Source organism: Corvus hawaiiensis, chromosome Z, assembly GCF_020740725.1.
Source record: "Corvus hawaiiensis isolate bCorHaw1 chromosome Z, bCorHaw1.pri.cur, whole genome shotgun sequence".
Taxonomy (NCBI): Eukaryota; Metazoa; Chordata; class Aves; order Passeriformes; family Corvidae; genus Corvus; species Corvus hawaiiensis.
The window spans coordinates 38,271,418-38,343,506 of NC_063255.1; the positions used below are offsets into that span (position 1 = coordinate 38,271,418).

At 37.8% G+C, this 72,089-nt stretch overlaps 1 protein-coding gene and 1 pseudogene across 3 annotated transcripts; both read right to left on the minus strand.

Annotated features, from left to right (window-relative positions):
- Positions 1 to 2,312: 2,312 nt before the first annotated feature.
- Positions 2,313 to 8,660, minus strand: LOC125319677 (annotated as a pseudogene).
- ERCC6L2 (ERCC excision repair 6 like 2) lies at positions 8,572 to 59,397 on the minus strand. 3 transcript variants are annotated; one of them, XM_048291113.1, is made up of 18 exons: positions 59,114 to 59,397; positions 56,176 to 56,600; positions 51,832 to 51,951; positions 50,198 to 50,391; positions 47,405 to 47,566; positions 46,000 to 46,207; positions 44,461 to 44,601; positions 42,833 to 42,946; positions 41,285 to 41,404; positions 31,597 to 31,668; positions 30,278 to 30,423; positions 29,567 to 29,662; positions 28,117 to 28,216; positions 26,067 to 26,219; positions 25,109 to 25,189; positions 22,540 to 23,734; positions 21,674 to 21,828; positions 8,572 to 8,746 (listed from the first exon to the last, which is right to left on the minus strand). In XM_048291113.1, exons 1-18 carry the CDS (start codon positions 59,133 to 59,135, stop codon positions 8,657 to 8,659), a joined length of 3,594 nt encoding a protein of 1,197 aa, XP_048147070.1. In that variant the 5' UTR covers positions 59,136 to 59,397; the 3' UTR covers positions 8,572 to 8,656. The 3 variants fall into 3 exon arrangements, with proteins under 3 accessions (XP_048147070.1, XP_048147071.1, XP_048147072.1); XM_048291114.1 differs by lacking the exons at positions 8,572 to 8,746; positions 21,674 to 21,828; positions 22,540 to 23,734; positions 25,109 to 25,189 and having other exon boundaries at positions 26,061 to 26,219; XM_048291115.1 differs by lacking the exons at positions 8,572 to 8,746; positions 21,674 to 21,828; positions 22,540 to 23,734; positions 25,109 to 25,189 and having other exon boundaries at positions 26,127 to 26,981.
- Between the last annotated feature and the right edge of the window lie 12,692 nt (positions 59,398 to 72,089).

The following is a 72,089-nucleotide window of genomic DNA, read 5'->3' on the forward strand; positions in this document are numbered from 1 at the left end:
AGGGACCAAGCCAAGCTAATCTCTGAGCCTAGTGTGGAGGTGAAGAGACAAAAGCACAAAAGAGACATTTTAAGAAAGCACCTTTCTCAGAGGTACTTAAATTACATTTCCAATTAGACCACAGTATGAATGTTTTCCTTGCCATATAATTATAAACCAGAACAAGCAGAAACTGTGACAGAAGTTCCATCATAGTCTGAATCATGGAGTGGCAAGTGCTGCTGACAGTTTTGAGCACTTACCTCAAACAACATAAATAGACATCTGGTATTTGTTTTTAAAGTAACTAGCATGGAATGATTTTCAGGATGTTATGGGAGATCATGTTTACATGAGCATTCACTTGATGGAAACAACTCAGTATCAAACAAAAGAGGAATAAAATCCCTCTGGTATAAACAATTCTGTTGAAGAAAAAACCAGATTCATTCTGAGGTTAGCTGATACTTGTTTAGCATCCCAGATATCCCCACTGATTAGTCACTGTCTTTACTGGGTACACTTCTAGAGACTGAGAATGTTGCTATTAAATATATAAACAACATTCAGTCATTGTAACATGCTACAACAGACTGATGCAAATTGTAACATAATTCTGCTGCCTCTGTGCATTTTTGGAAAACAATGCTTTAGTGCAGTGGGCCTGTTTATGCTCCAGCTTGTGCAAGTTATATGTGCAATCTCAATTCAGTCGTACTGTGTGTTGACACAGACACTAGGTCAGGTTCTGAACACTCAATTCCATCCTCCCAGCTCAGGCAAACTCAGAGAACAACTGAGGCAATCTGTCCTCAAATATCATGCATATCCATCATGCTTGCATTCAATTATATCTTTTATTTTAGAGCACAGTCTTCACTTGGTCTTTGAAAAGGAAATTCAGCTTTCTGGATGCCAACTAAACAAAGGTTAGGATGCCAAGCAAACAACTCTGAAGCCCTCCAATCATCCGTTTAGATGTACTTTCTTCCTCTTTCAGGATCAGCTGTCAGAATCACACACAAGGTATAGACTCACAAGGACACTGCTACAATCTACACATCATCTACAGGACAAGAGGAATGCCTCTTAAATGCTCTGAATCACTGCCTACCTCTCTCATCTGCTATCTAGACATCCAGTTTCAACAGCAGAAATTGCATCTCCTTAGTCATCCCTAACCAATTACCTACTTTTCAGGTACCCTCATCAGGAAGGTAGATTCTAGCATGACATCTACTTAAGTGGTCATTACTCTTTTTCTATAGAATGGACCAAGTGCAAACACAAGGAGAGAGAGTATTTGTAACAGTATTACCTCATTTGTTGCATAAGCTGGAAGGTATGCAGTAAGATATGCAGCACACTGCAGGTTTGGGAAAATATGTAGCAGCAAAGGCAGTTAAATGCTTCCTTGGAAGAATAAAATCCTCTCCTCCTGCAGTTAAGATTTCTAAGGAAGTAACTTAAGTCATCTTTTTCTTATGTAGTAACTGTGTTACTACCTTTGAATATGCAATACTTTGAATATATGTGATACTTTGATTATCAATCACCCTCTCCTCTTAATGCTGGTTTTACTCAGTGTGCTGAAGCCATGGCACTGGCAACAGTCTGCCTTCTGGTGCTCGAAGTCATGACCTGCTAAAGCTAAGCAAATGCATCCTTTTGAACTGCCTTAATGTGTTGACAAATGTTTGCATCCACAGCCAGACTTTCTTAAACATATTCATTACCTGAAATTATCCAGTGTCCCTCCCCCAGATCAAATATGAAATCTCTGTACCACACACCTGCTGCCAAATGCAGTTCTAAGTATAGCCCCAGTGTGCAAAACAATTTACAATCCAAACTACACTGCAAATCAGACTCAGAACACAGTGTCTTTAACTAGGTCTTGTAAGGTGGTTGTTGGGATAGCTGTATTTGTTAGCATAGACAGAACCAGATTTCTTACTATTTCACCTAATTTTTTTCCAGTCAAAGAATTTCCATTGAGGGCAACAGGAAATACTGGTACCACCTGCAAGGTCAGGGACCCACAGCCAGACCCATAGGAACTCCACTGAGTAAAAGAACAAGGGAACTGCAGTAAAGAACAGTAAAACCTACCAAGCCATTTCCACATGAAAGCAATGACACTCCATTTCCTGGATGATTTACATTCAGATCAGGTGACAACTACCATGAAGCTATTTCCTTATGCCAGGAGGCTGTTAAGAGTTTTCCTGTAGTCCATGCCTCCCTGCAACTGTGCAGGAACCTGTACATGAAAGTATGAACTCCACACTACCATTCTTGTTTTTAAAGCCAAACAAAATGACAACCACAGATTTCTAAGAATTGATGTCTTCAGTTTTAATATTTGAACACTATGTCTTTGAATGTAGGTAAAATGCTTCTTTTTTAATTTGATCAGATTCCTTTTTTAAAATTATACAGACATCTTCTTCATGACAATATTTTACAGACAGATCCCTAGGGCTCTAAGTCACAGTATTTATGACTTAGGTGATATATCCTCGTAAAATACATTCTATTTGCAGGAAGCTACAGAGTGACATAAATCTTACTTCAAGACATCTTCCCATAGTTCAGTTCAATTGCATGTAACAAATAGATTTCCACAAATACACTGTCAGTATTTGGCATACATGTGAATAAAACATGCACATCTATGTAAGTTTTCATTTATGCATACCTTCACCTTATAAGAGAAACATAATTTTCGGATTACTTCAGGAAAATGATGACAGCTTCATACTTGGGAATCAATAGAAATCTTACATACCTCAATCAATTTTGCCCTCTCTAGTATCTACTGATTCACATCATGACTGACAAACATGGTGCTAAGGTGAAGCCTCCCTTCAGTACACCGGTATCAGCTGAAATCAACAAGGTTATCTAGTCCCTTCTGGCCCACAGATGAAGGTTATCAGTCCCTCCTTCTGGCCTAAAAAAAGGACAGTTTTATCTGTACAACTTTTAACAGGTATTTTTCTCTCCTATTCTTGATTATGCCTGATACTGGCACTACACAACCTCCTAACTCCCTACAGAGTTTCTTTCCCTATATCTAACTTCAATTATCTTTGGTGAAATTTAAGCCACTTAACTTCTTTTTTTTGCTGGAGACACAAAGGGGTTATTCCCTTCCTCTATACAGCAAAATTTTATGTATTTGATGACCATATGTTTTGTTCCACCAAATGTTCTCTTTCTTACCTAAGGAGCAATTTGCCTCTCTAAGCAGAAGAATGCTAACCTGTAAAGAAAATCAATACTGATGCCATGAACAGAAGGCCTTAATTATGTCATACTTATTAACATCAATAAGGGTGCAAGTATTCCCTGACTTAAGCTGACTTCCTTTAGCTGTACATAATTCAAATGTACCAATGACTAACAGTTTACAGCTTCTTTTTTTATTTTCTTAGTTCATACTTCTTCTTGAAAAGCTGTTCCAACTGACCATTATACCATTTGGTACAATAAAGTGGTAACAGCATAGATTCAAGGTCAGAAAAAGCTAGGGAACACATTAATCTTACGTATGTTAGCTACCTTTAAAGCCCAAGGCTTTTATTACTTAACATTTATATAAAATACTCAGCTCCTCGTTTCAGGTAGTTAAGTCAGATTTCACAATCAGGATTTTAGATGGTTTCCACTTATAATATGTGCACAATGGTTAACACAGAGACAGAGTGTAGTCTACAACAGCTTCCCATGACCTAAAGTAGAAGCTGCTCCAGATCAAATTTAAGCTTATTTTCCATTGGGCTGTCTTCCAGACCACAAAAACTACCACCATTCACAGACTGCTGCTGTGCAGGTTCAGTGTCCAAGGTTTTAAAATTTCATAACATTTACCCTTCACATAAAACAATTTATACAGTATACTCAATGTAAACCCCTATACTAACGTTTACAAAAATCAAAAATTAGGGTTAAGGTTTCCAGAGCAACATGAACCCCTGGCCTCTTCTGGTTATGCGTTACAAAGTACTCTTCACATGATCCCATAGCATTGAAAAATGTGACAGACTGCTTGTCAAATAAGATATGACACTGAATATCTTACAATCATCCTTCCAATCTGTGATGCATAGTTTTCATTTGGAAGTTTTATTACATCCAGCATTCCACAAGACAATAACCTGTCAACATGCTGAAATTCCTCACTACATATACGCTGTACTGCGTATTCCCAACATACATATTGTACTGCATATTCCCTCACAAAGACATGACAGAAGTCTATAAAAATAAAAAAAGGGAGATGAAAGTGTAATGAGATGAAATTTGACATCTAACATTATTTAATGAGAAAGACCAAATAAAAAAACCTGCTGGTTCTTCATGTCAACCAAGCTGAGAAACTCAACTGTTATAGGATACTATGAAGATTTAAAAGGTCCACAGCTTCAGAGACTGAGCAAAATCATGGAGGATGGGAATCCATCAAAAGCGATTAGACACAAAGACATCATCCCTATTTCAGAACGTACTCCAGTCTCTAGGACCTCAGAAAATACATGCAGTATCAGTCAAATCCTGTTATCTTTAAATTGCGTTGAGATGACTGACGATGTCCAAATTTAAGTAAAGGGAAAAGATTACTTAGTACTGCTATTGAGCCTAGCAATATAAACAGAATCATAGAAAGCAAAGTGCACTTAGAAAATTCTAAAAAACTTTAATATAAAATCATTATATATTATAGGTTACAATATATAATACATATGCACGACTATGCACATATGTACTATACACTGCATATGTAATTGCATACATATTCACACTTGTAAAATTCTGTATCACTATAAATACGAATCCATCATTTTACCTTTAATTTCATGGAATTACCATGTTTTGTGGCATAGTGCTGTCAAAGTTCAAATAAAATAGTTATAGTGCAACTTACATAGAAAACTTTCGTTTTAATACATTGTAAGATTTAGCAGTGGATGGTTCATCTCAATCATCTGCACTGTATTTTTTCCATAGAAAATTTTCATTTTTTTTCCAAAGAGAACTTTCACACACTTCTCTCTCTTCTGCCACTGTGGAATGAGGGGATCTTTCACAAAGTTTCTCTATGACTGCTATATCTGTGAGCTTTCTGAGGCTCTCCTCATTCTGTTCATTCAGCATATCCCAGAAATCTTTTGGTCTCCCCTTTGATTTTTCTGCTAGTCCTGAAGAGAATCTCCTTGGTGATCCTGTAGACCCATTTCCATAATTTCTGAAGATGTCATCAAGAATAGAGGTATCTCCAAGTAAGTCCACAAAAGAATTCTTCTTGCAAATCTGAGTTTTTCTCTCTCCATTTTCTGACTGAGACAGAGATCTTTTTTTTGGCAGCTGTGTTCCTTCTGAGTCTTGCTGTCCTTCACAACTTTTTATAGGCAGCACCTCAATTATTTCTGATTTACTGCTTAATGAGCCAGATGCCATAAAATCCTTGAATGCCTGACTGTTTCTCCTTTCAATATGTTGAGCAGCAACAGTGGGTGATTGTTTATATTTTGCATCAACAAACATATCTTTCAAGTAGGAGTCATTGTGAAGCTGTTCTGCTTCTCCTTTATGGCTCTCTTGGGTCTGTGTTTCTGTAGCTCCACTCAGAAGTAGTCCTTTAGCTGATGAAGGTCTAGATTTAGATCTTCCAAAATTAACAGTGGATTTTCTTTTTCTGGAGTGTGTTGTGCCCAGTTCTCGTTCCTCACAGGCACATGAAGCTTGTGCTGGTATTTCAACTGAGAAGAAAGGCTCCATCTCTGGATGCTTGGAAACATAGAATTCCTTCAACATCTTCTGCCTGGTTTCTGATGTAGCTTTTACAATATGTTCTGCAAGGTTTTTCACTGATCTCATATTAAAGTGGGATACCATTTCCTCAAATTGTCTCCTGTAATTATCAAGAAGGAAAAATGTGTTATGTCGACACCCTTAACTAGAAACAAAAGCAGCTTTCAAGAAATTAATACAATTCACCTCCTTCACATAACCCAGAAAGCAATCATCAAAACTAACTTCTCTATTAGGAGTACTGTTTCTTTTTATTAGCAAAGAGAAGAAAGAATAATGACTTCAGAAGAACTGAATCCCAAGCTACATTTTCATTTCCTTAGCTTACAATTCAAAGACTTACTGAATTTCAGTGTAGGTAAGATACCATAGCAAAGGACCAGGTTTCAGAACATATTTAGCTACCAAAAAGATGTAGATGGACAGATGGTAGAATGACTTGGTTTCTTTCTTTTTTGCTGGGGGGGGGGTGGGGGAACAGGGAAGAAATAGTTGTTCCAAGTCCTTTTAAAGAAAGTCCTCTTTTTGCTAAACAAAAATTGGATAAACGCATGCACAGGAGACAAACATTGTCCACATCATCCTACGCAGTGAGTTATGGAATATTTATTTCTGCTAAAAAGCCAAGTTCTCATTAAAAGACATCACTCTAGTTGAGTTAGCCCTAGTCTGGGGTCAGGGAACCTTACTGGAAGGCCGGAGAGGTAGGTTTTACACTCCAATGTCAGAGAAAGGATATGAAACATGTCACCTTTCCTGTATGAGGGCTCCAGAAGAGCCCTCAATCAGGCAAGACTTACCCCTGTTTGCCTCAAATACTATTTGACTGGCTAGCTCCAATTATTTGAATGTGGTGACTGCAGACAGCTTCCCACTCTGCCCTACAATTACCACAAACTGAGGCACGTAATCATCCTCATTCACTCCATGGCACATCCACATGTACAACAAAGTCTAGAGGCATGTCAGGTGCTAACAGACAACCTGCTTAATGCTCAAGAGTGAATTGTTTAAGCTTTTTGCTAGATATGGCTTTAGGATCTTGGAATAATAGCCTTAGTCACTTCACTGCCTTTGAAAGTTTTACCTCAGTGAATAATTGATAACTGATTATGATTCTGAATATTTTTAGAATGAAGGGTTCTCCTGCCTCATAAACATTTATAATTTTCAGTGTCTGTAACAGTAAACAAACCCAGCACTCCAACAATAACAGTTTGGGTAACTGAGGCCAGCTAGCTGATATGACAGCTTCTGAATGCTTACAGGCATTACCTAGATACCAACTTTCACATAGTAATTTACTTGTCTCAAGGCAAATTGAAAATATATTGAAAATACCTATTCTGTAGGTTTGCTTAGCTAGCTACAGCTTTCCACTTCCTATTTCCACAAACCACTGGGCTATTTTTATTGAACTTCTATCCACATAATAATGGAATTTAATATCCATATTAATCATAGCAATCATTTGTGAAAAAAGGAAAACAAGGAAACAGAAAAATTATTAACCCTCCAAAAATAAGGGGGGGAAAAAAGTCTTGAAAGAGATTATCAAAAAATACTGAGCCCCAAGCTAAAAAAGAAACATGAAGCCCAGTTTTTTTAACAGCCTTTCATGAAAGTGATGAGATCTGGGCAAAACTAGCAGGCAGTCAGAAGCTAACATGATAAGATGTCTCGTTTCTATACAGTTTACATACTGTTTTGTAGTAGCCCGTGATGCACATACCACAAACACTCATGGTGATGACATCTACACAGTTATGTAATATATGACCATTGAATCAACATGTTCAAGTAATTTGTGGGTTCAATTAATTTTATTAATCAACTACAGTACTCATAGAGTAAGTCGAAGTTTCCTACTAGTTCCACTCTTGCCATAGAAAATAACAGTATTCCCTGAGTAGAGTTGAAACAAAGACAAATGCAACTACTCAAAGGGAAGTTTGTTTTTCAACCTTTGAATTTTACTTCCAACAACTTTACTTCCAACTCACCAAAAGAGTCTCACCTGCGTATTCCTTTGGGTGTCTTTCCAATCAAGAAGGTGGTTGAACCTAGTCTGTGTACTTTTTTGTTTCTCTGGATCACAGGATGCGTAACATAGAGATGATGTTGCTTACTGTTCGTCAACATTTCTTGCCTTTCCTTAACAGTGTTCTTCTCAGAAGTATTGTCTTCTGGGATTTCATCATTTTTCTAGTAAAATGAGACATTGAAATGGTTAGAATAGCTGTGTCTCTGATACAACAACGCACCCAAGTGCACCCAATTCTGTCACTCATAGCTAGCATAACTGGATTGAATGCTAGGGTTGGGATTCAGAGCTGAAATGTCGTCTCCCTACTCAGTTGCAAATTTCCACAGACATTGAAGGGAAGTCTTGGTTCTTTGACATCTTGCACAAAAATATGATCCTATTTACACCTCAGTTATTTTTCTGAAATTCTCACAAATTCTCATCAAAATTTCCCCTTTGCCAAAAGGGCAGTCAAAGGAAATAAGAAAATTTAAAAATGTGCTTGAAAAGCATGGAAAAACAGAAGAAAAACCCACATTAAAAAAAGCTACAAAGTATTTTGTCGGGGGTTTTTTGTTGTTGGTTTGGTGATGCTTTTCCTTTTTTTTTTTTTTTTTGGTTGGGTTATTTTGTTCTGTTTGGTTGGTTTGTTTTTTCAAATGAGATCATGGAAAAGAATAGCTGCTTAGTGATGTCCTGTCTCCCTGCTAATACTACTTTAGAGATGAAATCACAAATTGTATTCACACCTTGCCATCTGCTGTTCAAAATTTGGTTTCAGATCTACACTGTTTCTTCCCAATGTTTTTCTATTTGATCCGTGGTCCATTTCCTTTATTTCCATGGGCTGTTCACAATGTTCTCAAGCTTTAGGATCTCACATGTGTTCTCACCCCCTTGGTAAGTAACCTCAAGCTCAGCAACCTCAAGCATACAGAGAGAGGTGTCAATATTACAGAACCTACAGGCATTAATTTGCACTTTAAGACAAATGTACAGCTCCAAAGATTAAAATTTTACTTCATCATTATAAGTTACTCTACACAAAACTGAAATCCCACCTCAATTAAGATAAAAATCCTATTCTCCCAATAACAGTATAATACTATTATTTTTTTTTTAATTAAATTAAGATTAAAATAGTAGGTATTACTTAAAGCATAAATATTCTACAATACTCTTGCTGGTTCTGTATACATTCGTTAACTTTTTTTTTTTTTTTTTAAAGTATGCATGGGTAATACAGTTCTCTACTTGGAAAATGTAGAAGAAAGCAGTCATAGTTTCAAAAAATATTTATTTTTATAGATTTTTTGCATGAAAAACATTCATAGTATTCCAATCTCACTATAGTAAGACTTAGTGTATTTGTCACTCTGTTAGGAAATCAGGGCTGTATAATGTAATTCAAGAAAGTATGACTTGAATAGAATACAAGACTAACCATGTCAATGCCTGTTTTAAAGTTATGTAAAACCCCCATAAACGTGCATCCATCTACCTCTTATTAAACAAGACCAAAGCATAAGAGGCAGTAATACTTTCGTTTACACATCTGTTCAAACACAGAAGATTTTTAATGTCTTTCGGAAAAAAGCCAAATGTTGTAAACACACTGAAAGTCATAAAATTGCTTGTCTTTGCAAAGAACCACATTTAATGATAGAAGTATTGCTAATTGCATATAAATGCACAAAAGGCGTATTTAGTTCTGGAAGCATAAAATTTTAGGTACAATGACCCACATTGCCCCACCCAAAAGAACAACTTCAAAATACCACTGTATACATACAAAGAGCATCTCTTCTACTTAAATAAGTTGCTCAAAGGTGGGGTTTTTTTAACTCAAGGTAGAAAAGGTTACTGTAAAAAATTACTGCAAGAACTGCAGGAGCTAATTCCAGTGAAAGTCTGCAGCCATTGTGAGTTACTCCTGAAAAACTTCCCAGCTCCCTGGAGCAAAGGCAATTGGTTAAATGATACCCAGTTAGGCTGAAACACAACTGACTCTGCTGAACTGGCAAACATTTTAGAAAGCCTAACACCCCCGCCCACAAATCCAGGCCCTTTTTTTTAGAAAAATAAAACATTTTTAAAGTAAACCTAAAACACTTAGTTTTTTAGATGTCTCCATGTTTTTTAAAGGTCAAATCTGATGTTTATTACTCTGAGTGATATAATGGATGAGAGGGTCTACGTAGAAGTAAGATTTGCAAAATGAGATGAAAATATTCTATCTTTCTATTAGCACTACCATCAAAAAAGTGAGAACTTCAGTCAATATTCCAGTACTGTCAACGTTTTACACTATTTTGCTTTCTTTTGAATTTGACTTCCTGTATTACCCTCCTTAATTCATTCCTCTCATGGCCACTACCTTTTCAATTATCTTTCAATATTTGCTCTCTAAAGTACTGGTCTCATAATGAAAATTTATTTTCAACAGCTTTCTGTATTTTTCTGTTCCTCAAGCACTTTCCCTAACAAACTGCTGCTTCCACACCTCTCACTTCTACATGAAATGCAATAGTATAGTATAGTGCTGGTCATGTTCGTACCAATTATCACACTTATGCATAAAATAATCTCACAAAACAAGTCTGAAATTAAGACAACTTGATTCAGCAAGGAGCTTCTTGACTCTTGCTCCTCTATGGACACTAGCACATTTAATCTGTTTGTATTACTGAACGTCACACTCTTTATGAATCAGTAAATCCTACGACCAAAACAATGGAATAATAAAGGAAAAAAAAATCCTTCACTGTATGCTGTAACATACAGTGTCTGCTGTATGTTAATATTGACAGAAAGAATGACAGCAAGCAGGAAAGGCTTTACTAAATATTTAAATACATTAAACACAGTATGCCTTTGCAGTGCATATTATAAAATTTCTGCTGATCAAAGTGGAAAAGTTTCACTTAAACTTGACCACATACTTATAGGTCATCTGATAAATGAAGTTTGTCTATATTGAAATATCTGTAACACCATTATACTTTCTGTTTTCACAAACTTTGGGGTGAGGGCTAGAAGGTGCAGCAAAATAATTACATTGACATCAAAGATAAAAATTTTCGATTTAATTACTAAATGAAATATTTTTACTACTTTATTAAACTTTGTGCACTTCTATTTTGTCACGAAAACCTTCACAGCAAGTTCAAAAGAAATGCACACTTTATTTACTTTCAAAGGCATACATACAAGACAAAGACCATGCAAGTGGTTTAGTAGAAGGCAGTGTTTTTTAATATAAAAAATTAAATGAGAAAAAGTTATACTCCAGAAATAACCCAGTAAATGCAAAGAAACAGTTAATGAAAGTACAATAAAATTAAATTATGAAGTGCTATTGTGAACTAGGGAAAAACCCACAAAACTGTAGCCAGTCCTTCCTGTCTTATCCTTGTTTTCTTCTGCTCCCCCTTGATCTGCTACACTTACTCTTAAAAAACTTTTTATATATTGCAATGGGAAAGAAGAGGGATAATTAAGTAGTTGTGCAGAAGATGGTTTCTAAAATGTTCAGAAAACCCAGGGATTCTTACTACAACTGAAAAATACTTCAAAGAAAGCATTTATTGACACCTTTCATGTTCCATTTAGTCTACAATAGTTTCAATCCCTTCTTGTTATGCACATCTCTTACCCTTGAATGTATATATCGAGTTTTGGATACCAAAAATGAGTTTTGATTTCTTTGATTTATGTATTATCTAAGAGGATGCAGCAATCAAGAGTCTAGAAAAATGGTAGTATCTGCACATTTAGTGTCACACAACCCATTTAAGGGTAACACTTCAAGAAGAATGAGGATAGGCATCAAGCAAAAATTAAAGTGTTACAATGCAGCAGTAACTTGTACTTCAAGATTCCACCTTGAATCTACAACTCTTGGATCTGTTAGCTCTCTATGACAATCTGCCTCCCGCTGCCTAGTTACAGCAGTTATTTAAAAACAGTATACATCTACCAAACCTCATTTTTGTCTCTCTTTGACAGTACAAAACTTCAGTATCTGTCGTTCCCGTAACAGGCATAAAAAGGCAGCTCTATACTCTGGAGCAATGAATGCTAGTCCATGTAAAAGCATCATCAGACATGACTGAGATGACTGGACACCTTAAGCCAGTAACTTCCTTTTCTTTAGTCCCTTCAAGCAAGGCAAAGGACGACCATGTTTCACCTTTTAAAATACAGCAAGATGAAAAGATATGGGAGAGTAAGTGGGCAGAAGCTGGGAGTAAGACACGTAGAGAAAAAAGAGAAATAGAGATTCAGGGATACTTGTTTTTCAAGCTGTCTTATGTCTGTGGCAATCTGTTAAGAAAGCAGACCTGGAGCATAACGAACATCCTTCAGACCTGGAGGATAATGAACATCCTTCAGAAGCCTGAAGCTGAAAATGTTTGTGTAATCTTCATCCATAGCTGCACGGCGTTCAAGCACCTTCCCCTCTTTTACTGCCTCATTACCCAAAGTATCCCTACAGTAACGATATATCATGCCAGATACTGACTTTCAGTCATCAATAATCCCTCTGACTAGCCTCCAGTGTCACAAGATTTTTCTCCTTAGGTGTGCACGAAACCACTGCTGTCAGATATCCAGGACACTTATCATTGCAGTTTCATTGTTTGTTTACATTCCTAAAATACACAAGAATAGCCTTCTAAAATGTCTAGTTGCCTTGCAGTCAGCCAAATAATACAAAAGCAACACAGTAAATTCAGTATGACTGACCTCTTAAAACACATCTTACAAGCAAATACCAAACCATTATGCCACATCCTAATTTATATTTTCCCACTTTCCTCAAAACCTGAGAAAACACATGACTTTCCCACTACATTGTGAGTTGGTTTTCGATGATTATTATTAATTCAATTATTTGATACTGCATTCCAGTGCCTTTATCTACACAAACTACAATTCTAAATTATTTCAGCTAATTTTTTCCCCTTTGCAGTTTTCCTTGTGTTTTGTTTGGTTTGGGTGTTTCTGTTGTTTTGGGATTTTTTTCCCCCCTGGCAGTTTTTTTGATTATATATATTAATTATTATGACCCTTCCATATGCTTTTCTTTAACATATGCTATTCCTGCACACTATTTTTATTTTACCTATGTTTCTCTGGTGTCAGGATATACACAAAGTACCAAGAAATGTTTGATACCTGACTGTTCATTCTTGGTCTTGTTTCCTTCTCTCTTCTACACAGAATCATAGAGTAGTCTGAGTTAGAAGGGATCTTTTAAAGGTAATCTCGGACATGTACATGTCATACAAGAATTTCTCCTTAAATTATTCTACATGTCAGGGAAGATAAATTGTAATAGTGTCCACATAAAATTTCATGTGATTTCTTTAAAAATGAGGTCCACATGGTGAAGACCATGAATACAGTTAGCAAAAAATGTCTCTACTTTCACAGGATTCTTAAATAAACCAGAATTACTTTTCTACTTACCAAGAACACGCTACTGAACAAACTGTGTACTTCAGAGCCTTATGGTGAACTACAAATTCCAGTTTGAAATGAGCCTGAATGTTACAATATCTCAGAACTATTTCTGATGTGGACATTTGTTTTCCCTTCAAATTTAGCTTTCTTAATGGAAAAGCAGTCTCTGAATTAATATGTCTGCTGTTGTAACAAAGTAAGGCTGTAGAATGAGAATTACAAGTAATGTGTAGCTAACAGTCAGTACCTTAATTGTCTTAGAAAATGAAGCTAACCTACCTTAAAATTTTAGAATACTTTAGTATAACTATATTTACATCAAGCTTTCTGAGTTAAACAAAGGATGCTGGCTACGACTACAAGTGTATCTAATATTTGAATGTATCCCAGTAGATTAACAGCAGAAAAATTTTTCAAGTTATAAAAACTGTTAAGATTTATTACGGATCCAAATTACTCCTCCAAAATATTTTGCCAACACCAAGAGACCAGTAAAAGCAAAGCTGATAAAATTAAATAAATTTTAGAGTAACATGTAATCATTTTCCCATTTGTTGCACGTAGCTTTACTGCATAAATAAACAGACCAAGAACATTCCATAAACTCTAATATTTTGCTTGGTAGTGGAGAATTGACTACTATATCAAGTGAGAACAGATTGCATCCTCTCTATTTCACATTTACTTCCGAGTCTGTTTCTTCTACAACCAGGTAACAGAGCAAGAATTTTTCATTGGGAGCAATCTTACTTAAATTTTGAACCTTTTGCTAAAATAATTCCTGTAGGAGATATCAATGTCTTTCACCAAAAAGCTGATCTTGAATCAATATGGTTATTACTACTGTTGAGAATGAGAGGAGATACTCAGCCTGTCTCTGAATTCAAAGCTTAAGGTAATTGCTTATTCCAGCAGAAGCTCGTGGACTTGTACCCATCTTCTTTCACCTTCTCATCCTTCCATCAAAGAGTAGCAAAACCAAAGGCCATGCACATGCATCATAATGAAAACTCCATTACAAGCTTCAAAGAATGTCCCATATTAACTCACTACATTGAAAAAACACAACCGAAAGCGGAATAGTGGAATGGTTAATTCCATTGCAAACTGAACCAGTAAACTCAATAAAACAGCATTACAGGCCAATCATTCAGGAACAATTACTTTAAAGCTGAATTTTTCCCCATCCTAGAAGAGCAAGGATAAAGGCATGCTGTCTCCGAAAAGCCTTCTCTTTGTAAACAACTATCTAAACTTGTTGAATCCGAAGGCTGTGCAAACACACTGCAATCAGAGTTCCTACAACTGATACAAGTCTTTGTTTAAATAATCTACAAAATGGCAATGTAATACAAAGAAGATAAAGCAGAGTTCTTAATGACACAACTTTTGTATTTACAGTATTCTCAACAGTACTTAAATCTGCATTGGAGATACAAAGGGCATGTTTTTTGCTAGGCTGACAGCATGCTTAGTTTTCTCATTTACACCACATTGCAATAACATAAAGAAGGGTTTACCATTAATCCAGGTTTTACTACAAAGCATCTCGTTATTTCTCTGTCAAACACTGGCAATAGTGCCAAAAGTCTGTCATCTAATTCAGAGGATTAAGTCTTCCTTTATAGTGCAATTCTTGTACGAATTTATAAAAATACAGATAAAGTTTCTTAGAGCTGGTCACAGTCTATATATTGGCCTGAATTCATGCCGCAGAGGTTGAATATGACAGCTGGCAGGAAGCTAAGGGGAGAATACATCCTCCCCCTTTTCAGTCACCACATTTCTGTTGCCATAGTGATTAATCCTCAATTGAATGGCTGTCTTTGTACATTTCTTTTCAGTAAAACTTTAAGTAAACTTAAGTTGAAAACATGCAGTTGACTGAAAAAAAGACTCCACATATTCAAGAGGTTATAGTACAAGTTCTTGTGACTAAAACTTTTCCACATATTAAAAAGTGCAAATTAGCTCTAATGTGGGACATCATCAGTTTTTCAAATTACTTAGTATGTCCTGTTCCCATCTTCCATCTCTTTTTTGTGAAACCTCCAAGCCTTCTCCAAAGACTTCCCCACGCTCACGCAGCTCCCCCCCGCCACCACCCTGGATTCCTATTGAAGAAATACTACACAAATTCAGTTGTATAAGAACTAGAGAAAGCCCATCCCAGACTTTCATACTGTGCAAAACATTTAACGTAAGCTGTTTTTACCAATTAACATGGAAATTAATTAGGAAATTCATTAAGGAGTGCAGTCATTTAATTCAGAATAGACTAGAAACATTAGAAGGAGATATTCAAGTCTTGCCTCTGGGAGGTTTCTCTTTCTTATGGTAGCTAAGAAAAGGTTTCACAAAAAACAGTGCAAATTATCAAAAAACCTAAGCCAGTAAAAAGCTTCTGCACTGAAAATCAGTCACGTTGCTTTGGAACCCAGAGCCCACCAGAAAAAAAAGACCATGAAAATCAAAACCACTAAAAATACTCAGTAGATGACTAAGGCCTTACAGAGTTTGTTAACACTTCCATTTTCCCCCCAAAACTAATGTCAGAATAATTTTGAGCAAAATATCACATGAATTACTCCAGACTTTCTTTTTTTTTTTTTTTTCTCTGAAAGGCTGAAGTAACTGTAGGTCTGCGCTGAAAATTAACAGTCTGGCTTTGCAAGTCCACCATGTACACTCTACAAGTTCATTTCACATATTTGCTTTAAAAAGCTTTTGTTTTCCGTATGTTTCTTTCTGTGGTTACACAAGATAGTTCTTTTTTGTTTTCATCTATGTTCTTAACATATAGTGATGTGATAATAGAGACAGAAATCTTCCATTTGTTTAATGAAAACAATGAATGTTTAGTAAGTCTATCTGCACAAGACTTGAATTTCAATTCAAGTGCAGAACACAGATTGCTCAATGTCATCAAATCAGGCTAAAACCCAATAAAATAATCTAGAAAAAAACAAGTTATTTATTCCAGTAGATCAACTTTCAATATAATCTTCTTCCTTCACACTTGTATGTAATAGACTGTAAAACCCTCCCTATGAATAATCTTCAGTGAAGCAGCATATCAAGTGTGTTTTGTTGTCATGTAGCAGCTCTCAGTAATTTTTACTGGAGTGGCTGTGTGCCACACTGAATGACATGCATTTTCTACCTCAAGGTGTTACAATACTATAGCCTGGTGTGATTCTCCCTGCATGCTTTAATACTCATGACTTCTTAGGAAAGATTATGAGTAGGATGAGATCTCAGACTGCACAGAGACACACCTGACTACCTTCTGTGACACTTAGGTTCTGGGACATGCAAGCAAAGCTTGTAACTATAACGGAAGATAAGATGTACTACTAACCTATTATACAGCGGAATCCATATCTCCAAAATTTCTTCAGAAACAGCTGTCTGCCATACTGCTGCATGGAAGAGAAATCTCCAGCTTTGTTTTGATTATCAAGACTCTAAACACCTCCAAGTATTGACACATCAATTCCTTCCACATAAGCAGTACTATCAGAAACATCAACTCTTTGAGGGAAGATTATCATAGTATTCTGTGTTGCATCGAAAGAAGTGTGGCCACAGGTCAAGGCAGGTGGTTCTGTCCCTCTGCTCTTAGTGCAGAGGAAGGCCACAAAAATGACTGGATGGATGGAACACCTCTCCTATCAGGAAAAGCTGAGAGACTTGGAGTTATTTAGCCTGGAGAAGAGAAGACTCTGGAGAGAACTTATCATGACTCTTCAATACTTAACAGGGGTTTGTAAGAAAGATGGAGAAATGCTTTTTAGCAGAGCCTGTTTTTCATCTAGATTAGACGTAAGGAAGAAGGCTTTTTTACAGCGAAGATTGTAAAACACTGCAGCTGGTTGTCCAGAGAGGTGGTGGATGCCCCATCCCTGGAAAAATTCAAGGTCAGGTTGGATATGGCTCCAAGCAACCTGATCTAGTTGAAGATGTCTCTGCCCATTGCAGGGAGTTTGAACTAGATGAACTTTAAGAGTCATATTCTATAGTTCTTAAGTATTTCTTCTCAAAATCTACAGCAATACAATATTGACAGTTGTGGGCAATGATCAGAATACAGATAATCTTCAGACAAAGGATAATTACATTCAATTCAGGAACTATTGGTATTACAATATTTTTATTATAATTATAAGCTTTCTGCATTCAAGACCATACCACCCATGCCATGTCTGTCAATAAACCCCAGTTAATCTTAGTCTTTTAAGTACTTCCCTCACCATATTTGCAAAATAAACTATAAATGAGTCTCCACTGCTGTAGATGACTACTTATGAAAGCCCATTCTATAACTTGACAACATCCTTCTGCACTGAGAATGCTGTTTCAACTCACCTAACAGCTAGACCATCTTCTTCTATTTTTATGCAATCCCATGCACTTTTGTGATAAAAGGAACATGTTCCACAATTTATTTTCCTTTCTTCAGAATCACGTGACAAAATACCTTTCCACATATGTTTGCTACTACTATTGTCATACACAAACTTTCTTTAATTCAGATGTTGGACAGGATTTATTTTGAATAATGATATCCAATCAAACTACAGTTTATTCTCTTACTTGTACAATTAATGCATCGTTTATACTGTTACATTTATTACTTCTGGATTTTATATCACCTTTCATAGCTGCTAAGTTGTGAGAGAGCTCTCATGATGTCCTTTTTTTGTTTCTTGATGGCATCCTTTATATTCTGATTGCTGTTACCAAACACTTTTCCAGAGTCATGCAGTACTTACAGAAATATAGACTAAACAAGCACTCAGTACTATAAATGTGAACATTCTAGCTAAACTACTCAGTTGGCAAAATTCCTTTAAAAACCATATATAGACAATACGACTGCATTCCCCATCACCTCTGGGGAAAGAAGTGTAAAGGGCTTTGCAGTCTTGAATCCAGGACTGTTATGGATCCTGCAGAACAAAGCAAGCAAGAAAAAAGAAATAGTAGCGAGATCTATTTCTCGTAAGAACAATCAAAATTCTGTTTCCTTAAGCCTTTTTAAAGGTACAGAGCAATAGCAGATTAAAATAATATGTTCTAATATGTTCAGAGAAAAGGCAGCTAGGATATATCAACACTAGGCACAGGCAAAATTAAGGATAGACTGAATACTTATTACTGGATAAAAAAATAAGCTTGATTGAAGCCTACAGTTTAAGAGGTTAAGAGAGACTTGACTGAGGATTACAGTAGTGCCAACTGGGCAGATCTAACACTGGCCTTCTAAACTCAAGGAAATAAAAGTATCACCAAGATGAAATCCACGGTAAGAAAAGGTGTTCAAGTCCTACACTATTTTTATAACCAATTCAAATGCAAGCTTGTTAGTTACTCACGTTCTTAAGATATTCTACATACCTTCAGTTATCTTTTGAGGAACAAGACTTGCTGTCTCACATCCCTTCTAACTTGGCTCTCAAAGATCTTCTTCCTATGGAACCTCCCTCACTTTCAAAGAAGAGACCTCACAGGTTTTGCAGTCTGCTCCAGCTTTCAGCAGTTACTACGACTTAAGCAACTACAGTAGTCTCCACGATTCAACAATAAATGAAGCACTAATAAAACCAATTTATACTTTTATCTACTACAGGTAGACAACCAGGAAGAAGACACTGTTTTATAGTGCTTTCCAGCAATTAATTTTTCTATTACTCATACTCACAGAATTTCCATAAATTGGCTACTGAAACTAAAGACCGTAACCCAGGTTCTAAAAGTTTAAGAGAAGTAGTGAACCCAAAACGTGATTAGATGGCTAGTCAATAGCAATAAATCAACATGTCAATGTTCTTACAAGGGGTTTTCTTTATTAATTACTTTAGCTTATTACAACATTGCTTTAATATCCCTGTCATTCCAAATTTCTATGTAAGCATGAAACAAAAATGCCAGTCTTCCACCAACACTTGTAGTTATTTGTATTTCCCAATTTACAACTCATCCAATTCAACAGAATACCTCAAGTTTTTCAAAATTCTTGACCTCCTTTCACAGATATAAGTCACTGCTTGAAAAATGTATTTAAAATTGATTACGTCAGAAATGTATTATTACAGACTGCTTACTAAATGAAACTGTAAAGCAAGAAGACAAGAGTTGGCATAGGTAAAATGAACAAGACAAAGGACATAATACTTTTTTTGTCCTTAGCAGACCTATCTATGAAATGAAAATAACCTTTCTTGATCTCTTCTACGTAGAAATAAAACAATTTGATTACGTGTGCTTAAGAAGGGACATAAATATTAATGAGAGCATAAATATTATTCAGGTGTCTTCATGATATTACTACATAAAACTTCAACCTAAATATACTGTAAAAAAAGCTTCTAATCAAGAGTCTAATATCACTGATATTCAGACCCAATAGAAAGAGCTACACAACAGTTTCTGAGAAACTGTTAGACCAATGACACTTGAAAACTACATCAACAAGAAATTTCAGCTGACAAAACTTTGTTTTTCTTTCAGTAACTATCAGATTCCAATTAACATTCCAACATTCAAAACTGTAATTTTATTTACTTAAAATAACAATGGAAATTTAAACCACTCAGTTGTATTTTTAATATTACACATGATGCTACTTTACTGAAAAAGGTTTTTATTAGGTAGCATTATCTTATGATAAAACAAGTAGATGCTCAGACAGTCAATGTCCTAACTTAAACTGATGGCAAATAAGTGAAAAATGACCAGCAAAGCCTGATGGCCAGAAGCACAACAATGACCATGTTTTTTCACAAAATGTCTTCTAAGGAAATACAAAGTAATGAAGAAAGAAAAACAGTAGCAGTAAATCCTAAGTAGAGAACCTTTCTTCTTTCAGCTTAGAAAGTTGTCTATGAAGCTCTCTTTTTAAGCAGAGCACAAAAAGTTCAAAATGCCACATTTAAGAATAGGCAGTCACCTAGATTTTATTTCTACATTAGTGCCTTTACGTAAATGAATAACAGGATGTGAAGAAAAGAGGCAACCTTCTCCATAATTTTTGGTGTTTTTCTTCCTACTTAGATCTCCAAGAGATGTTGCTTCTGAGTGAAAAATGCACACCTTAAAAAACCTGACTGACAAGTTAATCAAGAGAAGTTAATTTGCAATACTTGCAGTCACACAACTCTACACCATAAGCTCTAAGTTACATGAACACCACAAACTAGTTCTGAACAGAGGTGGATCAACAGATGTTTACTCAAAGTACTCTCTTCAAAGTTTTCTTCCATTTTTATTTGGTTTTAATAATGTTGTTCGCCATTGCCAATTAGTAAGTACCTTCCTACAGTACTCTTGAGTATTTTTGACCAACTTTTCTGCCAATGAGGGACATTCTAATGCAAATCTGTTAGAATTGAAAAGGCCTTACTTTTACTAGTTTGCCTGGTTTCATCTTCCCAGTATAAAAATTCTTGGCAACTCTGCTAATGGCTTAATTAAATGCAGTACAACAACAGCACTGGAAGAAACCCTTCTAGCCACTACGGATGTTCAACACCCCAGAACAACACAGTCGTATGTCTACAATTTCTGTAATGATTGCTAACATGTCTGTAAAGACTAAGCTGCACATTCACCAATCACTTATTCTGTGCTTGTGGTCTGTCTTAAAAAACAGCCCGGCAAACGTTTATTACAAGGCAAACAACAAAGTACCCAGATAATCAGAGCAGATTAAAAACACTGTGTAACAAGAACAAAAATCTGGAAGCTGTACCTGAATTTATTCCAGATTTTTGTGTATTCCAAATGCAATTAAACAAGATACAGGACCAACAAAAAGCATAAAACATATCTGTTGCTGCAAATAAGCACCCCCGGTAAACTCCAGTTCTATGTTTAAGATATTAAACATAGACAATTTGATTCAACTGTAGCAACTGTGTATGTTCACCTCCCCAAGAGAGCCTGCACACTGATTTATGTTGAAATTTCGATGCTACAGGGGTTCCAGAATGTACTGTGGCAACCGGATTTTTGTTAACCGGATCCAGGACAAGCTGAAGATTTTTCAAGGCACAAATCAGAAAAACAGCACAGAATTTGATTTCAAAAACCCAATCTTTAAACTTACCATTTCTGTCACAGAAAAAGCCCACAGAGGGATTCCACACAGAGCTATGCTGTTTAATTCCCAACTCTTTCAAAGCTGGCTAATGTAAAAGCCACCCCCAAAAAATAAAATAATTTATTAGACCTCCAACTGAGCATTCTCTTCCTCCCATCCTCAGTATCTTTGATCATTCATGGTGGCCATTAACAGAAAAACAAGTTTTTTATAGCTTTTTAAGATGAAAAATGAGGATAAAAAAACTTTAAATGACATTTCCAAAAATTTTTCTTTACCTTGGCACTACAGACAGCTACATTAGCAGGGAGCTGGGAAAACTGCTTCAACTCAAATACATCTCGCACTGCCCACCGGCTCAAGTGATTTTCAGCCTTGCTGGGTCCAACCACATTCTGATTTGAATGAATATATGCCACTTCTTGAACACCATCTGATACATTACGAAAAAAATGCAATCAAAGATGTTGGTTATTCCAAAACTCTGAAGGTACACATTTGCACTGAAGGATATTGTAATTAAAAACCCCAAAAATTTACAATAAAGTTATAAAATTTGTTATAATTTCACTCAGCACCAAGTTTCTATGAAATATACAACAATCATTAGACTTATTTGGATTTATTCAGACAGTTTAATACTACTTCAATTTCAGTGTAGTTATTTTCAGATGGACAAAGATGTTTCAAAGCATCTATGGCTTAATGGCAGCAACATCAATGGTTAAAATTAAGTCTTTAGGAATCAAGTCTTCTATATCATGTTTAAAACTCCCACACCACTTTCTTTTTCTGTACATTTTGTTTAACAGCTCTGTCAAGACTCTTAAGATTTTACAGTTCAAATACTTAGTTTGTGACTTCTTAATAAATATTCAATCTCAGCATATTTCTAGAGATGTTAAGAGTTTAACCAAAAATTACAAAGCAGACTGTCACCCCGGAAGACAGAAAAGTAAGACTAATATGTAAAGAGAGAGAGACAGAAAGATATTACTAAACAATAATTACTGAGCATTTATTACATCTTGTAACAAAAAAATATGTAGAGGAAGAAGAAATTAAAACATGCTGACAATGGTAAATTAAACATATGTTACTACTTTAGTTGAAATAAAACCAAACAAGTTCAGTTAATAGTTACCTAAATATTTGTCCATTGATTCCATTTTTTGCTCTTGATGCTCAAATACAGTTTTACTTGCACAAGTTCTATGCATAGCATAATTGCTAGGCTTCATTTGTGCAACGGAGGTATCTTGAATAGGACACAGCATTTTAGACCCAAACTGAACTCTGCCTCTCCGTTGTTTACACTTACAACTTTGCTTTCTGCCATAAATTTTCTCAACTGGAAAGTTATCTTCAGAGGATGAGAATTCATCTATATTCTGAGAACCACCTTCCTTTCCTTTTCTATTGGGCTTCTTTGCTTGTAGCAGAGACTTGGAGACATTATCTAGTTCATTGTTAAGGGCACATCCCTCCTTCCACTTTGGAAAGTTCAAAGTTCCTAGGTTCCTTGATTCAGAATTATGGGAAAGTTCAATATCATCAGACTCATCACTTATGTCGCTTGCTCCTTTCAACTCTGTGTCATTCTTGATGTCTTCAAAAGACATGGCATTGCTGAAATTTGACTCAGTACTGGGGAATCCAAATTGTCTACTGTTTCCCTTAAATACAAATCCAGCTTTTTCTTTTGCTAACTCTTCACAATTTTCAGATGTTGACCTGTGTATTTCAACTTCTTTAGTAAGCACTGGTTGCTGGCATACTTGAACTTGGGTCGGAAAGATGACATCATCATCCTCTTCAGAACTACTTTCAGTTTCCATGACTATATCACGTTGCTTTGAAATGCCTTGATCCTCATTTTTTCTGTCCCCTTCCTCCTCAGAGCCTGATAATCCAAGCCAGTCTGTACTATGCATATCTTGTTTATCAGTTCCATTTGATGACAGAACAGCTTTCCCATGCTCCAAAACAGGCACAATGGTTTGACATTTCTGAAAATCATCATGCTTGCTATTTACAATTTTTCTTACAGTGTGATCATCAGAACTTGAATTATGAGAATTATAATTATCATCCCCTTCTTTGGTAGTTTCAATTTCTCTCTGCAACAACTTAGAGAATCCGCACTGCATTAACGAAAGCTGTCCTTTTGTTACCATGAAATTATTTCCATTGCTTGGCTTCCTTCTGTCACATTTTTTTACAGAACTCTCCAGAATATCATCATCACTGAAGTCATCCCAAAAATCCGTCTCTTCTATTTTTAACTGTGCCTGAATGCTTTGGGGATCTCCATCTTCTTTACAGTCTGGTTGTTCATACTAAAAAAAAAAAAAAAAAATTTAAAGCAAAGTTATTTAACATTAATGGTATACACCACCCACCTAATCCCAAAGCAGTGTAAAAGAAGTGGATTTCCACTACGTTACTCAAGCAAAAAATACGTAAAATAGTACTACAAAATGCAAAATAATTCATAATGAGGAATTACCAAAGTCTCTGCCAGCAGAAAATTTTTAGCAGAACAACTAAGCAGAAAATAACCAATAGTATTATGTACTTGAGACGATACATGCTGCACACTGCTAAGACAACTTATGCCTTCCCAATCCACACCCATATTTTTCAAGCTTATACTAATCTCATTGCTACTTTTCATCTTTCAAGAGTAGTTTGGAAGGTGACTTCATGATTTAAACCTTAATATAATGTGTCATTACACAAAATAAATCTCAGTGCAGTGGTAAACTTCCTTGTATATGGGGGCTAACATTAAAGTCATGAGTACATAACATTCCACTCTGAAATTCATCTAGGCCTACTGTAATCAAACAAAATTATGCCCAGGCAATCTTAAAACATTTTTAAGATACTAAAGTCCAGAACAGAGCTCCAAGACTGCACACTGCTGAGATAAGAATTATGACAACATGTAAACGGAAAGTCAGAACAGTAAAGTTTTGTACTCAAAGAAACATTTTAAAATGAATATATTAATCCTGATACAATTCTGCTCATCAAAAAGCATTTAACATAAGCTTAAAAAGTTTGTCAGCAAGTCATATGTGAGATCATGACCATCTAGTGATGCATTATCAATATGAGATTAAGACCAATGTAAGGGCACACATTAAATATTGACATTTACTCACAAAAATCTCCAACAGGCATAAAAGATAGTGGCTAATTTGTAATGTCATTCAGTGTGATCTAATCTAATGACAACTTTACTCTTACAGCCCACTGTACAGACCTAACTGCTTACTTCCCAAAGTACCTGATCATGGTGCTCAGTCAAAAACATTCCTACAAATGAAATGCTCCCATTAAAACTGACCTTTGCACGAAAAAATAAAAAAAATAAGATCTTATTCCAGAAGGAAACCGTTCGATAACTACATACATTAAAAATAAAAAAGACAGTATTGAACAGACCACTGGTTTGGTGGGAATCACTGTCTGATTGGCTGACGACAACAGCTAAATAGGTCGTCTTCGAGAGTTCCACAAAACCAGAAACATTTAATCATCTAAACCAACTGTAGTCCTTTCCACAATTCCCTAAACAAAATCTTTAAAACAATAGGGTAAAAGTGTTATGAGCCTAATGACATATTTTCCCACATTTGCCACTGTAATATTGGGAGCCAGAGGCCTGTCATGCTCTGGTCTACAAGTCCACAAAGACTTCTCACCTTTTCTGAGCTGCATGAACGATTCTCTTCCTTCAGCCATGTAGTTGCTGTTATGACTCCTGCTTCTACCTGCCCTTCCCTCTAAAACAATCAAATATGTTAACATAAAGAGATACAGGTTTTATTACATACAAAGGCAAGCACAGGAAAGAAGTTTCCTTCTTTCTACACAAGTGTAAGCACCAGAAGTACTACCAGCAAGGTCCAGACTAAGTTCCTAGCAGAAGAAAAATAACAAAATAAAGGGAAGGATGGAAAGAAAAAGAAACAGGGAAAAAAGCTGCAGTAAATTTGAAGATGCAAGCTAGCTGCAGCAAACATGCTCCATACATAAAGGTATAATACTGAATATACTTAAAGTTAGTTTACACTATACACTATAGAATTAGGCCAACAGTCTTTTTAGAGTAATTAAGAAATTAATTTTTAAATACGCAATCTCAGTTATTTACTTGCACCCTGTAATACTTCAAAATACAGCATTATAAAATACATTTTTTAAAAACAGTTATTAACATCCCAAAAAGTACTCTAAAGAGGTTACTGTGACCATAAAAAATATTTTTATGATCAGAATTCTGATTTAAAAGGTCAGTCTGAGTTACTGATGAATAAAAGATATCTGTGCACAAAGCTGCGCGAAAGTACCAAAAAGTAAGTGATGTAGTTTTTATTAAAAAAATATATGTATTAGGAAATTTATGAAAATCATAATCCAAGCTTTTTCCATTCTTGGATTTAAAGAAATTTATCTTTCAGATAAATTCAGAATGAGAATGAGTACCAGAATGAGACATTAGCATGCCTATTTCATTCAAGTCATGGCACAGACAAGTATTGATTAAGTTTTACCATTCTGTTTTATAGTGTTTCCATTCAAAACAATGACCAAAAAGTCTCATGAGGAAAGGAAAAATGTAAAACTAATATCCAAAAGTTATAGGGTAGTACTTCACACCTCCAAGATGTCTTTGGTAAGACAGGACCCATGAGTCCTAAGTTTGAAAAGGTTATGAATCCCAAAAAGCTCTCCTTGATGTTCCTTTGATCCTTGCACTGCCTCAAAATATCGCCTGGCATTTTCAGTTCCAATCACTGCACAGTGAAGTTGCTAAAACAGAACAACACAAGAGGTTTCAGAAGTGTTTGCTACAACAACACGTCAGAATTTCCTGGCACCCACATTATATACACAGCTTTAGCTGGAACAAGCAGAAATTCCTTAGAGAGGATATTTTGTTTTAATTTCCCTGGCAGATGTTGGTATAACAGATTGTGGTATAATATGAACCTGCTTGGCTTTACTGAATTAAAAAAAATAGAATATTCGAAGACTTTTACTGCATTGTTGCCTATTATCAGACACCTACCATACATATTGCTGGCACTCCTTTATATCTTGACAGCTCAGCTTCCACTATACTAAATTATTAGCATTTTTTTCACCTTCCTTTGCACTGTATGCTAACTTGTTAAGGGAAAGCAATTCAAGTATAGCCAAAAAAACCCCAGCCCTCAGACTTATAATTACTCTGTTTATTGCGGCTTATTCAACTTGAAAAATACAAGTCAATTAAAAAAAAAAAAAGAAAAAAAAGAAAAAAATTGATACATCCTTTCAAGACTTATACATGCTTTTTGGAATCCAAAGAGACAATATCCAGGTCTTCTTTTTCTACAAGATCACCAACTCCAAAGATCTCTGCGAAGCAGGCTCCCCTCCATTAAGGTTTTAGTGAATATAGCTGGTTGTAATCAGCTATTGCTCATTTTGTTAGCCTTTCTGAGGCTTCTCCTATTGATATTTGCTTTTGAAAGGAGTTCTCAAAAGTACTTTGCACAAGAGAAACTTTGGAACAGGGTCCTCTCCAAGCTTTTCCATGAATGTGCATGTAAAGAATAAATAAAGTTTAGGGAGTTTTTTTGTAATCAGCACTCTTTTAAACCTTACTAATGTCCATACAGCAGTACAATTTGTGCTCGTGATGTGTTAAAAAACCAAACTATTAGCTTTTATGTTTTTAGACCACTGTCCCTCAAATACTGTTTTAGGACTTACCATGCGTTGTATTTAACTTGTCATTCTAGTATATTATTTCAACTACTACAACATCTTAATTCTGAGTGTCTCATACAGAATCTCTGCAAATTTCCCAGTTACCTGTTCCGCCTATCTCCCATATTCCTTTTAATTTTTCCTTACGTTTCCTCTTCTTTATTTAGATAATTTTGTCAAAATTAAACAGAACTCTAATGGCTTTTTGGCTTCTACAAAACACTGACCTTAAGTGAGCTAAAAGTCATTGTTACACTTCCGAAAGTAGCATTTTAAAGCAAACCACACACATTACTTAACAGAGCTCAAGATTTCATCTTCCTGAGGATAAATTCATTTTATGACTATCTGCTCTGTGCAATCAGATGATCTTAGAACCTTATTTTTATTTGTCACTTATTCAGATCTTAGCCTATCAACGCAAGTCGAAAAATTGAGAGTGCAAGTGGTCCAGGCTAGAGTGGTCCAGCGAGCAGCATCATTTCTCATCTTCGTAAAAGAACCAACGACACTTCCCTCTCCTTTTAAAAGCAAGTTTCCAGAATTAGGAAAGTTGCAATGCCTCTTGCTTTTCTGCTATAGCACCAGCAAGAGTTCTGCTTTACTTTTTCCAGACTTTCATGAGAAAAAGCTGCCTGAATCAGACTGCTGCAGATACTAACTACAACTATCACAGTTGTACTTTACAAGTCTTCAAATAAAAAAATTCTCTGTATAACCCGAATAAGGTACATTGCATAACTAAACTGTCAATAGTTACAGAAAAACTTGAATACAAATATAATTCTGTTCCATTCTTTGAGAATCGCTAAATGATGCACCTTTGCTTAGTAAGTTAACATCATATACCATAAACTCAAGGTAAACTACAATTTTACTACAGACTAGATTAGCTTTCTGTCCCTGAAACTACTAGGAAGAGCTCCCCATTTAAACAGTTTGTGAACTTTACCTGTTTATAAACTTGTCGCAAGTACATCATCTCTTCCACAGTTCCCAAGGATATCAATCTAAACACTTTAACAGCTCTGTATTGGCCAATTCTATAAGCTCTGCAAGGACATGGTACATGAAAAACATTTTAAGAAATGAGAGCTCTTAGGGGTAGTAATAAATAACAAACGAACTAAATCTATAAAAGCATTCTCATAAAACAGGACTATTCTAAATCATGCACATGTCGATTGGGTTGTTTTCCTTACTTTTCCAAATTTTCCTCAGTAATAATTTCCTATTCCTTTACCTTCAGTATTTCATATTTCTCCTCAGGCCTATCCAGTTTAAAAAGCTCTCTCCTCATTTTATATCACAAGAACTGTCTCCCATCTCTCCAGAAAACACATCTTCCACTCTGTTTATCTCAAGTTTGTTTGGTTTTTTTTTTTCCCTCTCTGTCTCCACCTACTTTTTCTTAAAGTATTCTCCTATTTGCATTATACAGGAATTATCTCATAGATTACTTGGAGCAGCCTGTTCTTTCTTAACTTTATAAATCACTTTACAAGACACAACACCATAAAAACAGCTAATGAACTGGCAAGTGTTCTGTTCAAACAGTAAATTCTGAGTCTTCTAATAGACTTTATTCCACAAAATTCACAGGAGGCTAAAATTCATAGTAATGTGATCTTACAAAGATTCTTTAAAGATAGTCCCCAATACATGTTTCTGATGCTAATGTTTCTCTAGAACAGGTGCACATAAAGACATCCTAGAAATCAGAAAGACTCTTAAAACAGAATTACGTAACTCCATGAGATAACAGAAACAAGTTTATTTCTGCTCATGAAAATACGTAAATCCACTGAATTTTGAAGATTTTCAATATTCTTTACTTCAGTTACTCAAAGGTCTTCCTTGGATTCCTAGGGAAATATCCTACAGTTGAAAAGCCTTGAAAGAAAAATCTATATTACTGGAAATACTCCAACACCATAATATCAGAGATAGATGTGAATGCTTTTAAAAGCACCGCAATGGTGAAGCAGAAGAGAAAATAAAGAGCCCTCGTCTTTTAGGGTTTTGGAATTCAAAACATCATCTGAACTAGGGTCAACCACAATGTACTCTGTCATGAAAAACACAAGAAAAATGTCATCTACATACACATATTCCAGACATCAAAAAAAGTTACAGTGACCATGGGGAGTTTCTAGTTGAGGGGTTTTTTTGGCTCTCTGCCACAAAAAAGAAATACAGGAAAATAAACTGTAAAATTTAGGGTTATAAATAATCACATCAAAGCTAAAAACTAATTTAGCTGGACCTTTCCTATTGCTTTGTGGATGAATCAGACTATGTAAAAAATTTCTTTCTTCAGGAAAAGTTTCAGCTGAACAATCAGATTACAGAATGAAAGGAAGAGCACAACATGGATCAAATTCTGTATTTTGAGAGTGTACCTATCAATCGCTTGAAGATCATTTGCTGGATTCCATGTAGGATCAAACAGTATAACAACATTGGCACCAACAAAATTAAGACCCAATCCACCAGCCCTAGAAGCATAAAAATGAAAAAACATAACTATATGATAGTCAGAAAAACACTGAAACTAGATCGTTCTGTATTAGGTCCCTATTGGCATACTCTTCCCCAACATAAAAAAAGGAACACTATTAAATATACTGAAAACAGTGCAGTACAGCTTTGCATTACTGTTGTTCTAATAACCACCAAGTACTCAAATAACCACTGCTACAAAATGCAGTTTTCTCATGTAAATATCACATTTTATAGACTGTATGAATAGTTGAGTCCTAACCAACTATTATCAACTTACTCAGTAAAAATCCCTGTTGCTACTTCATTCCCATTAAGTCCTACACAGGCCAACTCCTCTAAATACTATAATTAAACTCATAACCAGTTTTTATGCCAGTTACATTCTGGAAGCAGGAAAATTACAGGTGAAATTTTACTTCCTCTAATCACAGTACATAGTTTTTGACAATAATGCTGTGCAGCTTCCACTAAAATGGTCACAACCTCAGCTAAGTCATACCTGTAAGCATTAACAACTGACACAAGTGTATTTGTATAGTTACAGCGTAACTGATTTACTGAACACTAGACAGACATATTGAAACAAACCACAAGCTAAATTTTCTTACATTGTAGATACAAGACATATGTTAATTTCCTGAATGCTGTTGAACTCTCTTACAATTCTGATTCTATCTTCTGATTTTGTATTTCCATCAAGTCTTCGGTAATCTAGCCCAGATGCCATGCAGTACTGTTCCAGCACATCCAGCAACTGAGTGGAAAAACGAAGAAAAAAAGGAAAGAAAAAGTTAAGTACTTAATACTACCTTTTTAATTAAACATGATTAACAGGGGCCATGTTTATCAAATATATTTTCATTATATCACCCACTGCAAATGAGACTACATCTTTGCCATTTTCTTATCAACATTCATGATTCTCTTTAGCCATGATTCTACAGCACTCAAGGTGATTAATGTTGGTCTGCTGTGGTCTCAGTCTACCATTCAACCCTGGCTGCCTGTTTCACCTCTAACTGTCACTCAATCCAACTCAATAAGCAGGCAGTCCATTTAAGCAGCTTCCTCCCATCTTAGCAAGTTGCAATTATTTGAAATACAGTAAATGAGCACCACAGCCAGCACTGAGTGCACAGTCAGAGCTCAGGGGCATGGAGTGAAAGAGACCGCAGTAACCAGCAGTCAATCTGGTACTGGACACCATAAAACAGCCTAAGACACACTGAGTACTTTACTACTGCATCTGAACATTAAACTTGCACTCTTTCTTAAAGCCAAAAAAAGAGAGGTATTTAAGACTCTGAACAACCATTCAAATTACTACTTTTTAAAATGCTTTTTAGTACTATCATTACAAATATTTAAATAAAAAGCCCCGATACTATAGAGTGCACTATTTCAGGAAACACATTATTCCCTAACAAGACGATCAAGGAGCAAGCCCCTAAAAAGTAAAATGTACATGTATCTCTTGCTCTAATTAGACAGTTTTCAGTTCAAGTCAACTGGTGTAGCAAGAATTGAAGTTTCATTGCTGATGATGATCAAAAGTCAGCAGAATGAGGAAACTTAACAACTTTCAGTGCTAACACAAAGCTTTTATGATATTGCAGTCATACAGTGCTGTGACAGTGCTCTAACTCAAGGCATACCAGCTGAACTCAGGTATCTGCACCTCAAGTAACAGAACAATTTCAAAAAGCTCTAGGGAAGGCAGAAGAGTGTTACACTTGTTTTGCCATCACCATTTTTATCATGAGGGAACATAAGGTTTCAATATGCTTGTGGAGTACAGCACACTGTCCTCATAATTACTTCTCACAGTAGAAGCAACGAGGAAATGTGGTTGACAAGGTGTCACTCAGTGATTCACGATTCAGAACTTACTGCTGCAGTTAATTGATAAAAATCACATGGAGCTCACCTTTGTGGAAAAGGAGAAAAGAAGAACTTTATCCTTATTTTTTCGGAAGTGATTTAAAAGCTGTTGAAGGACCTGTAAATGAACCACAGCAGAAAAATGAAGACATTTTTATCTACAGGTCATCTCATACACACTCATGTTTTCAACCTCCAAACAGGATACACCATACTTAACTACTTGCAAAGCGAAACAGAACTGTAACAAAAATCATTACTAACATAATAGATGTGCCAAAGGTAATGGAGATGCTGGACCTTTGCATTTTTCTGTGATCCACATGGAAATCCTACTGTGAAAATGTCATCAGACCACTAAGAGGTAAATTCAGAAGCTACTTGGGTCAGTGTACACACCACAACAAAAAGTTACTCATGTCACCAGCTCAGATTCCAAGTTTCTGCATTTAAAAAATGCACATATTTGTCCTGAAAACTCCGAGGTCTGTTTAAACTTTCTGTCCTCCATCTGAGTTCAGAGCTTCTTGGAACTTGTCTTCTTAAAATAATCAGTGAGATGTATGCCCCTCCCCGCTCCCACTCTCATCTGTTGCTCTGTTTACAGTAGGATCCAGCTTCCCAGACTCTGCACAGACCTTGAAATGCCAATAATCCGCCCACACACAACGTTCTTCTGGTAGGGAAGCAAATAATCCAGAGCCTTGTGTATAATAGTGATACTGTTATTTTCAAAAGAAGCATGTCCACATCTGGCAATGGCAGCTCCAGAGCACTGTGCAGAAGCCATACACAATGGGAAAAGAGGAATTTTCTGTACCATGACTGTAGTTTTTTCCCACTGAGCAGTAAATATTTCTGAAATTGTATTTATTCACTGATAAATACATAAACTGTTCATCAAGAGTGATTTCACTAGAAGCCTAACAAATCTTTGACAATCAAATAATGATGAATGTTTATATTAATGTTACAATTCTGGACAATATCTAGAACATAAAATGGTAATTACATGTCACTTATGAGCTCCTTAGTAAATGTTAGCCAGCCTGTTACAAGTGAAAACAAGGTACAAATGACAGATTTTTTTGCTTCATTTCATTGTACATGAACATACAAACTAGGATTTATTTTACTGGGGGCAAAAAATCCACAACAGGCAATTTAACAAGAGCTATACTACTTATATTTGCATTTTATTTAGCCACATTAAGAAAAGAAACAGAAGTGACATTCTTTTAAACCAGATGGAATTGGCTTCTGTGTTATTGTTGTTATTATTAAAGTACTGGTCAAATAATGAATTTCCTAAAGAAGAATACAAAAATAAATCCATGCAATTTCATCCCCATTGGGAATTTAGGTATTCTGGAGTAAGAAACAACTCTAACAGGGAAAAGCAATGAATGCTTTCACCCCAAAGAGAAGTAAATCCTAAACTTGCACACCAGAATACTATCCTGTATGTTTTTAGTCCAAACCAGAAATACTTGATCATACTCAAGCAAAAGTAATACCTTCTTTGTAAGAGTCCACATGGATTTAAACATACACCACCCAATTGCTACACATCATGAGTCATCTGTGATTATATTTTACTTCTTGCTTTTGAGAGTTTTTTTTTTAGAGATGTTCAAGTTAGCTTACAGTATTTTTTAAGCCTTCAAAGCCCGGCCTGCCTGGGTCAGAGTTATGTTTAATGGTAGAGGTTACCGTTCCTTGCAAAGTGCTCCAACAGATTTCCAGTTTTCTACTGAATGATGATATGCCAAGCAAAAATAATTAAATCAATACAACAGTTATTCCTAAGAGATTTGTATTAAGAACAGTATTTCAAAACCCCACAAATGGATGTCTGTAAAAATATTATGCATGCAGTTACAAAAAAAGGGAAAAAAAATTATTTCAATGGCCTAGACATTTAATCACCTTTTACACTTAAAAAGCTTATAGAGTCTCCCTGAGACACAATTTTAACAAAACTGTAGAAATAATCCAACAAGGTAGTCTGAATGAGAATTACTGCAGGCTTGTGAAGCTATCCTCACTCATCTTCTTTTCCAAGCAATCTTCAATAGTTTTGTGTGGACAACCTGAAATCATTGTGTTTCAAAAGCAATGAACCACTTGTCCTTATGCTTTGCAGGTCCCCACTATCTTACATCGTGACAGAAAAATGGTGGTTTCAAAACAAAGCAGGACACTCCTTTCATTCAGTTCTCATATATTCAACTACTTCTATTTAAAAATCTAACCATGAAATTCACCTTGTAATAAAATGTGTAAGCAAAACTTGAATTCTGCAGTACAAGTGAAAAGGAGGGGATTATTTCACAAAAAAGCTGAAGCTCACTCAGACCACACCACTGTGTATTACCCACCTCCCACTGTAATACAGACATATTAGTGTTCTCATTATACCATGTTACGTATACCATCAATGATTATGCATGTTGAATATTTGATTGTACAGACTGTTTTCTCTAGGCTCTTGCTGTAATCCAAAATTCAGAACAGAAAACCTGGGGTGGCATGTTAAATGCTACAGCTTGCAAAACACAGAGATGACTGTAGCCACAGCAACAGGTAGGACACAAACACCACATGCAGGCTACTCTTTAACCCTTGCATACAAGCAAATATAGTTTTACTGGCGGAAGTAATTCACATCCCAAAACAGAATATTTCCCTGTGTGTTTTATCTCTGGTTGGAGAACAGATACTTTAAACAGACAGAACCTTTCCAACTCTTCGAAACAGCTACAGCTGCTTAGCTAATAAACTTCATTAAAAAAACAAAACAACACAGCCCCTTCCCCTCCCCTGAATAAATTTTTTGAAAATTCCACAACTATTCCTTTGCAACTATGCTTATCTACAAAAGAATAATCACCTGTACCAAAATGTCTGTGTAGTCTGTACTGAATTTTAATTTAAAAGACAAAGTAATACTTATGTAGTTTACACTACCAGATCAAAGTTCCAAAATAATGTCACCTAGTTTCCAGAATTTATTTACGAAACAGAAAATGTAAAGTATTACAGTGCAACAAGGCTATTAAAAACATTTTACTATCATTTGTCTGTTATTTCCAAATAAACATGTTAAAAACTGATAAAGCCGTTTTCAAGCTCTAGTACCAGTTGGCTCTTCTGTGATTACTTTCTTATCGTAAGACAACTTTCTAAATTAAATACTTCCTGAAGGATTTTGCTTTCACAGTATAAAATGCAAAATCATCACAAACAGCCTCCAGTTTAAAATTTGTAACAGGAAACAAAAAAAGCAAGTCACCACACCAAAAATGTATAAACCAATTTTTGGTTTCATTAAGTCAAAATTAATGGACCCAAACCCCAGATTATTTTCAATGACAGTTACATAACCCACTCTCCTCCTTCCAGGCACAAAGATCACTGAATCATACAATGGTTTGGGTTAAAGACCATTTAGTTTCAAACCATGCCACCATGGGGAGGGATGCCACCTACTAGATTCAAAGCCCCATCCTAACTGCCCTTGAGCACTTCCAGGGATGCAGCATCCAGAGCTTCTCTGGGGAACTTGCTCCTGTGCCTCACCACCCTCACAGGAAAGAATTTCTTCCTATTATCTGATCTAAACCTACTCTTTTTCAATTTGAAGCCATTATCCCTTGTCCTACCACCGTAAAAAGTCTCCCTCCAGATTTCTTTACACTTCCTTCACTCAGTAAATGGTAGCAGTAAGGTTACCCAAGAGCTTTCTCTTCTCCAGACTGAGAAACCTCAACTCTCTCAGCCTTTCCTCATGGGAGAGGTGTTCCATCCCTCTAATAATCTTCATGGCCCCTCTCTGGACTTGTTCCAACATGTCCATATACTTTTCGTGCTGAGAAAGCTGGACACAGTACACTGCACGAGTGGAGCACAGGAGGAAAATCACCTCCCTTGCCCAGCTGGCGACACCTCCTTTGATGCACTGCACACAGAACACATTTGGCTCTCTGGGCTGTGAGTGCACATTGTTGGTCATGTCCAGCCTCTCATCCACCAGCACCTCCAAGTCCTTCTCAGCAGGGCTGGTCTCCATCTGTCCATCCCCCAGCATGTGCTGATAGCAGGGCTTGCCCCAGACCAGGTGCAGCACCTTGCACTTGGATTTGCTGAACCTTGGCGATTTCTGTGGGCCCAGTTCCTGAGCTTGTCCAGGTGCCTCTGGATGCCATCCCATCCTTCAGGTGTGTCAACCGCACTGCTCAGCCTGGTGTCACCCGCAAATTTGCTGAGGGTGCACTTGATCCCTTTTATCTATGTCATTAATGAAGATAGTAAAAAAAACTGATCCCAGTATGAATCCTTGAGGGACCCCACTTGTCACTGATGTCCATTGTGACTCTAAGCCGTCGACCACTACCTTCTGGATGTGACGATCCACCCAATTCCTTATCCATGTAACAGTCCACCCATCAAATCCATTACTTTTTGGTTTAGAGAAAAGGACATTATGGAGGACCTTGTCAAAGGTGTTACAGAAGTCCAGACGAACAACACCTATAGCCCTCACCTTGTTCACTGATGAAGTCACTCCAGTTTAGAAGGCCACTAGGTTAGTCAGGCAGGACTTGCCCTTGGTGAAATTGTGATAGTTGTTTCAAATCACATCCCTGTCCTCTATCTATCTTACCATAGCTTCCAGAGGGATCTGTTCCATGATCTTCCTAGGCACAGAGGTGAGGCTGACAGGTTGTCACGGTACTCCTTTCTCGTTCTTTTTTAAGGACAGGTACAATGTTTCCCTTTTCCAGCCGCCTGGGACTTCACCTGACTAATGACTTCTCAAATACTATGGAGACTAGCTTGGCAACTACATTAGCCAGCTCCCTCAGGATTCTGGGATTAATCTCATTGGGTCCCATGGACTTACATACAATGAGGTTCCTCAGGTGTCATAAACCTGATCTTCACTTACAGAGGGAGGATCTTTGTTCCCTCAGTCCACATCCTGCTGTCCACACACTCAAGAGGTGTGAGAAGAGAGGTCACCATTGAAGACTGAGGCAAAATGCTGTTGAGTTCCTCAGCCTTCTCCTCATTCATTGTTGCCAGTTTTCCAGCATTGCTCATCAGGGGAGTACACACTTCTTTCAACTTTACTTTTCTGGCTGACATACCTGTAAAAGCCCTTCTTGTTTTATTTTGCATCCTTTGCCATGTTCAACTCCAGCTTCATCTTAGCCTTCCTCATCCTGTCCCTACACACCTAGCACTATCACCACACAGTTCAGAATATTCTATTTATACTAAGACATATTTCATGACTGGCACAAAATTCAAGTTCCCCTTAAAAGAAAAAGCAGAGCAATTTCTCTCAAAGTAAGAAATTCTTTCAATAAATTTTATCCTAATTTATGGACTGAAATAGATGCTATAGAATAAAGCAGAATAAATTCTAGAATAAAGCACCATGTACAAAACCATCTGTCATAACTGCAGCACTTGAAAACACACCAGTTCTGTAATTTATGAAGTAAAAAAACCCACCGAACAAGCAGAAACCATCGTAATACTACAAGATCATGATTTCCCACCTTGGAGGAAAGGAAGGGCCATGCTGCTCCGTACCTTTGCCTCCTACTACTTCAGAAGAGTGTTTGACCTGACTTTATTTGAAAGGTCACAGAAAAAATGTTCTGTGAAAGAACTACAGTAATTTTTTCTCTTTTCTTTCTTACTTTTGGGCACCTCATTTACCAAACACATTGAAGAAATAATTTTCCATATAATGAGCACTTCAAGAATGCAAGATTGGAATTTATAATACATCTTCCCACTATACATACAGAGCTTCTTTAAAAAAAAATGGAAACTTTACCCACCAAGGCTCTTCTCAAGAACATGTGCTTATTAAGGATCTGAGTTTGGCGAGCTTGTGGGGTTTTTGCTCCCCCTCTCCCTTTCTTTTTTTTTTGGTGGGGGTGCATGGTCAGGTTTTGGGGTGGCAGAGGGGTTTGGAGGGAGAGGTTGTGCTTGTGGTTTTTTTGCAATTACCTATGATCTATATTAAGAAATACCTTGAGATACACACCTTAACACCCAGGGCTGCTGCACACAAGCATGAGAAGAGCCTTACTGCCACTCCCAACTCACACAGCCACAGTCAGATGTACCCGTGAGAACACGCTGCAGTCTATGCTATCCCAGAAACAACTTAAGACTTACAGCTATGGTTTGGAATAGATTCCCTCCCAACAGGCAGCTCTGAAAGATACAGGCTTTGAAGGCACATAATGTTGCAATCTCTGTATTAACTCAAGCATTTTTGCTTGCCTGTGTTGTTCACTTCTGTGTCAAAAAACACATAATTAAAATATTCTAAGGCAGTACTGGAGTGAAGTGTGCAATAGCCCCAAGAGGCAAAATCCTTAAAAAAGAAAAATTAATTTTAATCACAGAAGCATTTAGGCTGCAAAAGAACTCCAAGATCGAGTCCAACCTCTGACCAAACACAACCCTGTCAAATAGACCACAGCACTAAGTGCCATGTCCACAGAACACTTTCAGGATGGCAAATTTCCACCACCTCCCTGGGCAGCCAAATCCAATGCCTGACAACCATTTCCATGAAGAAATTCTTCCTGATGTTCAGCCTGAACCTCCACCAACATAGTTTGTGGTGATTTCCTCTCATCCTGTCACTTGTTATCCAGGAGAAGAGACTGATTCTTGTATGTCATGGTTTAGGAATGGTACTCTGCAATTCAGAGCCCCCACCAAGACTCTCCCAAACCAGATGCCACTCTCTTGCTCCCTCCTTCTCTCCTCCTACCATGGCAGGATGCAGTTGAGAACTGAGGCAAAAAAAGTGAAAATCACGGGTTGAGATACGAAGATTTTACTGGAAACAGCAATAAGGTAAGAAAACCTTATTACAGTTTTAATGACAAAAGTACAAGAGAGAGGGTGATTCACATGCAAAAATGCTCATTGCAGGCTCTGAAAAAATGAACAATGCTCCTCCAGCCATGTTTTTGTCAACTGGAAGACACTCTGTTCTTGTTGGAAAACAGAGAGTCTCCTACCCTTGTCCCAGCAATGACAGAGAAATAGTATAGAACAACCACCCCCTGGCCATGCCTGCATCACTCCAGGCGACGCCTCCTCACAGCTACTGCACAAAATTAACTCTGTCCTGGCCAAAACCAGGACAGCATCTTACCACAACCTCATTTCAGGTAGTTGTACAGAGTAATAAGGAGTCTCAGGGAAGACCTTTTCTCCAAGCTAAACAATCCCAGGTCTCTCAGCTGCTCCTCATAAACCTGACACTCCAGACCCTTCACCAGCTCCGTCACCCTTCTCTGGACACACTCCAGCAGGACCTCAATGTCCTTCCTGCCGTGAAGAGCCCAGAACTGGATACAGCACTCCAGGTGTGGCCTCACCAGCGCCAAGTACAGGGGAAGAATCACTTCCCTGATCCTGCAAGACACAAAATTTCTGATACAAGCCAGGATGCCGCTGGCCTTCTTGGCTACTGGGCACACTACTGGCTCATGTTCAGCCACTGTTGACCAGCACCTCCATGTCCTTTCTCACCCGGCAGCTTTCCAGCCACTCTGCCCCAGCCTGTAGTACTGCAGGGGGCTCTGGTGGCCAAATGTGGATCTGGCATCTGGTCTTGTTGAACCTCACTCATACCATTGGTCTTGGCCCACTGATCCCTCTGCAAAGCCTTCCTACCCTCCAACACATCAACAATCCCACCAAGCTTAACTTTACAAACCTACTCAGAGTGCACTCAATCCCCTCATCCAGATCATCAGTAAAGATATTAAACAGGACTGGCCCCAACACTGAGTCCTGGGAGATACCACTAGTGACTGGATGTCAACTGGATGTGGCACCATCCATCAGCACTCTCTGGGCTTGACTAACCAGCCAGTTTTTTAATCCAGTGAAGGGTGCACATGTCCAAGCCATGGGCTGCCAGCTTTTCCAGGAATGCCATGGGAAAAAAAAAACCAAAAAAACAACCAAAAAACCCCCAAAAATGTAAAATAGTAGTGTGAATAATGCCAGGGTAAAATAATCAGTAATAGAACCCCTTCATAAGCAATTCTTCAACTCCTGAATATGATGGATTTGGTTTTTAGAGCTACGTATTGAAAATTTGCTGGTAGCTAATTTGACACCTAAATTCACCTTCTCAAAAATTAAATGTATACAACAAAGTTAACATGCAGGTATTTCACACGTATGTATTCACAGTAAAGAAAGATCTTGCTTACATAGTAACAAACCAGTAAAGTGATAACAGCCGTGACTGCTACAGCACCATAATCCTCCCACTGCCACCTGTCCCAAGAAGAAAATGTTAATACCCAGGTTTATGGAGAGCCAAAATTCTGCATAGCTTCTAACAGCCCCTCCCGCACCATTACTCTCAGCTCAGGAACACTACTAAAACTAGTATAGCTTTCTTTTTAATTAGCTATATTAGACATATTTTTCATCTACATTAAACAACACCATCATCATCTACGCTATACGTCATCATTAAAATCTTTTGTTCCTTTCTGAAACCAGAAAGTTTCTGAGGTAAGGAGTTTTATTCACACTGGACACATTTATTTTGGTCATCTTTAGCATGACTACTATTATTTTCACCTAATGTCCAAAGGATTCAAGAAGTCAGTAGGCACTCAGTACATTTTCACCAGTTCCATCCTATTCATGATTGTGTAGGTCCCACTTACATTCATCTAAGACATTCTTTACAGGCTGGGGAGTCCCAGCCTACTTGGCTGCTTCTGACGCACAGTTACTAAACACCTCTGTGGCCCTTCTCTGAACCATCCTCTAAATCTTCTCAAAGTCTTAACATACGCTTTTTGACAGCAGGGACTACACACAAAATTGAAGGCGTGTGCTGACTTTCTGGCGGGGGAAGCCATGCAGACAGTCAGTGTGATTGGTAATGCAAGCTTTGTTTATTGGCAATACAGAGGCGCTTATATAGTATTGAGTACAAGCTTATCAGTGCTTTAATTAGTTTAAACTTATAAAAGCGCATTCTTACTTCTACATAATTGGGTTAGATGAAAGACCACATTTGGCAAGCTTCTATTATTTATGTTTTGACTTGAGAGATCAAAAATCTTCCTCCCTTCTCATGGTCAGTATATCTTATCAGCACAGGACTGTACCCCCTAAAAACTCCCTTTTGGTTCTTAGGCCTGTTTCTCACACAGGCATTTTCTCATGGAGGCTTTTTCTCATGCAGGCTTTTGCTTGCAGGCCTTTGCCTGCACAGCTCTTCTATTGACCTTGTTTTATCAATAATCCATGTCCCTGATCCTCTAACCATTCTCCAACAGGTGTGCACAAACCACTAAGCCCACAATAATTTTGTTTTGCTTCCTTTTCTTTGCCAAATATTTCTGACTGTCACTGGATACCATGGTTTCATGAAACAATAATTATGTTGACTGTAAGGGTCATTTCCATGCCTACCATTAAACATGTGAAGCTAAAATCTCAAAAAATCCAAGCATCACAGAAACACTTACCCAGACTTTGCCCAAATGCATACTAATCCATGATAGGAGATACCTGCTGTTGTATGACCAGTCATAAACAGAATGATTAAAAGCCCCACAACTATCAGGTGTACATTTTCTTACATCCATATAATATAGGCCAAATCTATTACTGTTAATAATATTTATTTTTCTTCTAAGGAATGGGTTTACCTTCATTTTTCCACTGTATTTTGGATCTGAAATTGTTTCAAAGGCTGCATCTTTGCTTAACTGCACAAAATCTGGAAAACTGGAAAACACCTGGCTGCAAACTCGTTTGATATGTGCTTCCTGGAAGAAAAGCAGAAAGATTGAACAGGTATTAAAAATCAGAACTATATTAAGCCATACAAGGAGTTAAACAGGATGAAACGTGATCTGCCAAAGTATCTCAAGCAGAGTTATGTGGTTTTTAAATTAGTTCACTACAAAACTGCTGGATAAAACATATCCCATGTGTTTTGCTTTGTTTCATTTAAAAACAAAAGAGATTCCTAATCTGAAATCATGGATTGTATTCAAAATTTCTTCTCTTGACCAGAACTGTCAGTTTCAAAAAATTCTGCTGCCTTGAGGTTTGCATTAGCCAACAGTTGTGTACCAACAATTCTCTTGACTCTCTGGAATAACAAGCCAGTATGGGAATTACATATTGCTCCACAAAAATAATAACTGTTCAGGAAATGCACCTAAGCTGTTCAAAAGCCACATAAAGCTCCACTGCTAAATTTAGCTCTGAACTTAAACGTAACCTCACACTTCAAGTCCACTTTTCCAGAGAGAAAGAAAAGATCACATCTCTCACTTAAGAATAACACGTCATTACCATCAATACTAAAGGCTAGAAACACTGTAAAGTAGCACTTTATTTAGTAGATGTTGGCAAAATTAATAATTATGCATGACACAAAAGATAGTAAGTCACTGAATACTTGTATTCTCTTAGTTCAGAGGTTATTTAAATACCAAATGTTATAAAACTACATATGCAATACACAAAAAAGGCCACTGAAAACATCTGGGTATATGCTGTGTATAAGGCCCTGGAAACCAAAATTAACATTTCCAAAAAAGCAAAACTGCTTGAATGGAACAAACTTTCAAAATTACCTAGGACATTCTGATTTCCCTTCCTTGATAGCTTCTAAGAGAAAGTGCCAACATCCCTAAATCCCTTTCCTCATTCCTGGATCTTAAGGCTCACACAAGCTTTTCTAAAAACTGCCCTTTGTGGGTCTTGTTACTAGCCACAGTAAGAAGATAAATTGATATTGATCTTTCATTGACCAATTTCTTCTAAAACATGTTTCTCATTATTTAAACAAACTCAGCTCTTAATGAAAGTACTAGAGAAAAAAAATTCTAATTAGCTATTATTTATTTATTTACTTGCACAAAGACATTCTTCTTATAGGCACTCTTCATAAATGTAACAAAAATGGCACCATTAGAAATCATTAAAAACTACTCTCCCTCCTATCTCTCCAATGTTTTATAACCCTTATTTTCAGGTATGCATCAACTAAATGAACATGTTCTTTTGTATAATGTCTTTATAAGGTATGCATTCTGTGTAACTGAATGCAAAAGGAATTTCACAAAATGTCTTAGTTGCAGTTAGTTAAGACTTAAAAAGGAGGCCAGCAGCAATTTTCATTCAAGACTCTTCATCCCATTCATTTTCCACAAGTCCATTTTTTAGATACTTCTGAAACTAACCTGCAGCTTGCTAGTGTTGTCTGTCTGCAGCAGTGCAGCATGATTTGCAACCTTCTGTAGGATCATTAGGTAACTGAAGTGCAATGACTTAATTGTTTCACCATGTGCATTTACCTACAAAAAAAATCAGTTTATGCATACAAATATCCCTGAAAATAAGTAATAATCTCAAATAAATGCTATTCTTACCAGGTTTAATGCATTAACAATCCTTAGTACCATAACTGATCCCCAAGAGATGTGTAGTGTATTTCTGATAAAAATGAAGCAAGTTTTGTTTTTCCTGCAGCTTTATGACCCTATTAATAGAAACATTTTCTCAATAAGAAAAAACCCCTACATCTACGTTCATCGTTTGCTAAACATTTCAGATAGTAACTTCTACAGATATCACATGGAGATAACCAAGAGCTCTTCAGTAAACAAAAAGGTAACTTCACAACTGATTAAATCAAGTCAGAGCAGTTTGAATGACCTCTTACTTTCAACTGCTAACTTTACTATTCTCTCCAGAAAATCCCTAGAAAGCTTTATAAACACCTCAAATAACATAATTCAAGCTTCAGGCATTCTACAATGCAACAGCAGCTATCTCAACAGCTATTTTCCTGATTATGGTTGGCTGGTGTGATCAGTATTTGTTTTTCTTTGCCTTCTCAAGTTACTAAATGTCACAGTTAACCCTGGAATAAGACAGTCCATAAAAGCACTCAACTATCTTCAGGCCTGCCTACTGCCCTTTGTGAATCAAGTTCAACAGCATTTCTTTTTTTCTACAAAACATCACTAGAAACAAAAGCTTGCAAAGAGGGCTAGTATCCATGGAATATTAAACAAGACTGATAAGGGGATTGTTCATAAAAAAAGATGCAAGAGACTGAAAAACCTATATCATTTGGAAAAAAACTCAAAACACTACACAAGAATCAGAGTAGGCCAGAAAGATAAAAGGGAGAAACAAACATGTGACATACGCTTCCAAATGTTTAAAAGATGTGCTTAATCTGAGCCTACTGAGTGATACAGGCAAAACAAATACAAAGCTAGACTAATCAAGCATTAAAGAAGTCCAGAAAGGATTGAAGAAATCTGCAAAGCTGTTACTCGTGGATAAAGTTCAGCTTGTGCTCTGTGGCTGCTATTGCAGTTCTCCCCTCAGTGAAACAAGGCAAAGTGAATGTTTAATGGCACAGAAAGGCACAACTGCAGTTAGAACACAACAAACTGCCCAGGTAACCTGCCGAGTTCAGGGTGCCTCCCATTTGCAGCTTCTGCACAAACTGCCCGAGTCACCTGGGAGCAGCATGCCTGACACATACTGAATATCTCAATGCAGTACCCTTGCCAATTCCAACTAAATCACAGGTGCATTTATTAATACAAAAGATCCAGAATTTAGTGCATAGATAACAACCAACTGCTCAGTGCCTGCAAAGCAACTTTGCAGTAATCCCAAAGTGCCTAACTCCATCATGCTGGTAACGCAGCTCCCCATGTTTCCAGTCGGAATTTCCCAAAGAGATGGCCTACACGTAGGCAAACATTTCAATCAGCTCTTCATCAGCAGTGAGTCTCTCAGGAAATTCGGAAGACTATGATCTAAAATACAAACAGTGCCAAGTTCTTACTTTGTAACAACAGTTCTTCCTTTTCCGGCCACTGTTGCAGCTACAGGGCTCTCCTGCTCTTAACACCAAGGTTACATCATCTGTCTCTAGCACAGCCTGGTACACTGCTTTCTGGAATTCAGTTAAGGAACAAAACACCATCTGTCAAAAAGAAAACCCAAGTAACACTATCATGTGCAGCACACAATGAAAGGCAAAAAAGCACTGCATCAAAAAACACAAATCACATATCCCTGAAAATAAAGCAGAAATAAATACTATACCTGCTCAAATAGTTATAGGAAATTATTCCACCACCAAATGAAAAAAAAATGTGGATCTTGACACCAAAAGACCATGAACTGTAGCCAAAATGTATGCATACTTGTTTTATTCCATCTCAAAATTCTACAAAGAATATCAACATCATGCTACAAGAACCTCCTGTTATTTTGCTCAAGACCTTTCATAATGGCTTTTGTGAAGGAATAGGAAGAGAAAGGAAAATTGAGAGAAATAAATGCATAATTTTAATTACAGATTTCTCTCTGTTTTGCAAGGTGCTTAATCTGCCCTTTCTTTCCCCTTTTCAGGCACTAGCTGTCATAGGGCACTACCACAAGCAGGACAAACAGAATAAACAATGAGAAGGCAAGGATCTACACAGTGCTATGGCCAAAACTCTGATCCCTGTTTTTAGAGACCATGGGTGGCATCTCCATGACATCTTTAGTCTTAAGCAGCAGGAGACAGAAATCTGAAGATCATTCCCTAACCTATGCTATCCACATAGTAGTAGCAGCACCATGCTGAGCTATAATAATACAGCAGTAACTTGAACATATACTCACATTAACAAGATAATAAAAAGAATAAAACCTGCTAGATTCAGAAAAGCGACTGACTGATGTTTGTGTTAATCTTTCCTTCAGAAGACAGCCTAGATGACATTATTATAAACTAAGGATGAAGAATAAATACCAGATTTTGAAAACAAAACCAGCTGCAAACTTACGTATTTGTCTGCTTAGAAGAAAAGATTTAGCAGAACTCTAAGATGTATTAATAAAGTATTATCACTTCATATAGTATTTACAATTGCATCAGATGAACACCATTATGTCTGAGTTTTTTCTTTTATTTATGGATTGAAAATGAGGGATTTAAAAGCATACTGTTCCAAACACAAAGTGTCAAGCTGCAAATTCAGAAGTTTTACATAGAATTTCAAGAAATTCACATACATTGCTTTGGGCTTGCCCAGCCCAGATAAGGACAAAAACACACATAAAACAGATGTGTAAATCACTAGTCAGAAGACTAGCTGAGCATTTTCATGCTTGATTAACTCCATTTCCATGTGCAATCATAGTAATTATGTGAACAAAGCACACTACTGCAAGTGCACTTTTTCTATGGCTACGGATTCTTCTTAAGTTAATAAGACGAAGAGACAACCATAAACTGCAGACCTGATGAAAGAGAAAAAATACAACAAGAAAACAAAAAAGAAGAGATATGTTCATTAATATTGTATTTGAAATGTGAAGGCACTCTTACTCTGTCTTCCTTTTTTGGCAACTGATCACTGATAAGTGCTTTGGTACGTCTCAGAAACCAGCCAGACATTTTTCTTGCTAGCTTCACCATGGCCTTACGACCTGTTGCTAGCTCCCTTTTAGTTGCAGTGTGCCTCTGGCCATGCTCCACCGGATCAGAGAATTTCTTCTTGAAATGTTCTCTGCTACCTAAAAGTCCTGGTACAGCCCTATTAAAAAACAAAAGGGGATGGGGGATTGATTCACTGATTTAAAGTATACCATAAGTTGTTTTTATTTTCTGGCTAACAGCAAGAAATCTTAAAGTAGCAGTCACTAGAGAAACTACTACAAGTTTTAAGTACAAAGAGAAACATATATACTATTTTCAGAGCTGCCATTTTTCATCTGTTTTCTGTGATTCTCAAATGCTAAGAGATACCCCCTAGGATTAGGGTTGCAATCTCAAGAAAAACAGAAGTTTAGCAGAACAACAGAAATCACAAATATACAGAACCTCTGAACTACAAGGCTGCTAGTGCTCAGGAGCCTAAACTGGAAGCTAATCAGTCATGTTTTCAATTTTTACTATTTTTATTAAATCAGAATATGCAGATATTACAATTAACTAAATGAAATCTTGAGAAACCCAATAGTAAAAAGAATTTAGTAATTGTTGGCAGCACTACACATTGGAATAATTTACTAACAACATCAGCAGAGTTTTAATGGATGAGATGCAACACTAAGCTTAAAATATTCTTCCTGCTATTTCTGTTCTGTATATCCTTATATTTAAAATATGTATGCTCTGTTCCTCCTCTGCAAAGCATTCCCAGAAGGTTTAGATTTGTATCTATGGTCAGTTGCACTTCTCCTTGACCATTAAACGTTTTTCTGGACACGACTGTTACTTTTCAAATATGTGCACTTGTGCATTTTGAAAAAAAGCAAAACATTATTACTTTCATCCTCCAAGTAGGACAGAATGACCTGCACATACTGGAAAGAGCAAAGGCACTATGTTGGTCAAGGTTGTGTAATGATTCCCTATCTGCTGGGCAAAGGACAGATGAAAAAAAAAATGAGTGTCCTTAGGAAAAAGAAAAGAAACAAAAAAAAAGGCAATGTGGGCAGTGGGGGAAGAATAATTTTAACTACTTCCCAAATTCCCCAAAGAAACCAGATGGGATGAACTCCGAATGTATTAAGTAACTGCAAAATACCAGGAGCTTACCTTCCCAGATGTGTTAGAACAAACACAGTTATATTCTCAGAAATAAGCAGGTGTTTTGAGGTTGAGGGGGTTTTTTTTTGTTGTTGTTTTTTTATAACACAGATGGGTCCATATCATCCAGCCCTGCCCCACCCCTGCTGCAAAGTTAACATGAAGAGGTGTTTAAGCATAAAAAAAATATTTTATTTACCAGTCCATAACACACCAAAGTTCCTTCATATTGTTTTGAAGAATGGTTCCAGTAAGACCTATGCGAACACTGCATTTTAATGACTTCATGGTTTGAGTTATTTGCGCCTTTGGATTCTTGATTCTGTGTGCTTCATCCACTATCACAGCAGACCACTCTATACTGCACATCAAAAAAAAAATTTCATTAATTTGCATTATTTGTCCCATCATCCCACATACATATAAAAAGTGAAGTCAGCCACACAAGTAGCTGTGATTGCTTTATAACACACTATCACTTTTTGATTTCCCTGTTTTTTTGTATTATACTACTCCATTTCTTTATATTGTTTGTTTAGTAAATTCAATTAGTATAGTTCACCATAATGGCTAAACTACATCACCAAATAAATGAGCTACTGTTAACTGTATCAAATGCTTTCTGTGAAGAAAGCAGCTTTCAATCTGTGGACTAATGAATCCGGCACATCTCACTAAAATTAACCCCACTCATAATTAAGATTTACAAAAAATAAGTAAGTCTCTGAAGGTAAACTACTGAAATATGCTTAACATAGGTATGCTTCATTTTCCCAACAAAAATTATCTAGTGCAAATACCAGTGAACTGAAAACATTTCAAACTGCATACTTTCTACAAGAAAGCATCACCCAAGAATATCCATACAAAACCAATATAGCAGAGGAATTTTAATATTTTGTGATTGTGACTAGAAGGAACACCACTATAAGCAGTGACCAAGAGATATTTTGCAGCCAATTCAACAACAAAACTTACAGGTAGAATGACCTGTATACTGTGATGATAATAATAAAAATAGTCTTCAAGTCCCCAGAAAGAGATCTACTAACTTTATGAGTTCACTTTATATATATGAATATTTCAGAACACAACCATATCCAGTCTGATAATGCTGCAAAAAGCTGGAACAGACATGTTTTGAGATGTTTAGTAGAAAGTATGTTTCCTGAGCAAAATGCATTTGGTTCACTAATGAAGGCTGATCTTGCGGCATTTTTGACACCCACTAAATAAATTCATTCATATTCAAGTTCCTACATTCCCAAAATATGCTAAAAACTGGCGTTTCTGAAAAAAGTCTAACAGACGTTCATATGCTAGCTCCTTCCACTTACATCTCTCATACTGATTTACATGCATAACTGAGCATATGCATTCTTATCCCTGATAGCTCATTATTTATTATTACTAACTATTTTTGAGGCCAATCCATCACTGTAGTTAAGCAAGACACAAAGGTTCTTCCAGTGTTGAGCTCATAGGCCCATCCAGTCACATGCTCTGTAGAAACGGTTTGGTAAATCTGCATGCTGAGGAATGTATTTGCAGGCAGTCACACATCAGATTTGCTCCACACATGCATTTATTTCCTGACCACAGTCTACTCCATGATCAAGCATGAAGAGTTCCTCAGAAAGAACACAAATAGTTAGGGAGCTGATAACAGAACTGCTTTATGCTTCTATCTGTACTTCTCAGACCTCAGCACAGAGATGAAGATCTTAACTGTTTTGGTGATGGATTTCCAAACAACTAGGATACTCTCTGGGGCCTGGACCTTTCCTAACACCTGAAATGCCAGGATCGGCAGATCCACTTATATCAGCCACTGAGGGCAGGCTGCTATTACCAGCCATTGACACAACTTGTACCCTACTTCCAAGACGACATAAGGGAAAAGAACCTTTAGGATAGGATGAGAAATGCATGGGTTTAAATCTCAAAGTTTTTAGGGCTCAATAATTTCATCAAGTTGGTGAAAAGTGCAAACAACAAGGAAAATACCTTTTTGAACGTTTGCTAAAAATTCCAGGTGATTGTTCACCTTACACTGTACTGAAAGACAGAAATACCTTCTTTGTATCTTTTAGCTGTCATCAGTTTTCCAGCAGGCAATTCCTGCATCTTTCAGAGAACATTTCATAGGTGTGCTACCAGCAAAGACTGGTTTTATGGGAACTATTCAAACCCTTACTGCTACCACATGTCCCATGACAAAGACAGTTGTATTGGGTCTGGCTGAGATGGAGCTGATTTTCCCATAGCAGCCCTCACAGGTCTGTGCTTTGCGTCCATAGCTGGAAAGGTGTTGATAACACACCAGTGCTTTGGCTACTGCTGAGCAGCGCTGGCAGAGCACCAGTGCTCTCTCTCAACATTCCCCCACATCAGCAGATTGGGAATGGGCAAGATCCTGGGAGGGGGCACAACTCGGCCAGCTGACCTAAACTGACCAAAGGGATAACTCATTCCATATGACATCAGCTCAGGCATAAAAGCTATGGAAAGGAAGAGGAATGGGGCATTTTTTTATTTACAGTGTTTGCCTTCCAGAGCAACTGCTATGTGTGCTGAACCCCTGCTTCCTGGGAAGTGGCTCAACACTGCTAGCTGACAGGAAGCAGAAAATAAACCATTTTTTTTCCCTCTTCGCTTGTGCACACCTAAACTTTTGCTTTTGCTTTTGTAAACTGCCTTATCTCAGCTGAAGAGTTTTTTTTTTCCTTAATTTCTCTTTCCTGTTCAGCTGGGAAGGGGAGTGATAGAGTGGCTTGGTAGCCACCTGGTGTCCAGCCAAGGTCAACCCATCAGAAATATACATGTTAAATTCAGTAGCACAGGATAAATTCAGTAGTACAGGGAATCTTCTCTGCAGCACAGTGGATCAATGGATTTAACAGTAAATACATTACAGAGAAAAAGTTCTTGAAAAGAACAATGCACAATTAGTTAAAATTTGGTGCACACAAAAACGCATTAAAGCCATTACCTGTTAAATTCATCCAAATACAGGCGAAGTATTTCATATGTTGTAAGAGCAACTTCGTATTTCCCTTGCTTGATGCGACTCATGTCATCGTCTTTTTTACTGCCATGTAAGACAGCCACCTTAAAGTATCCCCATGTGTCTAACTCATCCTTCCAGTTGTACAGCACTGAAAGAGGGGCCACTATGAGGAAAGTCTGCAAACAAATACATATTGTAATATTACTTGAGAAATGTAATACAGCAATTTCTCAATAACAGAAGTCAAGATCTTGACTGTTCTACTGCTCTGAGCAGTTTGACTGTTTAATTCTGCCATTTCAAAGCATGTATGGAAAATATCTAAAATCAATATAAATTCAAAAGTAATCAGTTTACTCTGAGTATGTATATAATACAGCATAAAAATACTGTAATACTAAAATTAAATAAACAGCACTACTTACTCAAATTATACTCTAACAACTGCAGTAAGATGTGAAACACTACCACTTTGCTTTGTTATACCATCTCTATATCACAAAATGTTTTACAAATGGAGAAAACAAAAGGATGAAGAGGGTAAGCAGCTTCCTCAAATCCACAAGTCTAGTCATCATGTGACTTGAAAACAGAGCCCTGAAAAGGGTTAAAAAAATTAGGACAGCACACATGATTCACTTAATATCACAGAACAATAAAATCAGTGAGGTTGGAAGTGACCTTGGGACATTTTCAGTCCTACTTTGTAGTCAAAGCAGTGGCAACACTGACTTCAAACCCAGGCTTTCCGAATTGAGGTCTTCAAAACCCCTTAAGGATGGATGGGGTCTACAAGCTCTCTGTGACCTGCTCCAACATTATATGTCCTCAAAGTGGACATTCTTCCCTTATTCTTAGTCAGAAGCATTCCTGTTTCTTTGCACATGAAGTGCTATCCCTTTACCCCTTCCTCTCAGCCTGTATTTCCTGAGGAACACGTATCCGTTATTCACAGAGCTACAGTCATACAACCCATCATGCCGGTCAAATTTTCTAATTACTCCAGTAAAATAAAAATAACAATGGAAAATAGAAATCACATGGTTTCTGTAATGGATTAAAATGATCTTCAGATTTATCTTATTCACACAGAACTTTTACATGTATCTTTTATGTGCTGTCACTGTATTTGATTACCTAGATTATCAGTCAGACTTACTTCCGACATTATGACAGCCAATGAAGAAAATACAAGGCTATTAGCAATACATATTCTAAATATATGGATTTGTCCTAATTAAATACCCTGTTATTATAGATATATATGCTTTTTTTACTTTAAAAATATCATCACACAACACTAATTTTCTACTCACTGACATGGGCTTTTCAATGTACTCTAGCCACAAATCTAACCCAGACACCTCAAAATTTTTTCCATTAGTGCAGATGAACAGTAGTAACAAATTAGACAATAACAACTAGAGCGAGAAGGCTCTATGACAGTCTGGAAAACTGAAGACTTCCCAAGCACTTAGGAAAGGCAAGAAATCCTACTTCAGCAGCTGAATTTTAAAAATTAATGTACATAAACTCCTAGAACTAACAAACAAACAAACAAATCCAAGTACTGCCTTTTATCAAAACCCTTAAGCCAGTATCACTAAAAGTTGTACCTTCTTGGGGTTACAATCTGAGCCCTTTTTCATTGTCCTTAGTAAAAATTCCGGCATATTATTTTCAATATCCTCACGCGTTCCCTTTTTGTGCAACACTGCAGCCAAAAATGAAATGACCTTGAGAAAGAAAACAATTCTCAGTGACTATGCAGAACAAGCAATTGAATTAATTCCACAAGAAATAAACATTTAGGACAAAATCCTGGACAGGACTTAGTAAGGTGGTTTGGTTTGGTGGGGGGAGATTTTTTTGGGGGGGGAGAGGAGGGGGGTGATTGTTTTAAATAAATCTGATTTTAAACTGGGACCCCTCCCTCCGTTGGATTCCCAAGAATTTCTTGAATTAATGTTAAAGACAGTTAATTGCTCTATCTCACTCTTATATTCTCTAAGTGGAAAAGTCATAAAAATATACAAGAGACAGTATGAACGAGCCAGGAAAAAACAGAGATGACGCCTGCATTGCAACTCTCCTTTTCAGGGTACTTGAATCTCAGATGAGAAAACAGAAGGAACAGACATCCTCTAACTATCCTCTCAATATTATTTCTGCAAAAGGAAGAAGAGGCTTATCCTAGAGGTTTGTTTTTTACTAATATGCCTTTTTCTGTATGTTTCATTCCTTCAAATTCCTGTTGTTAACATCAAAACCATTTTCTTTCTATTGTGCTATATTCTCCCATCTGCCTCAAACCAGTCAAGTTGATTATGAGAAGATATTTATTACAATACACCACAGCAAGGACAAACATCCCAGCACAGGCTATTCCAAACTGCTCCTATCACAATCCAAAACAGGAAGAAGGCAGAGAAAGATCCAGCCAGAACACGCAAAGCTAAAATCCACTTGGGATAAATGGTATCCATGGGACTAAGCAGCAGCAAGGACCAGATGCATCATCAGAGAGGTGCCCTTCTTTTGAAAACTCAACAGGCCCCTTTTATTCAGAGCAGCCAGCTCCAGCCGCTTTCTTTTTGCAGCTGCTACACAGCTGCTCATAGCAGGACAGAGGTAAAGCTACCAACTGTTGATTTCCAAAAAAAATCTTCTCCCTCTAATGATGGGGAGAAAGAGCTAGTCAGGACAGGAGAGCGCAGGAAAAACACCTGCCTGGGAAGAGAAGTTAGATGGACAGAAGAGAGAAGAAATCCATCATATGGATGGCCACCGAGTGAAAGAGAGGTATGTAGAATAAAAGTAACCCAAACAATTTTATACATAATATCTCATAAACTGAGGTTGAGATGAACTGCCAGTTTGCACATGTTGTTTAACTAATGACCTTTACTTTTTTTTTTTAATCCTTTGAGAATTAGAATCAAATTCAACTAAACAATAAATCTCCCTGTCTCTTCCACATTCTCCATTCTTGGAAGAATTTGCATCACAAATTTCTAAGAGTAGCAAAGGCAGTGAAACAGCAAGTCATTACCAGAAACCTTTGGCTCTTCCAGATAAAGCAAGAAGCAACCTAAATGCCTTGATAGGAAACTATTTTACTGTGATCACACTAAGAAACAACATTATTCTATTTACCTTCACTTAAACTTCAGCTTGATATGAAAGAGCCATATGGTCAGGCCATGTAATGCAAAAACCAGTTCAGAAGTACAAAGAACACTAAAATTCAAAGGATTTCTAGAAATGTCTATCTCATGAATCATCCTCTAATTCAGAAACAGTAAGGTTCAGCCAACTGACAAGCATAAGACAACTTTCTTCTAAGACTGTATCAGTTACTCGATGAAATTTAAATTTATTTTTTCATATGTACTAACCTTTTCTAAACAAGTGAATTCTTCCATTTTACTTCACATCCACTGAACTGCCTTTCCCATGCTGAACTTGAACATTACCACTGTGTTTTATAAAAAATACACAAGATCACAGAATCATAAAATGGTAAGGGTTGGGAACAAACCTTAAAGATCCCCTAGTTCCAATCCCTGCAATGGGCAAGGATGCCATTCACTAGCCCAGGTTGTTCAGGCCCCTATCCAACCTGGCCTTCAACACAAACGTTACTGGAAGGCTGCAATGAGGTCCCCCCAGAGCTTTCTCTTCTCCAGGCTGAACTGCCCCAAAGCTCTCTGCCTGTCTTCATAGGAGAGGTGCTCCATCCCTTGGGAACACCTTGTGGCCTCCTCCGGACCCACTCCAACAGGTCCACATCCTTCCTGTGCTGGGGACCCCAGAGCTGGATGTAGTGTTCGGGAGGGGTGGGAAGGGGGGGGTCTCAGAAGGGCAGAGCAGAGGGGCAGAAACACCTCCCTTGACCTGCTGGACATGTTGCTTTGGATGCACCCCTAGGCTGCAAGTGCACCCTGCTGGCTCATGTCCAGCTCTTCACCCACAAGAATCCTCAAGTCCCTCTTCGCAGGGCTGCTCTCTACAACTTCTCCCAATTCATACTCATGTCTGCGTACCCAGGCCCCAGCCCAGGTGCAACAGAGTTGTTGCACTTGGACTTGTTGAACTTCATTGAGTCCTCATGGGCCCAGTTCTCAAGCTTGTCCAGGTCCTTTTGGATGGCATCCTGTCCTTCTGTTGTGTCAACAGCACTGCTCAGATTTGTATCATCTGCAAACTTGCTGAGGGTGCACTCAGTGCCACCGTCTGTGCCATTGAGGAAGACTCTGCAGAGCAGTGGTCCCAAAACAGAGCCTGAGGGACATCACTCATCACCAGCCTCCACCTCAACACAGAGCCATTGACCACAACTCTCTGGCTGCAGCTAGCCAGCCAGCCAATTCCTTATCCATTGAACTGTCCATCCATCAAATCCACCCATGTCCAGTTTGGAGGTAAGATGTCATGTGGGACTATATCAAAGGCCCTACAGAAGTAGATGACATCTGTCAATCTTCCCATATTGACCATTACCATCACTCCATCATATAAGGCCACCAGAGCACTCAGGCATGAGTTTGCTGGCTGCCTCAGATCAGTCTCCTCAACCGTTTTTTTCTGACCTATGTACTTACAGAATCCCTTCACATATTATGTTATTCACATAGGATATTCTTTGAAATCTCTGCCTTTCTTCTGAAAACTTGACACAGACTAAAAGAAATAGCCATCAGATGTGAATTCCACATATCCACTGTCACTGTGTGATAAATGTGCCTAGACAACCAGCTGAGATTCAAGACACACAAGATGCAAGCAAGACAACTAAATTTAGCTCCTCTCTGCTGAGTTTACTATTATCTTATATATATATTTCTTTCTACATAAAATCAGATTACTTGCAGTTCTGAGTAGAAACAGTCTTCCATAACTACGGAGTTAGTTCTTCAACTACCATGCACAAGAAACATGACCATGCTTAAAATGAATGTAGTTTAGTTTTAACGAGCATCTGTTAACAGAGCATCATCAGATACATATATATATAAACCCATGATACACCTCTAAATGCTCTATAAAGAGTTTTGACAGTTTAGTTTACCCACTGCTCTTGTTAAGCTTGCTACAAGACAACACTTTTTTGCACTGAAAGGCATCTGTCAACATTCTCCTACGTGGAAGGGCAATAGATACCTGCCATATACCTGGCAGTGAAGAAATGAGCTTGCATTGGACACATGGAGAAAGGGAAAAGAGAGTAGAACAAAGACTATCCCCCACAGAACTCAAGCTGCTAACTTTAAACCAGACAGACTACAGAGAATTTCCACACATAAAAACACCGTAATTATAATAAAACAAGAAAGAAAAAAACAAGAAAGAAAAAAACAAGAAAGAAAAAAACAAGAAAGAAAAAAACAAGGGAAAAAATAAATAATTTAGGTCACACAGATTCGAAGCATAATGAAAAAAATCCAGCTACACTTTGTCCTCTCATCAATCAAGCTGTATTTCCAAAAGAGTGATAGAAGTAGCATGGAATACCAAAACACTTTTCCCAGAGATAGGAGTAAAAATGCCTGCTCTTTTGCATTCCCAGAACAGTGAAACTATCTGTTCTCAGGAAAAAAGTTAAAAGGTAATCTAAAAGCAAGAGTCAGATAAGGGCCTCAAGTTCTTTTAGTGTACTCCAGTGCAAATTGCTTTCACGATGGGCAGGTAGCAATCCTCAAAGTAAATTCAACACACTAACATTTTAACTATTGTGCTTACACTAAAAGGACCCACATCCCAATTTTATGGCCTGTAAGGAGTGAGTCTTAAATCAGCAATGGGCTCTTGGCTCTGAGTGCTGTCCTGGACATCATGTCCTGCCTCATCCATCTCTGCAACAGCAGAGGGACGTTTAAGCTTCATAAATACAATGCTTTTTAAAAAAGATTTACGGATCCCAGAAAACATGCTCCCACCGTAACAAACAAAAAGAATACCTGTATTGTCTTTCCAAGGCCCATATCATCTCCAAGAATACACCCCCTTTTATCAGCATAGTGTTTATACAGAAACTGGGCTCCTTCCCTTTGATAATCACGCAGGTATCTGTTAATTGTATATGGAATAAAATCGCCATTGTCAGATAATTTAAAAGCAACTGCAGGAGATGGAAGATTTTGATCAGGAAAATATGGCTTTTCCAGATCATCCTCATCAAATATTAAGCTTTTCCAGGGTCCTCTACTATCTTTTACTTTACAAAGTTTTGTTACTAGTATTTTCCTTTCTTCAGACTCCAAGAATGATACAACAGCAAATAATTTTCCATTTTTGTCCTTTTCAAGAGAAGTTATTGTTCCTTCATGAAGTTTTCCATTTTCAAGACAAGGGGCAAGGCATTTCTCCCCAATACGCCAATAATCTATAAAAAAAAACCAAACACACGTAATGATAAACTGGCCTGATGTACAGAGTATTTAATTTCTTCACTATCAAAACTATGGATGTAAATTTAGTTGACAAAAGGCATACAACTTAATATAAAACACTTTATTGAGGGTAGCACTAGAATCGGGACAACAGTTACTGTTCACAACCAAACCCTGAGCTAGACATAAAATCACAGTTTGTTCTAACACCACTATTTTAGAAATACCAGAAGGCGTATAGGAGAAAAAAAGCAAAACACAGATTCCGATGCATTAAGTTTACACAGTGGCTTCACACAGGCAATCACAGCAGTACGTATCAAAGTGGAAAGAACCACATCATACTGACAATGAAAAACAGAACAAAATAAGTCTACCAGAAGAAACAAGATCTTCATTTTTCACAGTAAAAAGACCTCACAAATAATGGCTGCACACAGTTTTCCAAATCTGAACTGAGAGAAAACAGGGTGTTCTTTTGAGTTTGTAGAAACAATTTCTAACCTTCCCCTGCTCAGTCATTCCAAAACAAAGGAACACAGGATTCATTTCAGAACCTTTATTGTTTCTTATCTATTTCCTGGAATAAGTTTTGATACTTAGAAGAAAGTCATTATCAACTGCAGTGAGAGGCACCTATGTTTTTTACAGGAAGGAGTGAGCCAGAGAGAATCTTGCACCAGAGCAAGTATTCATCATTCTATGACCAGTGGTGGTACATGTTCCAGACACTTTTCAGAGGTAAGGAAAAAACTTGTGAAGGCAAGAAACTCCACCCATTTTTATGTCTCCATGTAAAAACTGGAAGACCGGTTCTCCTCACCACGTGCTAAGCACCTGGAAGTGTACGCTTACAGGACTACTTTCCACAATGTATTAGTTAAATCAGAGATAACTATAACTCATTTTTTAAAATAGATTTAATTATATACACTTAGAGAAAACAGAAACATCCACGTAGCCAAGCCCACTATTCTGCAGCCAGCATTGGCGCTAAGCTGACATGCAGGTAACAGTAAAAACAGTACAAGCCTACAGAACACACATATTCTAAAATTCTTTGGCCTTAAAGTATTCTTTTAGCAACAGAAATCTCAAGGGCTACATGTGGTTTGTCTGTTTAGCAAACCCCAGCAGACTGCTCTCTTTCAAGCAGCTCCATCCTTTCAACACAGGCAGATTCCTGGAATTTGGTGACTTCTGACTAAAAATACTGTGGGTCTGCTCTGCAAACCTGTTACACTTTTGCCTGATACAAACTTCGATCTGAAGACCTAAACTGATGGCACACTGGTTCTTACACTAGTAAGGTCATTAACCACAGCCTCTCCATTCGATTCACCATTCTGCAGGTCTCTTTAATAATGCTATCATCATCCTTTCTTGGAGCTCAGCCCCACACCTCGTGACCTGCTACATAAGCTGCTCTAAACCCTTCAGCCATTCACTCAGATCTCCTCAAAGACTTGAAGCTTAAATGTAACTTTTTGAGGAAAAGGGTGAAGTACAGGCTGAGCATTCAACAAATCACACATAACTAATCCTTAAAGTTCACAGCATTTGTACACGTCTCTCTCATCTCGATGCAAAAAGAGGAATACATTAACTTCTCCCAGTAGCATCTAATTCTTTCTGCAATTTCATGAGAAGAGGAACCAAAATTGAAAAACCGAAACCAGCTATGTACAGCACACTGCTAAATATGCAAATCAAAGTTTAAAATAGAATTACTTCTGTAATTTCTTTTTTTACAGTAGTGAAGGGACATAAAATATGTAGTTTAGAGACTCTCAAGTTAAAACTATGATTTAAGACTACAGTTTTTGTTTTTAACTAAGCATTTACTTGAAGCTAAGGAGTTGCATATGGCTCATCCCAACTAGAGTTCAGATGGAAAGTGGAATAAATTACACTGGACAATAGTACTAGTGTTACAAGCTACAAACTTAGTGAGAAACAGGGCACAGAATGAGAAAAATGCAAAGACATAAAATGGTATTAAGGACACCATTGCTACAAAAGGCCAGAGAATAATGCTGTATAAGCCAAAGTATGAACTGCTACTTTAACTAGCCTGATTCACCAAGTTCTTTGCTTTTGAATTAGAACCATAATTTATGTGGAGCACTGTCTTTAAAAATAAAGAAAATTATCTGGTACGGCTTCCTAGCATGGGTATAGTGCACTGGCCACCAATGATCAAAGCTGGCATTTAAGATGCTTGCCTGTACTTACCCCTTTTACTGCAGGTGGAAAAAATGTGCCATTGTCAACATTAAATGTACTAAATCATGGTGGTAATGGCCTCCTGTCACACACTAACTCCCTTCAACCACTACCCCTCTATGAAATTATCTCGAATACTTTCTACCTAGTGTGGGTCGACCACTTAATGTAGAGTGCAAGGTTTTGTTTTCCTTTGGGTTTTTTATTTTACTCTCTAATAAAGGACTGTAAAAACAAAATTCGAGGATATTGTAAAGCAAGACACACGGAAGAGGCTTACCTGGGACACCATCATCACACATTTTAACTTTTGGCCGTGCAAAGCCCGACGGGGCCCGCGGGCGGAGGCAGCGGGGGCAGACGGGCACCGGCGCGCTGGGGACCCACCGCCGCCCCTCCGCCGGGCGGGTCACGGCGGCACGGGAGCCGAGGGAGCCCCGGGGGCGCCTCAGAGAAGGGGCCCGTGGCTTTCCCCGCTCTCCGCACCGCGGCCAGCCCCAGGCGAGCCGCGGCCAGGGGGAACCGAGCCCGGAGCCGGGGCCACACGTCGGCCTCACCCCGCCCCGCCCGGCACAGGCAGCGGCCGCGGGGGTATCGCGAGAAGGGCGTTGCTATGGCGCTCCGTGCTCGCAGACTCCGGCGGGCTGGTGGGAAATATCGCGAGGTTTCCTGGCGGAGCGGCAGGCGCTGTGGGTGTATGGATGTGGTGCCTGGGGTCGTCCTGCCCGGTGGAACAGTTTCCTCCTGATGTAGCCCTTGTCTATGGAAAAACTTGTAAAGCGGGGAGGGGGGGCGGGGGAGGGTTAATGTGTCCGGGAATGTTGTGTCCACTTCTGGGCTCCTCAGAAGAGAGACATGGAACTCTTGGAGTCGGACCAGCACAAGGCTGTTAGGATGATTAGGGGCCTTGGGGGCATTTCTCTCGTGAGGACAGGCTGAGGGAGCTGGGCCTGTTCAACGTCGAGAAGAGATGGCTGAGAGGGGACCTTATCAATGGCTATACATTGCACAGGAAGTTCCACCTGGACATGAGGAAGAGCTTCTTCATTGTGGTGCAGGTGACCATGCACTGGAACAGAGGTTGTTGGGTCTCCTTCACTGGAGATACTCAAGAACTGACTGGACACAATCCTGTGGAATGTGCATCAAGGATGACCCTGGACAGGGAAATCGGAACCAGATGACCCCCTGTGGCCCCGTCTAACCTTACTGGTTCTGTGATTCTGAGCAGCAGGGGGAAAGAGATCATAAGTTATTCTCTATGAAAAAACTGGAGAGGTGAGGAAGCGGGGCAAAGAGCTGGTGCAATGGAAGGCACAGCTGGCACAGTACAGAGCAGCCAGCTGCACGGAGGTGGTGGGTGCTGAGAACCAAAGATCTGACATTTGGGAGAAGTCAAGAGAGACCCATTCGTTTACAGCCATTCCACCTCTAGCTGTGAAAACCTCTCTGCTTTCAGGAGAGTTGAACTGGACACAGTTATATTTGCAGATTACAAAGGCAGTAGCAATTACTCTGTTCTTGCTGAAAAAAATTAGGGCCCACCAAGAAATCTGTCCAAACTGACTCCTATCTCAGTAGCAATGCAATGGAGTGTTACGTGAAGGGCGTGGCTTCCCAGATCCTTGCTATTACTTTTGACAAAATGCCTTCACGTGCAATACTAAGTAATTTCACTTCTGAAAGTTAAATGCATACCTGTAAAGAGCATGCAAGATCTGTTTTTAAATTAGCCTTGATTTTTAACACAGAAGACAGCAAGTTTGGGATGATTTCTCCACTGTTTTTAATTATCTTTTAACTTACATAATTATGGTGAATTTTACAAGGGATTGAGCATCAGCAGTAAAAAAAACCTGGATTCCTTTGGCATATGCCACAAAATTCTGTGCAATGAAGATGGATAGTCAGACTAGCTAATCCAAGTTCTGTATCCTACAGTTTTTTCAGAAGCAAGGCAAGGCAGTAGATACAGATATGGGTCTCCATGCTGTTTCTGCTTGCAGCAAACCTGCAAAAGGCTGCCTGTCTGCTCTAAGAGTAATGTAGACTTGTGCAGCCTAGAGCAGCATTAAGTTGCTTCTTTAAGTTGCCTGCCATTAGCCAGAATTTTGTTCTAAAAGAGGTTAATGAAAGATGGTGGTTGCACAGCCCATTAAGCTAGACTAATAGGAAAATAGCAAGCATGGAAGCACTAATACAGTTTGCTGCAACCATAAACTACGTGAATATTGAGCACCACATATATTGCAGGAGGTTGTTCAGCAGTAGAATGAAATATAGTACCAATGTTGCATTATTTTTAAAACATGCATGTAGTCATGCATTCATTCCAAATGAACATGACAAGAATTATGCCAACCACAAAAAACCCCAAAACTGAAAGGAGTGTCATGCCGGTTTTTAAAATTCTCACTGAAGAAACACATGTAAACTGTGCATGACCTCAGGTACCTAATAACACCTTGATCCTGAGACTGCTTTAATGCAATACCCTCTTTGGACTGGGTGCATAATGAAAATGTTTCCCAAGGCCAGAGAATATTTAGCTCTGTCACATATATTTAAAAGTTTTTGGAATATGAAAGTCCTTTCAGAAATCTTTCTAGCACAAGTTAGAAGTTATTTGCTGGGATGTCAAAAATGTCTCACATCGTGTTTCTTCAGGAAAAGATTTGTAAAAGATTTCATTTTGAATAGCTGTTGGCATTACTGAAAAGTTGAATATATCCAAACTCCAGATTAAAATTTGAACTCTGCTCATATCTGACTTAGTTTAGATTTCGTAAGAGCTCAGATAACAACCAAAGCGAATACCATAATGGGGATAAGCACTTTTTAAATATGTGCTATATCCCTGAAAGCATTTCACATGTAACATTGTGGCCTTCCTGTTCACTCTTCTTTGACAGAAAGAGGAGAAAAATTAACTGATGTGCATCTAAAAAGAGCAGCTTGGTTACATTTACAGCATCGTCCACATCAGTGTGTCTGAAAACAAAGCAAGACTGATTCTCAGACACACTCAGCATTTGAAAGCCTAACCAAAACCCACAGAAAGTAAAGGCACCTAGAATTTTTTTGAATGTTGATTGTTTAATTCTATATTGGGAGAAAGAAGTGGCGGTTCAATTAATTGGCATTAATTAAGCATGACAGCATTAAAAGTGCCACAAAGAGGAACTTCACAACGTGGTATTCACCAAATTAACATTTTGGAAGGCCTTTTTTTTCTTCAGCAGTTCATTTGCCACAGTGTTTTAAACATTACCCATCAACAGTATTCAAGAAGCTCTCAGAGTTCTTCATGGAAATGAGCCTGACAGGGTGCTCTGAATCACATCCATACAGAACAAAGAAAAGGCATTAGAGCTCTGGTGTGCAGCTGCAGGGCCACAGCCTCCTTGGGATCACAGAGATCTGGAAGCATAGCTCACACAGCTGAATGCCACAGTGGGCAGATGTGGGCAGGATTTAGAAAGGACAGGTCAGGATAGTAGGGAGCAGATTTGGCCTTCTATGTCAGACAGCAGCAGGGATACATGGAGCTCTGCCTGGTCTGTAGAGACCATGAGATGTGGGAGTCCAGGATCTTGAGAGAAGGGAGCAAGGCAAATCAAGTAGCAGAATCATGACCCTGAACTTCAGGAGTTCACTGGTTTAGGGATTAGGGGAAAGCAGTATATGTTGTTTATCTTGATTTCAGCAATGCCTTCACAGTTTTCTCCTGTAGCATCCTCAGTATACAGACTGATGAAAAATGGACTGGGTAAGTGAGCAGTAAGGTGACTGAAAACTTGCTGATCTTCTGGACTTAAAGGAGTGTTATCAGCAGCACAAAGTCCAGCTGCAGATGCATTACTGGTGGATTATTTTGAAGTCTGATACTGGGGCCAGTACTGGCCATTAATGACTTGGATGGTGGGGCAGAGTGCATCCTCAGCAAGATTACAGATGATACTCAATCAGGAGAAGTGGTTAAACCAAATACTCATGCTGACATGCAAGGGGGGCAGTGACAGGCTGGAAAAAAGGGGAAGTAGTAATCTCACGAAGTTCAGCAAAGTCCCACACCAGCAGTCAGATAACCCTGTGCAGCACTATAGAGTGTAGGTTGACTAGCTGGAAAGCAGCTTTGCAGAAAAGGGCTTAAGGGTCCTGGTGGAGAGCAAATTGTCCATGAACCAGTGGTCCATCCAGCGGCATGAAAGGCCAACAGTATCTTGGGCTGTGTCAGGAGGAGCATTGCTCAGCAGCCCAAGGGAGGTGAGCCTTCTGCTCTGTTCAGCCCAGGCAAGACCACATCTGAAGTGCTAATCATGGCTCTCCACAACAAGAAAGGCGTGGATAGAGTGGAGAAAATCTAAGGCTATGAAGTTTAAGAGATTGTAGTTGGAATTGGGTAGCCTTGAGAAAAGCCTCAGGAGATCTTGTCTGTGCACAAACACTTGATGAGAGGGTATAAAGAGGATGGGTTCATACTTTGCTCAGTGGTCCCCAAGGCAAGAGGCAACGGGTTCCAACTGAAACAGGAAATTCCATTTAAAGATAAGGAAAAGCTTTTCAGCTGTGAGAGTGGCCAAACACTACCACAGTTCGCTGAGAGAGGTTGTAGAATCCACATCCTTGAAGAGAGTCAAAACTCATCTGGACACAGGCCTGAGCAACCTGCTTAAGGTGACCCTACTTGGAGTAGGGATAGTTGGACTATATGTTCTCTAGGGCCTTGCAACCTCAGTCATTCTGTTTGAAGAATTCTGTAGGTCAAACTGAGTTCTGGCTAACTGCTTGTGCTATTATTTTAAAATTAAGAGCTGTAGATACCACGCAGATTGCTTAGCTAGAATCCAGTTTGTCCTGTTGCCCAGTGCTATAAGATACAGCACCAATTCTAACCTGCCTGTGTGCATATTTCTCATCTCATCTTCTGGTTATTCTTAAGGACTTTAAGATATTCAAGTCATTCTTCTCTTTTGTACCCTCAATTGTAAAATAAAAGCCTGAAAATGATAACTAAGGATGTTTGAAAATGCTGCACACCTAAACATGTACACAACCCATAAAAAATAGATAACACCTTGAGAGTTTAACTCAGTGAGTCAGATATTCCTTGTGTTGTTAATTCATTCTCTCTCAAAAATATTCTGGCTAGTCCTGAATCTTACTAACTCTTAGAAGCCAGGGTACTATAATTCTTATAACCTGCTGCAAAGTTGTCCTTCAGAGTTTGTCTGCCAGATGATGTGTTACTCAGCTTAAATAAACCTGAGAGACTGATTCCACAAGTGTTATGGAGTATTGATTCATTTCCTTTGAGTGTCTGGCTAAAGGGTGACTTGAGGAAAATGTAAAGTTTTGTTCTTAAATAAATATTGTATGTAAATGGATCATGTAAGCAACACTCAGATTTCATGATTGCCTGGAGTGGGAACTGGATAACGAGACTTTTCAACTCCACGGGATTTGTAGCAGGTATTTGTATAGAGCAGTTTTGAATGTTTCAGAAAAATCTGTGAACATTTGAAAGGCTTGTGAACCAGTCTCAGTTATGCTCCAGGTCTGGTTAAACCAAATCAGCATAATTGTTCTTCAGAGGATCTTTTATTATGTGTTACACATTTCACTTTACAAATAAAAATTATTTTAGAAAGGGAACAGATCTTTCCATTAGGACTAGTAGTCATAGAAATGCTTTATGCTTTATTGCAATTGAGTTTGGTTCCCGTAATCTCTTTTTTCCTTGAGGAAAAAATAAAAAGTATTTGCTTCCTTGGGTTTAATTTCACTATTTTTTGAGGTCTGATTGACAGCAAAGCATGAAGGGAAAGACTTAAAAGCAATGCACACAGAAAGAAAGCAAAAAAAAGACTAAAACTGGACAGATTTTTTTTTTTCCTTTTTTTGGGGGGTGCAAGGTGACATGGCGAGCTGTCCTCAAGAGATAAGAAAATCATCATTTAAAGGCTCCTAAGCAGAAGTGATGAAAATGTGATCTGGTGTGGGAGACTTGGACATGCATCTTTCATAACTAAAATCGTAAAACCTGTAATACGCAGCCCTTGTAAACAGCTATCTGACTCAATCATCAGGTCAAACCTAGCCAAAATATCTCTAACCAAATGAAAATATAGGAAATGTGAATGCCAGCTGTAAATTGCTAGGCTGCTATGAGGATCCAAAAAGAATGAAAACTGTATAGTGATTCTCTGAGAGATAAAACTTGTTTTCCTTTCCAACCTGTTTTAGGCAATTTACATCATTAATTGTGTGAGCCATAACCTAAAGCGTTATACTTTTGAGGAAACAAGCTGAGACATACATACAATAGACACAAAAAAAGCATACTAGGAAGCAGCTCTGGAGCTCGTTAAGTGTAGGACTCCTGTTTACCACACAAAAAATTGTATTCCAATACTGTGAGTAGAATCCAGTGCTTTTTACAAGTTATTTCCTGTGTTTCTTCTTTGTGCTGTCTATGCATCTAGCAAAGTAGGGTAGCTTGATGAAGTGGCAGTTTTTAGGGGAATATTATAGCTGTGTACAAATATGCTGGAGATGTAAACTGGAGACAGGCTAAACTGGGGTCTTGTCAAACAATTCACCAGTCAGCTCCCCTAACGCATATAAGAATGCTGGGTTTTCGTGTGGAAGGCAGGGATATTTTTGCTCTATCCCTGGGGGTATTTTTCCCTGACTCTGAAGTCAGTTAACCTCTTTTACTAGGGGAATCAGACTGCTGGTGGTGCCAGAAACCACAAACGTCTGGGACCAGTATGTCAGAGATTATTTCTGCTGAATCAGCTCTCAATATAACAAATGTATTAAGTCAGTAACTTAAGCACATTTCATAACACAATGGTAACTACACTGCAAAGTATATCTTTGATTTAGACAAGTTTTCAGCCCCTGTCCAGTGATCATTTTTAGGTTAAAAGAGTATGAAACCTTTTGTGACACTGGCATTAGATTATAATACCAGTAAAATCCTGGTACATTTTTTCAAGTATTTGCTTATAAATAAAATAGAAGATAAAATAGAAGAAATACCATTATATGATTTCTAAAGCATCACAGGACTTACCAAGCTAGTTATCTTAAAAGTTACTTTAATTGAAACGAATCATTAGAAATACATTCTATATTTAAAATTAAGTTGCCATGCGTACCTATTAATGTATAGATGTAACTTAAAATTTTTGCAAGGTATCTGATCACTCTAATAAGTAACAATCTTTGTTGGGTTTATTCAAAGCAATCTGCTGGCTTGTACATATACGTGTGGATGCATATGGTGTGTTCCTGGCCCAAAACCAGACTGAAACCCTTTTCTAGTTTGTAATTAAGGCTGTTCAAATGCAAGTATCAGTAATTAAAACATAATTAAACCACAAAATAGCAAACTTTACCTCTATGCCATAATAGCTAAGTCATAATGTCCAAATCAAACAGATGTAGCCAGAACGAAAGACTGAAATATACAGCATTCTATTGCTTGGGCTTTTTTCACAGGCCTACCAGGGACTTCCCACAACATTCAAGATTATTGCCAGTCCAGAGCTTACCAGCCCTTCTTCAAATTCAGCTGTCTGTTGTGGTTGAACCTGGGGGCTGATTCTCTCCATGTGAGTCTTTGGGTAAAAGGAGCAAATAAGTGACTACTTAGGCAAAATGTAAAAGGAGGTCCATTGACTTTCACCAAAAAACGATGTGCTAAAACTTCAGACCTGCAGTCATAGCTTTAATTAACTGGAAAAAAAATAGCTGAACAAAATATCCCCAAGAACCATTCTCGTATTATTTGTCTTTTTTTTACTTTTTCTTAAAGAAGATATTAACCTAGCTTTGTATATGTAGGTGTGAGGGAATAATTCTGGTTTAAGACAAATTTGTTGTTATTATGACTTCCTTGATATTTATCATCTAACTACTACAACTATGGGAGCATAAAAATAAATGGAGTAGCAGTTGTCACCATAGATGCTGAGGCAAAGAAGTCATCTTCTAAGCCAGATAGTTGAGGTTCCGTTTCATCTACATGGTATGAAAAATATTTGCATTCATTTTCATTCGTGTAATGTTTTCTTAGAATACTTCAGGCAAAATGTAGAAAGATTAAAATATCTCAATTTGTACGTGACTGTATTCATTTACACTTGTGTGCATATTAAGTTTATGTAACTAGTACAAAATATAACAATCAATTAAGTTTTTGACAGAATCTGGGGTGTTCATTTACAGCACAATATTTGTATGAATATACTGAAGGAAAAAAGTGCTTAAACTTTTGTTTACTGCAAATTTTTGGATCACTACCATCCTTCCACAACAAAGACAGAGCATCAGATTCTTTCAGCTGAGTTTGAGATGCTCAAATTATTTTCTACACAGAATGAGATTGATCAGTATTTAGTTGTAGGACAAATGACACCCTAGGTTATTATGTCATCTTGGAAAGCAAACAGAATCCAGAAAGAATTTCACCTTGTTTCTAAAAAGCCATGTAATCTTGATTCCTTAAAAAAAAATAAAAAAGGCAAGCTACTATTAACTCTTGTGGGGTAATAGGTTGTTTTGACAATGATGTCATTATGCAGATTTATGGATGTATCTTTCAGCTTCACTCAAGATCTAATTTGCCTCAATAACTCCCAAGGCTTGAGAATTCAAAGGCTGCTGGAATCCTTCATGAATTGCCCCTGATCCTCAAGGACATAAGAGCAATTACAAAGTAATTTCAAAACACATTTAGTTAGACTGCATATCTCACCTTGGAAAGAATAATCTACAACATTTACACATTTACATATACACAGAACCTTTAAATATGCAACAGATGTTTCATTTTTTGAAAAGCTCTTGAATTCATTGACAAGCTTTTGGCTAAACTGATGAATTAATTTGTTCGGGGCGGATTTCATAAATCCTCTAATAATTCATACCCTTACACATCTTGACTTGATTTCTGAGGTCTACAGCATGTGTTTTAAATGTTTTAACCTTTACTACTTTAATCAGGTAACATTTATTTCAGGGCTGGATGATGATCGGTCATTGAAAGATACAGTTGACTGGGAAATAAAATTCAATTTGTCAGTTAAACAAATCTCCACATCTGAAGTGAGAAATAATCAGTCTGTGTTACTGGATCTCTGAAATGCTTAGTGGTTTTGATGTCACTCTCACGTTCAAGAATATATAGTGCTGGGTTGCTAAGTATAGCCGGATGCAGTGCTGATGTGCAGAAACCACAGTTGCCATGCTTATATATAACCAATTTCTCGGGGTGGTTTAAATGTAAGCCTTTAGCTCTAAACTGAGATTTATTTCTATCATTTTAAGCTATTTTTCTTTAATACTTAGGGGCTAGATACCAATTTAAACAACAATGAATTTAGTCTGGAAAACAAATTTTGCCTAAGCTGTTTGCTTTGGAGAGGTCTTCAACTTTGTTACTGCCCCTGATGTAATGTACTAAATTATATAAAATAGTTTAAGATAGTTTTTATTGATGTGTCTGATCAAGTGCAATAAAATGTTCGAGTAAAACTGCATAAAAAAGACTTTTGTCTTCCACAGCTGCTAGACAGCGGACATGACAGCCACATGACAGACTCACTAAAACATATTTTCTTAGTAGATTGGGTCATTAAAAGGTCCAGTCTAAAATCACTCAGTTATGATAAGAATATATTAAATTTAGAATGTTTTTCTTTCAGGTGAAAATCATAAACAGTGCAAATGGTCATTTTTTGCCATTCATCTTCCATGATGTTGACTCATAAATTGAGGGTTAGCTAGTTATTGAAGTCTGAGTATGTCAGTGTTGACTGTTTATTTCTAGTCCCCATCTGTAGGACTGTGCAGAATTACGAGTGTTAGCAGCCTCATTCGAGACACTGGTATTTATTCTGTAATGTTGGTACTTTTTTACTCTTATGCATTTCTAAAGAACCTCTCTTATATCAAGTACATTCATGGACTTGTGAAAGAATTGCAGGATTAGACGGTACATAACAGACCTGCATCTGATTTCAGCCTTCCAAAACAACCTGAATTCGACTTAAAATGCATCTAAGTGGTTTACATTTATTTGAAACAGGTCTGCAAATAAGATTTCTTAATCTGGACTAGTTATGTATATCTGCCTTTTAAATCTCTAATGCAAAATGCTGTTCAGGAAGTGGAACTACATTACATAGGTGAAAAAAATATTTGAAAAATGAAAATTCTGCTTACCATCATGTGTTTATTCATTTTCCAATATATTCTGGAAACAGGAGAGTTAACAAAGTTTATTTTTTATCCTTGATGTGTTCACTAGCTTCCTTCTTGCCAGTTTCTCTGTGTGCCATATAAACCTCAGACATGAGCTGAGTAGCTAACTAGAGAAAGTAAAGCAAAATGTGTACTAACTGCCTTCTATGTGCCTTTTCTTTGACAATGACACTTTTATGGACCTCTCTGCCTGGAAGACAGGTTTTATTAAATTTTAGAAATGTAATTATAACAAGAGAATTGTTAGGAAATGGATAATCACTTTTTAAGATATTTTTAAAGCTTGACTGGACAAAATGCCAAGCTTCTAACTTGAAATTAGACTGACAGCTTGAAATTAGGTTTCAAGCTTGAAGTTAGGTTTTGAGCTTAAAATTCTTCAAGCTTCTGTGCTGAAATTCTAATGTGAAATTAGTCCTGTTTTTAGCAAGAGGTTGAATGTATAATCACCCAAAACTTCTCTGGACTAGACTTGTCAAAGGTTCTCCTCCTTTTAGTTGAAATTGGCTCAAAGATTTGAGAATTACAAGAGGAGACTAGAAGATAATACAATCACACATGCTTTGTCAAATTACTTGGAAGATTGCAATATGACACAATAGCTGAAAAAAGATCCAAAGTACAGAGTGCACATAGCTGGATAACAGTTCATCCTGTTAACCACCACGCACCTCTCACTGGATCTTCCAGAATTCATTGGTATCAGAAGTCTTTAAAGGATACGTTCAGTAGAAGACTCTCAAAATCTCCTGGTGTACAATTTGTTAAATACATCACATTTGACAATCTGATCACACTTCACAGATTGTGAGAAATTATTATATCTGGGAAAATAATTTCTCTCATCTTGTTCACTAGATGAGCTTTCCTGCTGGATAAATCTAGATTGCAGCATTCTCAGGGATCAGGATTGATATTAATGTGCTATTTAGATTGCAGTCAGAAAGCAAACAGATCTTATGCCTTTGAGTTGCTCATTAGAAACAAACCAAGCCACTGGGGAAAATGCTAGAAGAATTGTCAAATTGTTGTCAGATACTGTAGCTTGCAAATGCAAAACAAACTACTGTATGCTGTAGGAGCAGCTGTGTGATAACATACTAGTGGAAAACAGGTGACAGGATAAGCTTTTATCTGAAGAACAAATATACCATAAACAGTGTGAAGTGGTTGCTAATTAATTTTCTTCAAATATTTTACCTAATAGTAACAATACTTTCTGTCACGGCATCTCTGCTACCTAATCAGTAACACATTGCAGCATATATTGAGGACAGCAGAGTATTTCACAGCTAAGCAATCAAACAGGAGGAGGTTGAGTGAAAGACTGGCCACAGAGGAAAAAGAATTCTTACAGTAGTCAGGAAAAAAATGCCCTTTGATTTTTAGTTTCTCATTTCTAAACTATAGATATCCACTGCTAAACTCAAATTCTGAGATGAACTTTTACTGGTAATATGTTGTTTTCTACAAAAAAATTAGTTTCTTACGGAAGTCAGAGGACCCTAAACTCAGCTCCACATTTAGCTGCAAAAATACAAAATATACAAATTTGCAGCCAAACAGCATTGTTTATGCCAAGAAAACAGTCTTATATAAACACAGAAGTCATTCTTGTACATCAGCTAAAGTGGGTGTGGCCATTTTCTCAGGGTAGCCAGAAGATACTATATTGCTTCATGCTTGACTTCACACTCTTTGTTTTGGAATTAATGTATCTCAAGGATAAAAAAATGGAATACTGTTTACTTAGTTTGCATATAATTTTAGATCAAGTATCCAATCTGAAATTCCCCTGGCACAATTTGAGGGCATTTCCTGTTGTCCTGTCACTTGGTACCTGGGAGGAGAGACTGATTCCTATCTGACTGCATCCTCCTTTTAGGTCGTTGTAGAGAGCAATAAGGTCATGGCGAGCCTCCTTTTCTCGAGGGTAAACAATTCCAGCTCCTCCAGCTGTTCATCACAACTTGTGCTCCAGACCCTTCCCCAGCTCCAGTAATTTTCTGGACACACTCCAGAACCTCAGTGGCCTTCCTGTCATGAGGGGCCCAGAACTGGACAGCACAGGATTCAAGGTGCAGCCTTGCCAGTGCTGAGCACAGGGGGACAATCACTGCCCTGGTCCTGCTGGCCACACTATTGCTGATACAGGCCAGGATGCCATTGCCCTTCTTGGCCTCCTGGGCACACTGCTGGATCATGTTCAGCACCCCCAGGTCCTTTTCATGGGGCAACTTTCCAGCCACTCTGCCCAAGCCTATAGTCCTGCATGGGGTTGTTGTGACCCAAGGACACAGCACTTGGCCTTGTTGAACCTTGACCCATCAATCCGGCCTGTCCAAACCCCTCTGTAGAGTTTTCTGACCCTCCAGCAGATCAACACTCCCACCCAACTTGGTGTCATCTGCAAACTGACTGAGGGGGCACTTGATCCCCTCATCCAGATCCTTGATAAAGATATTAAACACCACTGACCCCAACACTGAGCCTTAGTGAACACCATGGGTGACTGACCACCAGCTGGATGTAACTCTATCCACCACCACTCTCTGGGCCTGGCCATCCAGCCAGTTTTTAACACAGCAACCAGTGCGCCCAGTCCAAGCTGCAAGAAGCCAGCTTCTCCAGGAGAATGCAGTGGGAGACGCTGTTAAACGCTTTACTGAAGTCCAATGCCCAGGCAGACAATACCCAAAGCCCTTCTCATCTGCTAAGTGGGCCACCTTGTCTTAGAAGGAGATCACATTGGTCAAGCAGGACCTGCCTTTCATAGACCCATGCTGGCTAAGCCTGATACCCTGGCTGTCCTGCATGGGCCATGTGGCAGAAAACTTGCTCCGTGACCTTCCCCACCACCAAGATCAAGCTGACAGGCCTGTAGTTGCCTGAATGCGTCTCCCAATGCTTCTTGTAGATGGGCTAGCTTCAAAGAAAGTTAAAATGCTTGAAGTGCAGGATCTAAACTTTGAAAAGTGTTT

Coding starts and splice junctions, on each gene's coding strand:
- ERCC6L2 (XM_048291113.1), bottom strand. CDS start 59,135: ATGTGTGATGATGGTGTCCCAG. Junction 51,952..56,175: donor GCCTTGGAAAGACAATACAG/GTATTCTTTTTG, acceptor TTCTTTCTCAAG/GTCATTTCATTTTTGGCTGC. Junction 44,602..45,999: donor TGCCAAAAAAGGAAGACAGA/GTAAGAGTGCCT, acceptor TCTTTTTGACAG/ATGGTGTTTTGTTCCTTAAC.